Source organism: Onychomys torridus, unplaced genomic scaffold (assembly GCF_903995425.1).
Source record: "Onychomys torridus unplaced genomic scaffold, mOncTor1.1, whole genome shotgun sequence".
NCBI lineage: Eukaryota > Metazoa > Chordata > Mammalia > Rodentia > Cricetidae > Onychomys > Onychomys torridus.
In genome coordinates, this window is record NW_023413825.1 from 734,280 (window position 1) to 806,368 (window position 72,089).

Here is a 72,089-nt window from a genome sequence, read left to right on the forward strand (position 1 = left end):
TTTTCTTCTGTCTGATATCAGACATGATACAGAGATTTTGCATTTTCCTTTTAACAACATGATTGGGTTTAAAGAAGGAGAGAGCCATTCTCCAAATACAAAGCTAGCTTTAATTTATAAGTGAACTGGGACTACAAAAAGACCATTTGTGTTAAAAGTCTTCAGAGAAGAGCAGAAACAAACATTTTAAAAGACTTATGGAACTTTATAGATGATATACCAATAGGCCAATTTACTCTTATCCTTGGGACATTTTTTTCTAGATGATTTGTCCTTTTTCTTCAGATGTCTTATTTGTCCAGTGTCCTTCAGATTCCTTAGCCTTCATTCTCCTGAAACACAAAACCAAAAACTTTTTCCCAAGACTGTCTTTGGGGAGGTTTGACTTTGGCAAGTTATATATGGTTAAATGAAAAACATTTGTTAGTTGTATAAATTTAATTGGATGGTCATGCTGGTTGATGAACTATAACCTCTTCTAATTAAGAGGTCTCTCTTATTCAAATTGCAATTTTATCAATGTTCATGGTATCCCCAGCTTATCTTCTCCCATAGAAAGCAAAACTTCATCCCCAATGTAATACATAACCTAGTTTTCATTCTGAGGTCAGCACACCCTTAGAGTATATAGGCTGATTTAATTCTGTAGTTTTTTTTCTATTATCCAATGTGTCTCTGCAGTTGTTGTTCCTTTCTCATTAGCACTGAGAAAATTCAAAGTTAATAGAGTTAATCTATTTATGGGGGAGTTTGTTACCTTTTTCTATTTATTTAGTATAATCCTTTAGAGTTCTTTTGATCTTTCTATAACTGCATGGCCTGTAGGATTATGTGGTATACCTGTAATATACTTTATATTATAAGCAAAGACTGTTTTATTTTACCAGAGACATATGCTGGGGCATTGTCAGCTTTAATTTGTGCAGGTATACCCATGGTGACCATAACTTCCAGTAAATGAGTGATTATAGAATCAGCTTTTTCAGAACTCAAAGCATTTGCCCATTGAAATCTTGAATAAGTATCAATAGCATGGTGTACATGTTTCAATTCTCCAAATTCTGCAAAGTGAAATACATCCAACTGCCAGATTTTATTCCTATGAGTACCCATTGTGTTACATCATGCTAGTAATGGAGTCTGATTATAAAAGCAACAAGTGGGACATTTTCTTACAATTTCCTTGGCTTGTTGCCAACTTATAGAAGAATCCTTTTTTAAACCTTTACTATTGACATGATTTTTTTTATGAAATTCTGAGACCTCCAGCATATTTGCTATCAATAATTTATCAATCTCATCATTATCTTGTACTAGAGAGCCTGGCAGACCCATATGATATTGGAAGTGAGTTATATATAAGGGATGCTTCATATTCCTGATTATATCACATAACTGAACAAATAATGAAGTTAATTCTAACTCATCAGGGATAAATTCTGCAGTCTCAATATGTAATACTACTCTTTCAGCATTCTGAGAGTCAGAAACTATGTTGAGAGGTTCTGAAAAATCCATTAATACCAACAGAATAGCATACAATTCCAAATTTGAACCAAATTATAAGGACGTTGAACCACGTTACTGAATTTTTTTGATTTATAACCTGCCTTTCCTTGTTTGTTTGCATCTGTGTAAAATGTAGAGGCTCCAGATTTGGGTGTTTCCCATACAATAAGAGGCAAAATCCAATCAGCACTCTTTATAAGTTCGGTTCTATTGCTTTGGGATATTTGTGTTAATCTCTCCCAAAATATGACTTCAAACTTATTGCCAAGGTTCCCTTTCTGCCCATAATTTTTCAACGTTATTCTTAGTTAAAGGTATGACGATTTCTGCTGGTTCTATTCCTGCTAATTGACAAAGTCTCAATTTTCCTTTTAAAATCAAGTCAGAGATCTTTTCCACATAAGTTTTAAATTTTCAACTATGTTTATTTGGTAGAAATATCCATTATAATATAAAATCTTCCCTATGCATTAAAATTCCAGTAGAAGAATGCCTAGAGGGTAAAACAACCAACATGCAATCAACCTTTGCATCTATATGATCCATTTGTCCTTCCTGTTCTACCAGGTGCAATTTTTTCTCAGCTTCAGGGGACAGTTCTCTTAGACAATTTAAGAGCTTGTTACCTTCTAAGGTTTTTTAACAAATTACTCAGTTCATTTTTTAACCCCATTAATAGTTCATAGATGAGAAATGTCTCTGAGTAATATTTGAAATTCATTAAGAGTCCATAATTTAGCTCTCTTAATTTTCACCTTTTGAGGTGTAGTTTTTTGTAGACGTATTTTATATCCTAAATAATTAATAGAATCTTCTCTTTGTATATTTTCAGGAGCAATTTATAATCCCCAAAATGGCAAAATTTTCTTCACTTCTTCAAACATTCTTTCTAAAGTAGCTACATTTGAGTCAGCCTACATTGATATTTCTTACATACCTCTTAACTGATTGAGAATTATTATAAGTAGGCACCATTTTCTTATGAGGATATTGAAAAGAAACAGTCTATTAAATTGATGACTATAGGAGGCCATCCTTTAGGCAACAGAGTAGGCAAAGGATTTCCAGATTGTAGAGAGCCCATTGGCTGAATTACATTGTTTATTGCTCTTGGGTCTGTTACCATTCTCCATTTTCCACATTTCTTTTTAATAACAAATATAGGATAATTCCAAGGGCTGTTTGATTTTCCAATATACTGAGTATTTAACTGCTCTTGTACCAGCTCTTCTAAAGCCCAGAGTTTCTCTGTTGTTAAAGGCCATTGCTGAACCCATACAGGCATGTCTGTTAACCATTTTAAAGGTAGAGGTGTTAGTGTTTTTGAAAGATCCTCAGTTGTTGTGCCCTGTTCTTGTACAATCTGGATGGATGGTGACTGTTCATTAGACTAATACCATCTAATATTCCTCTCAGAAACATGTGTTAGTTTATGATTTGTTTCTGAGGTTGGAAGAATGTTAATCTTAGTATTCAATTGTTGTAATAGATCACAGTCTCAAAAATTCATAGCTATGTTAGCCACATATAGCTTTAATTTTCCTCTTTCTCCTGGACATGTACTCTGTTTTACTTGAGATAATCTTCCAATCCCTGACAGCTGAACATTTATCTCCTGAAGAGGCCAATTTGGATGTCAAAATTGTTTGGTGCAATTATTATCACATCTGTACCTGTGTCTACTTAACCATCCTAAAAATTGACATTTATTCATATTTTTAATTTTGGTCTTTGTTCATTTATAGAAGTTTGCCAAAAAATGTGCTTCATGGCTTCTCCTCAATTTTCTGTTCTTTCTGCCTCATTTGTTTTATCAACCTGAGCAGCCTGGTTTATTCCAATAGTCATTTGGTTATTTACTTGCGCTGAGTAGGGGTTTCTTCTAGGATGGCAGGAAAAGTCTGAACTTGATTTTCTGTGGGGGCCTGCATGAGGCACCTCTGGGAGTTTCCCGAGGACAGAGGCAAAGGATTACCTTGTCTATCTCTTGTTGATCTACATTTCTTCATCCAGTGTTTACCCTTATCACACCTTCTACATACTCCAGAAGTGAGGCTCATTCTGTTGCCATTGTTCCTGGAATAAACATTCTTTCTAGGAATGCCCTGTTTACATTCCCTTTTCAAATGACCTTGATTTCCACAACCAAAATATCTGACATTCCCCAATTCTTTGGAAATTGCTTCTCCTATCCACATATCTTCATGGCCATGAGACTAAATATAAATTGTGTCCCTGATCCTGTCCTCCAAGGATGCAGATCTTGCTTCTAATGGCCTGATTATTCTTTTGCATGCTGCATTCTCAAAAGCCAAAGATTCCATTACTATCTGTCAAGCTTCTGATTCTGGTGCCATTCTATTTACTGCTGAAGATAGCCCTTGTAAAAATCCATGAAGGATTCTTTGGGCCCTGTATAACCTTTATGAATGACTCAATTTTCTTTCCTGCTTCCTCAATTCTGTTCCATGCAATCATGGCTGCCATGCAGCATAGAATTAAAGTTTGGTTATCATACAAACATAATCTTTGTATTCCAGTGTATTGGCCTTCTCCAAGTAGTTGATTCTGGGAAATTTCCAAACCTCTAGATCTACATTGATTTTCTATTGTTTTAGCCTACTACAATTGTGCTCTGTATTCCTGAGCAGCCATTACTAATTATTATCAGTCTTGAGGAATACTTTTATTACAAGTTGACCATGAGTTTTCTTTACAACATTTTCTTTACAAATGGAGAATGCATGCCATAGGATACTATAGCTTCCTTAAGTATCCTCAAATCTAACAGTTCAACTAGAGCCCAATTATTTTGTACATACCCCTGATTAGGTAGCTGCTGTATGGTTACTAGATAAATTAAGTTTGATTGTTTGAAAACAGGGTGTCTCTCTGTAACCTTATAATCTAATCCTGAAATAATTTTACCTTTAAATTCTTCCATCTGAATCTGAATTTCTCTATAATTCAATTTAATAGGTTTTTCTAAAGCTTTTGTCTTGGCACTTAAATTGACCATCTTGTTAAATAGTAAAATAAGGATAATTAAACAAATAATATGCATAATTGATGCTACATACATCTCATTAACATTAATTCTCTCATGTAATTATTCCGTTTTCAGCCTGTCTAATGTTTTATCAAACAAAGACCAATTTTCTTCCATTGTAAAGGTATTTCCCATTTTCTGTAGGAAAAAAAAATTCTCTTTTAAGTAGTTTCTCCCTTTAAGATATCTGATATCTTAATTGAATTACCAAGTATGTATAGAACAGTAGAAGTCTGAGGGAATTTCAAAACAGCTACCTAGCATGGTCGCAGTCTGTGATGGAAATTGAGAGGGGGAGAGGGGGAGAGAGAGAGAGAGAGAGAGAGAGAGAGCGAGAGAGAGCATTTACTACCTACCAGGAGAAGAGAAAAAAGCTAAAAGCTGAAGTCCAGCCACATGCTCCGGCGCAAGCCATTTCAGGCCTGAACCAGGGGCCTGTATACCCACAAGCAGTTAGCCATGAGCAGCTCCAGCCCCTTTAATCTCCTGGCATGTGAGTTTGAGATCTGGCCATAAGTAGCTCCAGCTGCATGCAGCCTGACCACTTGTAGCTATGATCAAGTGCAGCTCTGGCTGCAATTAGCTAGACAGCTTGTACCTCCAGCTAGGACTGGGGCCTGTAAACTCTGGCCTGTAAGTCCACCTATGGTTTTCTAATGAATTCTCACCATGTGTGTGCCAAATGTAGACAAATTTCTGAACAGTCTTATTAAGCAAGAAGCACAGAGCCAAATACAGGAGTAATAAAGAAAGAGATCAGAGAAATAGTGAATAGCCATGACTAGCCTAAGCTTACCATCATGCAGTAGCTTCCACAGAGAGCTTCTTCTTGTCTAAATTGTGCTTTTATTGCCTTCCTGTCCTGCCTTCTCATTGGCTCTAAGCCCAGCCACTTCACTTCCTCATCACTGCCTATCTATATAGACATCCAGGTCTCTATTGTTGGTACTGGGTTTAAAGGCACATGTCACCATATTTGGCTGTGTCCTTGACCACTCAAAGACTCTGCCTGTCATGTGATCAAATTAAGAGTGTGTGCTACCACTGCCAGACTTTTGGTTTATTGCTTGCTATGACCTCTGATGTCCAGGCAAGCTTTATTTATTAACATACAACTAAAATATCACATTTCAGCACAAATAAAATACCACCACAATTTTCTTTCAATAAGACAGAAAGTTATGCAAATAATTTATAAAGTTCAGCGATTATAGTCAGCTTTGATATCATTCTGAAAGTTTTCTTGAGAGTTTGAAGTCAGAGCTTAATCCATCAGTGGCTCTAAGCTTTATTTGGTGACTGAGGGTAAAATTCCCTCTTGTTAATTTTTTAAAGCTGCTTTTTAAGATTACTAGGAACAATTTAAAGTAGCTTGTCTTCAAAAGGTATTAGCATTTTAATTGCATCCTGACAGGTAGGTTTTGTTCACCTCCTTCTCATTCCCAGGAGGTAAGCTGAGCTTTCAAATAGGACTTGGGAACAAAGCAATGTTTTGAGCTGAAAAATCAGAATATTTTGGGCAACATTTGAAAGTTTTGTCCCAGGCTAACTGCCTTTTCTCTAGGCCAGCTTGTCTATGCCATGTCACTTTTATGAACTACATTTCTCAAGCTGCCTTCTGGGTGCCCTGCACTCCCATTTCCATGTACACAGTTTGTGGTTGTGCTGAAAATCAAAACTAAGTGAGCTTTTACACCATGGGAGGTTTCTGTCCTCCCTGAGCTGTCATTGAAAGGTGTCCTTTCTTCACCTAAATTTTTCTCAGTGTGGACCATGCCCACCCACACATGCTTACAAATGGGCAATTGGCTCTTGCTTTACCAGGTCGGTGAAATAAAATGAAAGTACTTGAAATAAAAGCTTTTTCAGAAAGATTTTCCCCAGCATAGATCCTCTGCTTGTCCCCACCTATCTCCTTCCCCAGGATTGAGAATCCTTAAATGCCTTAGCCAAGGCTAGGTCTCTGCTAATTGCTTTCTGTTGTAGGGTTCAGGGCTTAAGTCCCTGAACTAGAACATAGACCCTGTCTCCCTCATTACAGGGAGGATTTCAAAGCCCCCATTGCTGCTTTCATGCAAGCAGCCCTCCCCAGGTCCTGCACTACCTCTTCTGTGTCTCCACCCTGAGGAAAGCTGTCCCTGCTTGGCTTTCTGCTTGCATATTCTTGGGGCATAGGCTTTGGCCACAGGGGATTCTGGCTGCTGTTTTTCTAATATTGGCTTGAAGGAGAGACAGTATTAGCAGAGAGAATTTGCCATATTCTTAGAGGGTTTTTGTTTTTCTTTTCCTAGGGGAAATTACACATGATTTTCTCATTCTGATAGGTTTTTCAGGTGAGTTCAATTTTGGCCTTGCAGGAAGAAAATAATATGAGAAAGAAAGATCTGAAGATCTTTCATTTTTTTCTTAGACAAAGATTTCTAAGTTTTTCCTTAGACTTCTGTGCCCTAAACTATGGCTTCATGGCCAAGAAAAAACTAATTCTGAAGTACTTTGTACAATGTTTTCATACAGTGGTGATGCCAGCAGTGTGAAGAGTTTTATTTCATCCACAGCAACCTCAGGGAAAATTCTTTCCCTGTCCCTCAGGGCTTAGACCTAAGCTGTCCACAGGCCAAAAGCTTTCATGGGAATCTTTCTGCCCTGTCTAACTAAGATTATAGTAGAGCTCAAAGAGATACTATGGCCTTCTCTTTACAAGAATTTCTCTTTCCTTGTGCTGACATAAAATATAGGTTATTCTGTTTGATTCAGATGGTTCAGATGTCCTGCTCATATTCTTCTTAGATATTAATTTCAATCTAGGCACAAACATCAACCTCTCCTGACATTTTGCCTCTCTTCTCCCTACACAGTATCTTGGATCATCAATTGAAAATCTCCATCATTCTCCCAAGAGCTCTTTCTTCCCAACAATACTACTATTAATATTGGATCCTATATCTCTCTTGTTTAGAACTCAGCCATTGACCTCAGTGAAGAAAATTACAGGTCCTGGTAAATCTCAGCACTGAGCTTTGGTGCAAAGTCTTGGTCTTCTGGATAGATACAGAAGTTAATCAATCCCCACTCTACTGGCACAAACAAACCTCTATCCTTTCAGGATACTACATTCAGTCTCTTCCTCCTTTCCTTGCATCTCTAGTTTCTCTTTTGTGAGATAGATTGCACTGAGAATGCTTTCTCCTACTTGGTAGTAACTTCCATGCTGAAGAGACTGTTTTTAAGGTCAAGTAGATTTTTCTTTCTGCCAATAATTTATGCCTTCCTGTTTCTTCGATTTGCTTCATGATTTCCATGGCCCAGAAGGAACACTCAGTTTTGAGCCATATTCATTTTCTTTGATCCCACATCCTCCCAGCTGCTGTCTTGTCTCAGTTGATAAATGACTTCTGCTCTGCTTCACATGAAGTCATTAGAGGCAGGTGATGAATGTGCCTGAGAGCCTCTCCTGAATCAAGATGAAGCTAATTGTTTGATGATGCTGTTTTACTTCACAACGTCAGTGGTAGACATCAGAATGTCCCTTGGCTAAGGATTTGGGGATCAGAAAATGAAACCCAGGATAGATGTCATGAGCTCTTTCCTGGCTCTGTTGTCCCAGCTGTGAGGAGGAGTGACATCATCACATATGATGACCACAGCAAACAGAAGGACACTTAATTGAAGAATGGGGAACTTGTTTAGGAATCTCCCTGTGGAGGAGGAAAACTTAACAGTCTGAAATAGTGAATTAGTTAGCATAAACTGTCACCTTGACACAGCCCAAAATCACCTTTGAAAAATGTGTCTCAACTGAGTAACTAACTTTATCAGGTTGTGCTGTGCACATGGCTTGAGGTATTGTCTTAACTGATGCAGGAGGACTTAGGCCACTGTGGGAGTATCATCCTTAGGCACTTGCTTGTACAAGAAAGCTACCTTAGCATTTGCCACAATTTGAAACAGTGAATGAGCCAGCAAGCAACATGGTTTTTTGCCTTGACTTCCTTCATTGCTACACTATGACCCAGGAATGGAAGGAAAATACATCATTTGTTCTTCTATGTTTGGGGTGTTTTTATTATATTATAGGAAAGAAACCTCGAACAGTACATAGGGAAGAGAGAATGACACATACATTTGAAACAATGTTTTCTATACTCAAAAGCAGGACCCCTTTGGGAAAAGAGAAGGGAAGGATTTAGACACTAGAGATGAACTAAAAACTGCATGTAGTGAAGGTGTCAGGCAGTTCACATTTGGGTGGTTGACCATCCTTGCTGTTGTCCTAGGCATGAGACTACAGTTCTCCTAATGATCGCTAAGGAGTGATATCAAGACATATGGTCAACACTCAGAAAATTGCTTCCCTGAGCCTTGACCTTGCATTCCAGACTTTTCATCCCTGTCTCCACTATCCCAGAGTTCCTGTCCTAAACCCTGCTTTGACCTACTGGATGCTTTTTGTGTTTGAGAACACCTTTCTGCATGGGGAACCTGAAAGTACCCTTCTTCCTCGCATCTCGCATAGAAGAAGACAGGATTACCATATGGGGATTACATAGACAAGATCAGAGAGGACATGGGATAACCCAACACATAGTTCAGCTGACACGGGATACTGGAAGGTTGCCTTGAAATCCTTCATAGGGAGAGGGAGCCCATGGTTCTTTCGAGGTCACAGAAGTCACCTATTCGCCAATACTGATTACATGAAACTCCACACACAAATGATTCAGGCTTCTCCTACAACAGAACTTTGACTGGTTACACCAAGGATAAAGGATTGATCTACTTCCCTGGTCATCACTCTGCTGGTCCCTTTGCAGTACTCAGAGACATCTCTGGCCCCTACTGCTGGGAGTAAACCCCACCTTTTCATAGCACTGAGAACATAGGGCACACTAGGTGCTTATCTGGGTCTCTGTGTCACATGGACCCATAGGGTGGAATGAGACTCCCTCCTTGCAGCTGACAGACCAAAGGCCATCACAGCAGATGTCCATTATTCTCTGAGGGTACGGGGATATTTATCAGCCCTGTAGCTTGATGTGTTGCTTGGAGGTGAAATATAAGGAGGGAAAAGGTGAGAGGGATTTGAGACAGCATTGAGAGTGGAAGAGACAGAGCAGCTCCTTGGACACAGACCCCATCACCCATAGACCACTGGGTTCTGTGATGTGCTTTTGCCTGGGAGTACACACACTTTAGAGGAAGGAAGCACAGCCAAATTTGGAGCCTGAACCAGAGCTGAAGGTCCTCTTGGAGGGAAGAAAGCACAGTGAGCAGAGGATGGAGGTGTCATCTCTGCTTCCATGCAAGGGCTGCAACCCCTGGCAGGGGCTTCTTCTCACAGGTAAGTGTGTCTTCTCTCTGAGTGTGGAGGGAAGGGACCTCAGAAGGAGGATGGAGTCTTCTAAAGAGGACAGGAGCCCAAGAGGATGCTTGGGGTTTCTGTTTGCAGTCACATGGCAGGAGGCATAGGGAGGGAAAAAGGCTCAGGTGCCAGAAGCTCTCAGCAGACAGGAGGTGATGAGGGCAAGTGAAAAGCCCCAAACACTAAATATTCAGAGTCAGTCATATTGGCAGCCATGTTCTGAAGACTGATGTTCCCAACCCTGACAGGTGACTCTCCAGATAGAAATCAAAACGGGGTAGAACAGTGAGATTGCTCAGTGTCCAGGTATACCACCTGAACTCATTCCTCAGTCACCATATGGAAAGAATAGACTCCTGGAAGATCAACCCAGCCCTCCATACAGGGGCTGACATATGGACCTGCAGATGTACACATTGGGACACATGCTTCCCACGAGCAACATTGCATAGACTGGCACATGCACACACTGAGACAGGTCCTTCACAAATACACACATAAAACACATAAGTAAATGTAAAAAATCAAATCACACTTGAGTACAATTATTGTCATTATTGCCAAACTTAGGGACTACATAGAGAAATGCATGGACATAGTCCTCCTTCCTTCATCCTTCCATTCTTCTTTCCTTTCTCCACTGCTGTCTGAGTCTTTTACAGAAACTGCACCTTCCAAAGACTCTAGGTTCTCACAAAACCCTGGTTATAGTAGAACAGAAATCAGATTGTCTGCAACATAAAGTCTCAAGTTGGCTAGAACCAGGAAGGGAACAGAGAAAAATGTCAGAAAGTGAGGGCTATATAGAGGTGGGGGTCAGAGAGGCATCACTCCTTGCACTAAATGCTGTTTATGTGAAGAGGAATATGGGGACTCAATGTAGGGATCCAGGCGGACACTTGAGCAAGGAATCCCCATATAGAGGAAATGACTTATTTAGAGGTTTTGAGGGAATAGCAGTCGTGTTGTTCCCCTCATCAAGGAGGGTGGGCACACCCCTACCCATAAACCTAAGCTGAGTGATGAACATACCTGCTTAGTGTTGGTTGTATTATTTTTTTCTTGTCTAGCCTCCCTTTTAACCTGCTGGCACCTATCCACCACTGCACAAGTTACCATTGAATCAGTGCCTCCCCAAGTGTTTGAAGGAGAAAACGTCCTTCTACGTGCCAACAACCTCCCAGAGAATCTTCTAGCTTTTTCCTGGTACAAGGAAGTGAGGAATATGAATGTCAGAATTGCACTATTTGCACTGAACACTAATCTAAGTGTGATGGGGCCTGAACAAAGTGACAGAGAAACAGTGTACAGCAATGGATCCCTTTGGCTCAAAAATGTCACCAAGAAGGACACAGGATTCTATACTCTCCAAACAGTAAATAGAGGTGGAAAAATTGTATCTACAACAACCATGTACTTCCATGTATACAGTAAGTGATTCTGTATGAAATCTGGGTGCTGGATGGGGTTCATTACACTGGATATGCACAGAAACATCAAACCTAGCCTGTGTCTACCTCCACTCTGCATGTGTCCCCATGTTTGGGTTTGAGCATTTAGTTCTGGACACACAAAGAATAACTGTATTATTCAGAATCCTTCATTTGACAATACCTTACAGGAATCTGGTTGCATGTTGGGTAACTCATCTTAGGATATCTTCACTGTCTATACTGTTGGGGTTCTCATATGAAATGTGTCACTGAGACAGTGCCCAAGTGACAGAGTGTGGGCCTGGTTAATGGATTAAATTGGAATGGGATTCTGATAGAATGGTGATCCCCAGGAAGCCCTGGTTGAGGACTCCTGTCCCAGTATCAACAGGTAGCCCCAGGTATCCCTGAGAAGCATTTTTCTAGGGTTATATTTTGACTTCCTGGTGTCAGAGAGCAATTTTTTAAACAGTTGAAGTCTTGTGATATGTGGAACTAGATAGTGTATTGTTATGGGAGTTACAGTTAGGCTAGATCCCCAAACCTCTTGTCCAGAGACTAAGCAGGGAGAGAACAGTTGCCCAGGACATTAAATAAATGTACAGGAATGGTTATAAAACTTCCAGGAAGGTCATGGTTTCCAAGGAGAGGGACAGAAAAATAGACAATCTCCTGACAAATGCTTGCCCTCTGGGTCCAACTCCAGAATTCTCCCCAGGAGGCAAAGGCTAGAGGTTCTGCTGATCTGCACAGCTCCACAGATGTGAGCTGCAGTTCCCCAGTGATAAACAGGGGGAACTATCAGGCCCCACAATCAGTACTCAGAAAAGTATCTGTCTGAATCAGGACTTTACCTTGTAGCCTGGTTTCTACTTCTGTACTTCAGACCTGGTAGTCATGGACATGGCCTTCTCAGACCTATTAGCTCCTTCCTGTGTCTGCTACATTGATAGAGCACCATGTTCAGCTCACCCTTTATGTAATTTCTTTGGGAAAAGTAGAGTACCCAAGCAGAATGACCTAGACTGAAGTCCAAGGCATCTTACAATGCTGAAAGATCTTATGGACAGACCCATCACCCAGCTCAGTAATCAGAGGAAGTGGGAACACTGTCTTGCAACTCTACATAGGACAGTAGAATCCACATTCTCTTTCTATGACTCAGGTCTCCTATTCCCACATACCCAGGATGTGAGATTCCTGACACATTCTGCTCCTGGGCCTTTGTCCTGAGTCAGTACCCTGACTAATGACTGCAGTGAGAATAGTTTTGTCTCTTTCCTCATGCACCACATAGCTGGTCCATTTGGAGCCCTCACAGACATCTCTGTCCACTTTCTGGTGAAAGCAAATTCCATCTTTCCAGAACATTGAGATCAGAGAGTAGACTGGAATATAGCTAGGTTTCTGTCCCACACAGGTAGTACAGAGAGACTCCTTTTTTTGGTGCTGGAAGACCAAGGCCAGAATACAGCAGAGGGCAGCCCAGATTAAACTGCTGCTCCTTCAAGGCCCAGGGATGTTCATCATCCTTGTTCACATGTGATCTGAAGCACTGAAACATAAAGATAGAAGGGGAGAGAGACACCAGGCAGCACCGAGAGTGGAGGGGGCAGAGAAATATTTTGAACACAGACCCACCCACAGCCCAAGGGATTCTGTGGGGTGCTCTGCCTGCTCAGCTCAGAGTGGGGAAGGAGAATAGATCTTGCAAACTGCTGGGTTAGATATGTCACAGGAAGAAGACATACAGTGCAACAGAGACCAGAAATACACTGTCTGTACCCCTCTGCAAATGGCACACTACCTGTCATGGGCTCCTGCTCACAGGTGAGACCACAAGTTGATAGTGTGTGAGAAGAGGGGATTGATTTACCCCTTGGAGTCTCCTAAATGAGGCAAGGACCTGAGAGGAGTCTCAGGATTTGCAGGGGAGAAGACATTGCCAGACAGTTCCTCAGAAGCAGGATGCTCTCAATGAACAAAAAATGGTAAGGGTGTGTGTGTGTGTGATGGTTCTTACCCAAAGTTCTTCACCATGACCACAATATTCTGAAGACTGATGTTCTCAGTTATGACTTCACAAACAAAAAATCATTCTGGTATATATCAGTGACATGGATCTGATATCAGTGGACATAGACATTTGCTTCATTGTGTGATAAGCAAGGCACACAAAATGTCCTCTGACCTGTACTTATGTACTGTGTCCTGCACCCATTCCCGTTGCACACTGAGACAGGATTTTGCACACAAACTCTCACACAAATATAATTTGTAAATAAATGCCAAAAACAAAGCCAGTAAAAAATTGTTATACTGTATACCCAAACCTATGTTTTCCTTAAATAAATCCATGGGCATACAGAGTTCTGGGTCAACATTAATTGCTTGAATGTTTACAGTTATCTGAGATTTTTCTAGGCAGGATTTTCTTTTAAAAATATAAGACAAACCATGGTTCTTACAATGTCCCAGTTCCAGTGGACTGAATTACAAAAAGGTAGAGGGTGAAGTAAGGTGTTGACTGGAACCACAAGAGGAACAGAACAACAACAAAACAACAAAGAGTGAAGATGCAGGGTGTGCAGGGGAAGAGGAGGGGCAGGCATCATCACAACACCAATCTACCATAAATATGAGCAGAGGTCAGAGGGCAGTGAGCCAGGGCATGTTGACATATGCGGAGAGCATGATATATAGTGGAAATGACTTCCTCAGGGACACTGAGAACATGGAGGTCATGTGCTGACCTCTACCAAGTACACCAGCAGTGAGCTGGGCTCATGTTGATAACTGAGGAGAGAGTGCCATACAGTAGAATAGACAAGAGTGGGAACACTGAGAATGTGGATCTCATGTGCTGAGCTCTAAGTAGGAAAGTGGGAAACTTACCCACATACCTAGGCTGAGTAATGGACACAGCTGTTAAAGACAGAGGGACTCATCTTAGCAAAATACAAAGGACCCAATATTAATGCTTCTCTCTTCTCTTCTAGCCTCCCTTTTCACCTGTGGGCATCCTCCCCCCTCTGCCCAGCCTACTATTGAATCAGTGCCACCCAGTGTTGCTGAAGGGGGAAGTGTTCTTCTACTTGTCCACAATCTCCCAGAGAATCTTCAAGCTCTTTACTGGTACAAAGGGGTAATTGCATACAAGACGTTTGAGATTGCCCGACACATAAGACAAATAGATTCAAGTTTGCAGGGGCCAGCACACAGTGGTAGAGAAGCATTGTTCAGCAATGGATCCCTGCTGCTCCACAATGTCATCTGTGAGGACACTGGATTCTACACCCTAAGAACTCTGAGTACAGATCTAAAAACTGAAGTAGCCCATGTGCAAATCCAGGTGAACAGTAAGTGATTCTCTGTGACTTTTCAGTGCTGGGTGAGGCTTAAACACATGGGACTGTCATGCCAGCCTTTGCATGACTCCTCTCTGCACTGTGTCTCCATGCCTCTGTTTGAGCACTTAGTGTGGGACACATATGGTGGAGACAAATGGCCATAGATGATAATCTGTAGTCTGTCTTCACTCACCCCCAGTATTGAGGAAGACATTGATGGAATGAAATTCAGTATAAGGTTTCAGACTCTGTCCAGTATCTGTGGGTTCTATCTATGTATGTGAGGAAACCATAGCATCCTCACCAAGGTGAGCATCAGGAAGCCCTGGCCCCTGTCATGGTTCCATTCCTGAATACATATGACCCTGGAGATCATTTGTCCAGGACTTGATTATTATTTATTCTCAGAGCTGAACAGGGAACAATGTTTTTTAGTTGCTGAGACCAAATTGGCATATGAATTAGCTCCAGAGTGAGAGAGTGTTTTAAATAAAATCCAGGAACAGGTACAGAGAAAATAGAGGAATGTTGCTTACTCACTTGAGACTTATGGCTTGGTCAGTCTGCTCTCTTTTATTACCCAAGACTGATAGCCTAGTGCTGTAACTGCTTGCAGTGAGCTGGATCCTCTCACACTAATCTGCAATATATGAGTGTGTGTGTGTGTGTGTGTGTGCGTGCGTGTGTGTGTGTGTGTGTGTGTGTGTGTGTGTGTGTAGTATATATTACAGTCTTGCCCATGGGTCAATTTGATAGTGGCACTTTTAATTGACTCTCACACTTTCCAAGGGACTATAACTTGTGTCAAGTTGACATAAAGCAAGTCATCCTAGTATCTGAGTCTTTTGTATGACCTGAGCCTGCCAAAAAGATAAGACTACTCCTGCCCTCACCCACCTCTAGTCCTGTGGACTTCAGGTCAAATCAGCAAGCACATCAGTAAGTGAAGTTAGGATTGACTGGATCCATAAAGCAAACTGAAAAAGGCAGAAATTGAAATTCTATGGTCAGTAGATTTCAGGGGAATCATTGTCTTAAATTGCAGTGAGAGAAGAGCCATTTAAACAATCACTGAGAGAGCTCTTTGCAGAGGAAATGACACATTAAGAAGCACTGAGGGATTGGAGGTCATGTTGCTGACATCCACCTTGAAGGATAGACACACCCACATCTGTGTCTCTAGGCTGAATGATGAATCTATCTGTTTAGAGGTTACCATCTTCCCACCAACCCTATGTTCTTCAATTGATGTATTTTTTCTCTTCCAGCCTCCATTTCTACGTGCTCTACATCTCCAACCTCCACCCAAGTCACAATCGAATCAGTGCCTCAGTATGTTGCTGAAGGGAAAAGCGTTCTTCTCCTAGTTCATAATCTGCCAGAAGATCTTCAAGAATTTTACTGGTATAAATCAGTGTATAGGACTGACATTTTTAAAATTGCAGAATACAACAGAGCCATTGATTCTACCATCTGGGGGCTTGCACACAGCCAAAGAGAAACATTGTACACCAATGGATCCCTGCTGATCGAGGACATCACTGAGAACGATGCAGGATTATACATGCTAGAAACTTTGAACAAAGACTACAAAATTGAAAAAGCATTTGTGCAACTCCATGTGAACAGTAAGTGACCTTTTATGGCTTCCAACTGCTGTGTATGGCTTATCCTGCTTCATACACTGGACAGTGAGAACTAGGTTCTGCCTGCTCTTTTCCACACAGTACTGTGTCCCCACACTGGGGTTTAGGTACTTACTTCAAGACACACATAGGGTAGACAAACTGCAATAGATTAGAATCCCTTACCAGTATCCACCTGCAGAGAAGAGCATATATGCTGGATAACACAGCACAAGCAAGTCAGACACAGCCTAGACTTGTGGGACTCTCACCATACTAGCCCTCAAGATAGACTCCAAGGTTTCCAGGCAGGCACTGTCTGAGGAAGCCATGGAATACTTATGGAGAGTCCCAGGAAGTCCTAGCTCCAAATCTTTTGCCCCTTGTTCTTCTCCAGGTGACACTGGGGATATTTTTCAATGTTTGGCTTTAATATCCTGTTATTGCTGATAGGGATCAAGTCTTTACTGACTGTCCAAGTACCATAGAGTGTGTAATTGGCTGTGTACTGACTTGGGAGCTGTAGTTAGGTAGGTCACCTGGGCTTCCTCTCCTTCTGAGTCCAAATACTGGTTCCCCAACTATTTGCCAATTATTCTGATTGGTTTAAGAGACTTCACAGGAAGATCAATGTCCCAAATGATAGAAACAGAAGCAATACTTACTCAGTACTCCTCCTGTAGTCAGGGATCAAGCCTAGAAAATTATCTTCTTCAGGTAGATAGTAACAGATGGCACTGATTTGAGCATCTCCCCCATTGAAAGTTTAGGCCACTGCTCATAACTAAGCTTAACTCTCAGGAGAAGCAGTGATAATTTGCAATGTATCTAATTATAGGGAAATTGAGACACAGCAAACTCAGTATCTGATTCAGGGTTATAGAGGCTATGGGGGGCATATCCATAGTAATATATGTATATTTCCCCTCAGGTCCAACAAATTCTCTCCCACGGAGACTTTATTAAGTGTGAAGTAGAGAGGGGCTGGTTGAACTCACTGAAGAATATTGTCATTTAGTCCCCTGTCTTTCTTTACAGAACCTGTGACACAGCCCTTATTGCGAGTCATTGACACCACCATCACAGTACAAAGCTCGGTAATCTTCACTTGCTTCTCAGCTGACACTGGAATCTCTATCCGTTGGATCTTCAATAACCAGAATCTTCAGCTCACAGAGAGGATGACTCTGTCCTCAAAAAATTGCCAACTCAGCATAGATCCTGTTAGGAGGGAGGATGCTGGAGAGTATAAGTGTGAGGTCTCCAATCCAGTCAGTTCAAAGACCAGTCTCCCAGTCATCCTGGTTGTGAAGAATGAGTGACCTCTCCTCTCAATCTATAGCAGAGTAGGGGCATTTCTTTATCAATATGGTACAACAAGGAGAAAAGTTATGTGGTAATAATTGTCAGTTACCACTCAGGTACAGACAGCATAGTGACTCAAGCTTATAATCCTGGGATAAATGTGCATATGGACTGCCCAAAACATTAAAAAGAGACTCAGTTTCTAAAGGGGAAAAGCAAACAAAAATATAGTATACAGAACTCCAAAGAAGTTAAGAGCTTAGCTTGTCAATCAAATATATAGCATAGAATCTATGGAAACTAATTTCAGGATCCCCAAACATCTGGATGTTCTTGGTCCCCTGTTAAAATCATGCAGTGTTTGCATAGAGATGAACATCCTCTCATAGCTCAAGTAGTTTCATCTAATACCAATGCTACCTCGACACCAATCATCCATGTGGAGTGAGGAATCATGACAGGATAAGTGACTGCAAAAGTTTATCTGTGGAAATAACTGATTTCTAAATAGTTTTAATGCACAGTTTGTTTGATACACAGATGTAAAATCCATCGTGTAAGGATCAAGTGGACTGTTTCTATCCTGACACTGGTATTCACAGTGTAAAATTGTTCATGATTATTTTTCTTGTTTATACATGTTTTATGAATAGATAGGATTACCTACTTTAACTTTTCTGAGTTGCGCTAATGAGTGGCATTAAGTGGATTCATATTACTATGTGAACATCACCATTGCCCATTTGCAAGTCATTTCTAAACCATTTACTATCTCTATGCATAAGAAAAGCAGGACACCTAATTTTTGTGGTAAATATTAGTTTATGGAAACACAGACCATAAAGCTCACCAGTTCCAGAAACTTCTGTAGAATCTTTATTATTTTCTCCAAATAAGTTCATGCCATCTGCAGATATATTTGACAGTTGATTGATTGGCTACCTTTCAGTTCTTTGTTTTTCCTAATTGTTCTTTCTAAGACTCCTAAGGTAACACTAAAGAGAAGTGTCCACAGCAGCATCCTTGTGTCACTCCTGGTCACAGAGGGAAAGCTGTCAGTGCCCCCGCTGAGTACAGGTTACTGTGGGGTTTCATGTGCTCTTCTACTGCACTGGCCTGCCCACCACACCTTGTTTGGCTGTTTCCATCATTAAATCTGTTCACTTTGGTCAAATGTATTTATTGACTTTGTCTTATGAGTTACATGTTGAATCAGTTTGTGTGTCTTTATTCTTCCAACTCTGTAGGTTCTGGGCTTATAGGAATATTTCTCTTCCATCTAGATCACTCAACATTTAGCACAACTACTGAGTGCTCATGGAACTCAGTATTCTTTAGAAGGACTGTAAGATCTCAAATTTCACTTCTAGTGTTAATGGTGGTGCCATTCCTATGTAGATGGTCCTGGGAAGATAGAAGACAGCTGAGCTTGATCCAGACCGAGATAGAGACTGACAGATGGTGTGTGTGTGTGTGTGTGTGTGTGTGTGTGTGTGTGTGTGTGTGTGTGTGAGAGAGAGAGAGAGAGAGAGAGAGAGAGAGAGAGAGAGAGAGAGAGAGAGAGAATGAAGCCACCAAGCAACTTTCTTCCCCAGTTCCTGCTCTCAGGTTTCTGCCTTGAGTTTCTTCCATGAATGTACCCAGGGGTGGATTTAAACTCAAGGTGTGAGGCAAAGAAATTCTTTGCTCCCTACACTGCTAACATTAGCATGTTTATCCCAGAAGCAGAAGCACAAGTAGGAGACAGCCTTTAGTGGAGAACATTAAACACCTCCATTTGAGGCATAAATAATGTTCTCTCTACTCACATACTTTATTATCTTTTGAGCAAAGAAATTAGACCAAAGACAGGCAAGACAACTTGGGGTGCAATCTCTAATCTGTTATTCTCTACCTTAAGCCTCAAGAGACAATGGCAGGAATTTCCTCTGAAGCTGTAAAGTCACTAGGCTTCTCCTGTGTCTACCTAACTTCTGTACGAATAATATTTTTGTCTCTGGACCAAGTGTTCTAAGGATAAACCATAAATTCTCTCTAGATGCACTCTACATTGCCTGCAGTCACAGTGAGCATGATGACTAGCTCTGCAATATATTTGTGCCCAAGTATCGGGCCTCTTCACAGCATTTGAACCTGGTGACCATTTCTATTTTAGTCACAAGGCATGAGCTTCTGGTCCACTTTGTTCTCTATGAAACAACCTCAGTACACAGAACCAATAATCTGAAAATTATTCCATTGTGTATATATACTATATTTTTTATCCCATTCATTAGTTGAAGGCTATTTAAGTTGCTTCAGTTTTTGACCTATTGCAAATACAATAGCATTGAACATGGGTAAGCAAGTTTCTGTGGAGCAGTATGCCAAATCCTTTGATCCAACACCATGAATGTTGTAGTAGGGTCATGTGGTAGATTTTCTTTTATGTATTTTTTTGTGTGTGGGGGGGTGGTTCTCCACAGTGATTTCTAGAGTGGGTTCACTAGTTTACAAACCACACCAAAAGTGAATGAAGGCTGTCTTTTCTTGAGAACCTCATCAACATTTGTTGTGGGCTATTAGCCATTCTGACTAGAGTAACGTGATATCTTAGTGTAGTTTTAACGTATTTCTCGTATTGATTGCTAAGGGTGATGGACACTTTTTTAGATAGTTCTTAGTAATTTTTTAATGATTCATTTATTTGCATTGGTGCATTTGTGTAAGGGTATTGAATCCCCTGTAATTGGAATTACACACAATTGTGAGCTGCTATGTGGGTGCTGGGAATTGAACCCAGGTTCTATGGGAAAACAGCCAGTGCTTTTAACTGCTGAGCCATCTCTCTAGCCCCTCTTAGTCATTTTATATACCTTCTTTTGAGAATTCTCTTCAGAAATATGGCCAACTTTAGACCTGGATTTTTTTCTTATTTGCCTCCTCCCAATCCTTCCCTCTCTTACTCTCTATTTAGTTTTTGAGTCATGGTATCTGTATATAAAGTCCAGGCTATCCTGGAACTCACTGTGTAGACCAGGCTGGTTTTGAAATCCCTGAGATCTGCCTGCCTGTGTCTCTTGCATCCTGGGATTAAAAGCCTACTCTACCATTACAGACTCTGTTTCCTTTCATGTATCTCTGATTTTTGAGTTGTTTTTAACCCATTCTGGATATTAATCCTCTATCAGTTGTATAGCACAAAAAGATTTTCTTTTACTCTATGGGCACACTTTCCATGAGTTCCCATTTTTAAATTGTTAGACTTAATTCCTGGCAAATGGAGTCCTGTTCAAAAAGTCCTTTCTTATAATTGCATCTTGTAGGACACTGCCTATGTTGTCCTTTAGCACTTTTAGTGTTTCAATGGGCCTTTAATGCATTTGGAGTTAATTTAGTGCAGGGTGATTGTAGCTGAAGTTTTCCTGTGTTGCACCTGGTCTGCAGCTGCTCAGACCCAAGTAAACACACAAAGGCTTATATTAATTAAAACTGCTCAGCCATTAGTTATTGACTAGTTCTTGTACTTAAACTCAGTCCATTTCTGCTAATCTATATGTTGCCACCTATTCCATGGCTTTACTTGCTTTTCCTGCTTCTACCTCCTGCATGGCCACTGGCCAATCAATATTTTATTAAACCAGTGTAAAAAGGCATTATTCCACAGCAGGTGAAAGATATGAATCTAATTTCATTCTTCTACATGTGAACATTCTGTTTTCCCAGCAGCAGTTGTTGATGGTGCTGTCTTTTCTCTAGTGCACAATTTAAGCATCTTTGTCAAATATCAGTTGGTTGTAATTAAATACACTTGTGTTTGGGCCCTCTATTTTGTTCCATTAGTCTATAGGTATGTTTTTCTTGCCAGTACTATGCTGCTTTTATTACTGTAGACCTATTATATACTTTGAAATGTGGAATAGCAATACCTCCAACATTCTTGTTTGGCTCAGGACAGCTTAGGCTAACTCATGTCTTTTTTGCAGTTCCACATGAGTTTTTTATTTCTATGGAAAATATTACTGAGATTTTGATTGAGATTGAATTGAGTTTACAAACTGCCTTGTGAAAATGACTATTTTCACAATATTAGTTATACCAATGCATGATATCTCCTCATTTTCTAATATTTTCCTCTATCTCTTTCTTCTGAGATTAAAATTTTCATTATAGAGGTCTTTAACCTCCTTGGTTAAGTTTATTCCTAGATTTTCTTAGGTTATTATGGATGGGAGTATGGCTATGATATCCTATCTGTATTAGGGTGCTTGTTGTTGGTGGGAAGAGAAACTAATGATTTTATAAATCAGTTTTGTATCCTGCTACTTTGCTGAAGTTGTTGATTGTTTCCAAAGGCTTTGTGGTTTAATTTTGGCATCTCTGCTGTACAACATTATATGATCTGCAAATAGGAACAGTTTGACCTCTTTTTCATATTTGTATCTCGTTAATTTCCTTCTCTTGTCTTTCTCCAGCCAGTGCTTCCAGATCTACATTGAAATGCATTGGTTTAGTGGGAAGTCCTGTCTTATCCCTGTTTTTAGTGGGATTGTTCAAGTTTTTGTCTCATTTAGATTTGGGTGCTATGGGTTTGTCATCTGTAGTCTCATTATATTGAATTATGCTCCCTCCACCCCTTGCTGAGTCAAGGACTTTTATCATTAAGACATGTGAGATTTCTGTCAAGGCTTTTTCTTGATATCCATTGGGATGAATGTGTGGTTCAAGTTTAAGTGTGGTGCAGATATAGAGTGGAACACTACTCAGTTGTAAAGAAAAATGAAGTAAAATTTGCAGATAAATGGATGGAAATATACTGAAAAAATATTAGTTAATGAAGACTGAGAAAGACAAATGCCACACATTTCCCATTTGTAGTTCTCAGCTCTGAATCCTCAGATCTGTTTTCTATAACGTGGCAGAGTCAGAGAAACCAGGAAAGTTAAAAAATATCATTGGGGTTAGAAGGACCAGGGCACAGGTACTATGAAGGGGGAATGGGAAAAACAGGAGGGTCTTATACTGAGACAGGGGATGATTGCAATATAGAGGCAGAAGTAAGGAGGCAGGATAAATAACACTAGGGTTTTTGAAAATATATAGAGAGTCTCATTTTATGTTTCCCTAAAATTCATCATATGTGTGTGTGTATGACTGTGACATATATATATATATACACACACACACACACATATATATATATATATACTTTTGGGGGTGACAATGCTCCCTGTAAGAACCATAGGCTAACAATAAATAGTACCAGGAATGAGAAACTTCCTTTAAAATTGTTGGACATGGGAGTTCAAGAGACTTCCCAATAAAATAGGCTTATTGCTGTTCCCCTTGGTTGCCTTCTAGAATTTGAAGATGTGTCTTTATTGTTAAATAGACTTAACTTATAGGACACAAAGCTTGGAGGAATCTAGCAGGATCTGACCTTAGAGCCTCCCACCTAAGGACTAGACCTTTAAATTCTCACAGGTTCTATGCAAACCAACAACAGAGGAAAAGAATCAATAGTATGACCAGCATGGCAAGATATCCCTAGTAGTGCAAGAGTGACACCTAGATCTCGAAGGTAAGCAACAGCTGTATAATTGGACTTAAGACCCCCTTGATAAAAGTGAAATCATACCTGATATTAGAATCCTAGAAAACTATATATGGCTAGTGAGGTTATGAATCCTAGAAGAGAACATACTGTGGCCACTTTTTTAAACTAATAAAATTTCTAGGTTCATTCTAAATATATATCCCTATACTCACAGATAAGTGTAGCTCCTATTGCCTTCAAAAACACCCTATTTATACAGACAGAGACCACCAAAGAAATCCAAAACTTTTCCAAATGAATGAACAAATTACACTATGTGATGTCTAGCCTCAGTTAATCTATCTGTGACACAACCCCTATTTTTGAGTCTTAGGGAGCATCTCAGAAGAATAGTATGAAAGATTGTAAGAGTCAGAGAACCAGGACACTTTCTGTGGGACTGTGTTTTCTATTTATGAGGGGAAGCTGTATCCAAGATCTTTCAACCATATGGCTGCCATCAAAGGAGACATGAACAGTGACAACACCACTTTACATACAAGTATGGATGGGGAAATCTCACAGAGGTCCACCCCTAAATGAAGAGCAGGCAATTAATGAATGCTGAGAGAGGGTATAGTTGGAGTTTTCTTTGGGTTATCAACCAGCTCCCAAATAAAGATACAAATGTATAAATAATTCGGAATGTTTGGCCTTAGCTCAGGCTACCTCCACTAGCTCCTATCACTTAATTTATGTTTTTATTCATCTACATGTTGCCTTGAGGCTTTTATCTGTATTTCATTCTATAGGCCCTGTTTTTCTGCTTCCTCCATGTCTGTCTTTGTGGTCTTTGGTGTCCCCCGGCATCTCTTTCTCTTTCTTCCCCGAGTTTAAATTCCTTCTCCTACTTATTCTCTCTGTATGCTGTATGTTTCCTGTATTCCTGATCTCTCCAAGACCTTTATCATGAAGGGGTGTTGGATTTTGTCAAATGCCTTTTCAACATCTATGAAATGATCATGTGGCTTTTTTCTTTTAGTTTGTTTATATGGTGTATTACATTGACAAACTTTCATATGTTGAACCATCCTTGCATCTCTGGGATGAAGACTACTTGATCATGGTGGAAAATTGTTTTGATGTGTTCTTGGAGTCTGTTTGCCAACATTTTTGAGTATTTTTATGTCAATGTTCATGAGGGAGATTGAACTGTAATTCTCTTTCTTTGTTGCATCTTTGACTTGGGAAGTAGAGTAACTATAGCCTCATAAAGGGAATTTGGTGATGTTCCTTCTGTTTCTATTGGGTGGAACAGATTAAAGTGTATTAGTATTAACTCTTCTTTGAAGATTTGGTAGAATACTGCATTGAAACTATCTTGAATTGGGCTTTTTTGGGTTGGGAAACTTTTATTATTATTATTATTATTATTATTATTATTATTATTATTATGTGTTTTAATTTTATACATCAGCTATGCATTCCCCTGTTCTCCCTCCTCCCACTCCCACTCCTACCTTCCCGCCCAGTCCCTCCACTCCATTCCCATGTACTCCAGGACCAAGACAACCCTGGGGACTCATTTAAACCTGGTGGATTCAGTACAGACAGGACTAGTCCACTACTTCCAGGCTGAGCATGTGTCCATGTGTAAACCCAATGATCCAAACAGCCAGCTCATGCACCAAGGACAGGTCCCGGTCCTACAACCTGGGATCCTCCCAAACAGATCAAGCTATTCAATTGTCTCACTTATCCAGAGGGCCTGATCCAGCTGGGGGCTCCACAGCCATTGGGTCATAATTCATGTGCTTCCATTCGATTGGCTATTTGTCCCTGTGCTTTTTGCAGTCTTGGATTCAACAATTCACACTCTTGCAGTCCCTCCTCTTTCTCGACAGTTGGACACCTGGAGCTCCACCTGGGGCCTGGCCAAGGATCTCTGCATCCACTTCCATCAGTTATTGGATGAGAGTTCCAAGACGACTGATAGGGTGTTTATTCTTCTGATCATCAGACTAGGTCAGATCAGGCCCTCCCTTGGCCACTGCCAACAGTCTACAGAGGATATATCATTGTGAATTTCTGGGGACCTCTCGAGTGCTCTGTCTATTCCTGTTCTCATGTGGCCTTCATTTATCATGGTCTGTTATTCCCTGTTCTCCCTTTCTGTTCTTGATCCAGCTGGGATCTCCTTTTCCCCTAAGCTTTCTTTCCCTCAAATCTTGCCCTTCATTGATCCCACTGTCGTCTAGGTTGTTCAATGTAGATCTCATCCATTTCCCTGTCATTGGGTGATCCCTGGGTCTTTCCTAGGGTCCCGTTTTCTAGGTAGCCTCCCTGGAGTTGTGTAACAGTCTAGTCATCTTTGTTTTACATCTAGTATGATCCTATGAGTGAGTACATACCATATTTGTCATTCTGAGTCTGGGTTACCTCACTCAGGATGATTTTTTCCAAATCCATTCATTTGCCTGCAAACCTCATGAAGTCATTGTTTTTCTCTGCTGAGTAGTACTTCATTGTGTATATGTACCACATTTTCTTTATCCATTCTTCAGCTGAAGGGCATCTAGGTTGTTTCCAGGTCCTGGCTATTACAAACAAAGCTGATATGAACATAGCTGAGCAAATGCCCTTGTGGTATGAATGAGCATTCCTTGGGTATATGCCCAAGAGTGCTACAGCTGGGTCTTGGGGTAGATGGATTCCCAATTTTCTAAGGAAGCACCATCTTGATTTCCAAAGTGGCTGTACAAGCTTGCATTCGCACCAGCAGTGGAAGAGAGTTCCCCTTGCTCCACATCCTCTCCAGCATAAGCTGTCTTCTGTGTTTTTGATCTTAGCCACTCTGACAGGTGTAAGATGGTATCTCAGAGTCATTTTGATTTGAATTTCCCAGATAATTAGGGATATTGAGCAATTCCTTGAATGTCTTTCAGCCATTGGAACTTCCTCTGTGGAGAATTCTCTGTCTAGTTCTATAGCCCATTTCTTAATTGGACTGTTGGGCATTTTGATGTCTAATTTCTTGAATTCTTTATATATTCTTGATATCAGCCCTCTGTCAGAAGTGGGGTGGGTGAAGACCTTTTCCCATTCTGTAGGCTGTCGCTTTGTCTTGTTGACCATGTCCTTCGCTCTACAAAAGCTTCACAGTTTGAACAGCTCCCATTGATTGATTGTATTTCTCAGTGTCTGTGCTACTGGTGATATATTTAGAAAGTGATCTTTGCTGCCAATGCATTCATGTGATGCCTCCAGAGGTTGTTTTATTTTACATGATTCTTTTGGCTCCCCTGGGTTTTTTGTTTTTCCATATGAATTTGTGTATTATTCTTTCCAGGTCTGTGAAGAATTGTGTTGGTAATTTGATGGGGATTGCATTGAATCTATGGATTGCTTTTTGTAACATCACCATTTTTACTACGTTAATCCTGCCTATCCATGAGCATGGGAGATCTTTCCATTTTCTGACATCTTCTTCAATTTCTTTTTTCAGGGACTTAAAGTTCTTGTCATATCGGTCCTTCACATGCTTAGTTAGAGTAACCCCAAGGTATTTTATATCATTTGTGGTTATTGTAAAGGGTGGTGTATCTCTGATTTCCTTCTCATACTGTTTGTCTATTGTATATAGGAGGGCTACTGATTTTTTTGAGTTGATCTTGTATCCTGCTATGTTGCTGAAGGTTTTTATTAGCTGTATCAGTTCCTTGGTTGAATTTTTGGGGTCACTCATGTATACTATCATGTCATCTGCAAACAGGGAAAGCTTGACTTCTTCCTTTCCAGTTTGTATCCCCTTAATCTCCTTATGTTGTCTTATTGCTCTGACTAGAACTTGAAGTACTATATTGAATAAGTATGGGGAGAGGGGACAGACTTGTCTTGTTCCTGATTTTAGTGGTATTGCTTTGAGTTTCTCTCCATTTAATTTGATGTTGGCTGTTGGCTTGCTGTCGATTGCCCTTATTATGTTTAGGTATGTTCCCTGTATTCCTGATTGCTCCAAGACCTTTATCATGAAGGGGTGTTGGATTTCGTCAAATGCCTTTTCTGCATCTAGTGAGATGATCATGTGGTTTTTTTCTTTGAGTTTGTTTATATGGTGTATTACATTGATGGAGTTTCTTATGTTGAACCACCCTTGCACATCTGGGATGAAGCCTACATGATCATGGTGGATAATTGTTTTGATGTGTTCTTGGAGTCTGTTTGCCAGTATTTTATTGAGTATTTTTGCATCAATGTTCATGAGGGAGATCAGTCTATAGTTCTCTTTCTTTGTTGCATCTTTGTTTGGTTTAGGAATCAGGGTAATGTAGCCTCATAGAAGAAGTTTGGTAATATAATTTCTGCTTCTATTGTGTGGAACAATTTAAAGAGAATTGTTAATAAGTCTTCCTTGAAGATCTCATGGAATTCTGCAGTGAAACCATCTGATCCTGGGCTTTTTTTGGTTGGGAGGTTTTAATGACTGTTTCTATTTCCTTAGGGGTTATTGGGACTATTTAAATGGTTTATCTGGTATTGATTTAACTTATATATGTGGTACCTATCCAGAAAATTACCTGTTTCTTTTAGATTTTCCAGTTTTGTGGAGTAGAGGTTTTTGAAGTATGACCTGATGATTCTCTGGATTTCCTCATTGTCTGTTGTTTTGTCCCCCTTTTCATTTCTGAATTTGTTAATTTGGATGCTCTCTCTGTCTTTGGGTTACTTTGGATAAGGGCTTGTCTATCTTGTTTATCTTCTCAAATAACCAACTCTTTGTTTCATCAATCCTTTGTATTGTTCTCTTTATTTCTATTTTATTGATTTCAGCTCTCAATTGGATAATTTCCTGCTGTCTGTTCCTCCTGGCAGACTTTGCTTCTTCCTGTTCAAGGGCTTTCAGGTGCGCTGTCAAGTCACTAGCATGACATTTCTCCAGCTTCTTTATGTGGGCATTCAGTGCTATGAATTTCCCTCTTAGCACTGCTTTCATAGTGTCCCATAAGTTTGGGTATATAGTGTATTCTTTTTCATTGATCTCTAGGAAGTCTTTAATTTCTTTCTTTCTTTCTTTCTTTCTTTCTTTCTTTCTTTCTTTCTTTCTTTCTTTCTTTCTTTCTTTCTTCCTTAACCCATTGGTGATTCAGTTGAGCATTATTTAGTTTCCATGAGATTGTAGGATTTCTGTAGTTTTTTCTGTTGTTGAAATCTAACTTTAAACTATGGTGGTCTGATAGAACACAGGAGGTTATTCCAATTGTTTTGTATCTGTTGAGATTTGCTTTGTGGCCAAGTATGTGGTTGATTTTAGTGAAGGTTCCATTGGGTACTGAGAAGAAGGTATATTCTTTTTCTTTGGGTTGAATGTTCTGTAGATATCGATTACGTCCATTTGAGCCATAACATCAGTTAAGTCCATTATGTCTCTGTTAAGTTTCAATTTGGCCGATCTTTCCAGAGGTGAAAGTGGGGTGTTGAAGTCTCTCACTATTAATGTATGGGGTTTTATATGTGATTTAAGCTTTAGTAATGTTTTTTTACATATGTGGGTGCCCTTGTGTTTGGGGCATAAATGTTCAGAATTGAACCTTCATCTTGGTGGACCTTTCCTGCAATGAGTATGTAATGTCCTTCATCACCTCTTTTGATTGATTTTAGTTTGAAGTCTATTTTGCTGGATATTAGGATGGCTACGCCAGCTTGCTTCTGAAGACCATTTGATTGGAATGTCTTTTCCCAGCCTTTTATTCTTAGGAGGTATCTGTCTTTGAATTTGAGGTGTGTTTCTTATATGCAGCAGAAAAATGGTTCCTGTTTTCATAACCATTCTGCTTGTCTGTGTCTTTTTATAGGTGAAATCTGTCCATTGATATTAAGGGATGTAAATGACCAGTGATTGTTCATTCTTGTTTTTATTTTTATTTTTCTGGTGGTAGTGTGTGTTATCTATTGCCTGTGTATTCATAGTTGTATCTGCCTTCCTTAGGTTGGAATTTTCCTTCTAGTGCTTTATGGAGGGCTGGATAAGTATTGTTTAAATCTGGTTTTGTCTTGGAAGGTCTTGTTCACTCCATCTATGATGATTGAAAGTTTTGCTGGGTATATTAGTCTAGGCTGGCATCCATGGTCTCTTAGTATCTGCATTATATCTCTCCAGGTCCTTCTGGTTTTCAAAGTCTCCATTGAGAAATTGGGTGTTATTCTAATGGGTTTGCCTTTATAAGTCACTTGGCCTTTTTTTTGCTGCCCTTAATATTCTTTCTTTATTCTGTATGTTTAGTTGTTTAATTATTATGTGGCGAGGGGACTTTTTTGGGGGGTCTAGTCTGTTTGGTGTTCTATAGGCTTCTTGTATCTTCATAGGCATTTCCTTCTTTAAGTTGGGAAAATTTTCTTCTATGATCTTGTTAAATATATTTTCTGTGCCTTTGAGTTGGTATTCTTCTTCTTCCTCTATTCCTACTATTCATAGGTTTGGTCTTTTCATGGTGTCCCAAATTTCTTGGACATTTTGGGTCATCACTTTGTTGGTTTTAGTGTTTTCTTTGACTGATGAATCTATTTCTTTTAACATATCTTCAACACCAGGGATCCTCTGTTCCATCTCTTGCATTCTGTTGGTTATACTTGCCTCTGAAGTTCCTGTTTGTTTACTCAGATTTTCTATTTCCAGCATTCCTTCTGCTAGTGTCTTCTTTATTTTTTCTATTTCCCTCTTCAGGTCTTGGACTGTCTCCCTTGCTTTCTCATGATTTTCTTTCAAGGACTTAATGTTTTCTTCTGCTTTTTTGTCCTTTCCTCTAGTTTTTTATTGTGTTCTTCACATTTTTTGCTTGTCTGTTCCTCTACTTTATTTTTGATTTCTTCTATATAAGGCTCTAGCCTCTTCATGATGTTACTTATAAGGTTGTTTTCTTCTTCTTCTTCCATTCTGTGATGTTCAGGTCTAGCTGTTGGAGAAGGGCTAGGTTCTGGTGATGCTGTATTGCTCTTTATGTTGTTGTATGTACTTTTGCCTTGACGTTTGCCCATCTCCTCTTGGGTTCGTTCTTTGTCTTATCAGTGTACTTGGTCCAGAGAGAGCTGACAGATTTAGGGAGCCTCTCCCTGGTCCAGATGGAAGCTCTGGGCCAGTTGGGAGCTCTGGTCCAGATGATAGTGCTGGCCAGATAGGAGCTGGGGGGCTTGACTCTTGAGTCTTGGTAAGTCCCTGGGGTTTGGTTGGGAGACTTTTAATGACTGTTTCTATTTCCTTAGGGGTTATTGGTCTATTTATAGTTTATCTGCTCTTGATTTAACTTAGGTATATGGTACCAATCCAGAAAATTTTCCATTTTTTTTGTTTTTCCAATGTTGTGGCATACAGGGTTTTGAAGCATGGTTCTCTGGATTTCCTCATGGACAGTTGTTGTCTTCCTTTTCATTTCTGATTTTGCTAATTAAGATGTTCTCTCCCTCTGCCTTTTGGTTAGTCTGGATAAAGGCTTATCTATCTTGTTGATTTTCTCAATGAATCAACTCTTTGTTTCATTGAGTCTTTGTATTGTTCTCTTTGTTTCTATTTTATTGATTTCAGCTCTCACTTTGATTATTTCCTGGTGTCTATTCAACCTGGGTGACTTTGCTTCCTCTTGTTCTAGAGCTTTCATGTATGCTGTTAAGTCCCTAGTGAGAGATTTCCCCACTTCTTTAATGTGGGCATTTAGTGCTATGAATTTTCCTCTTAGCACTGCTTTCATAGTGTCCCAATATGTTTGGGTATGTAGTACATTCATTTTCATTGATCTCTAGGAAGTCTTTAATTTCTTTCTTTATTTCTTTTTTGACCCATTGGTGATTCAGTTGCATTATTCCTTTTCCATGAGACTGTAGGCTTTCTGTAGTTTTTGTTGTTGTTGAAATCTACCTTTAAACCTTGGTGGTCTGATAGAATACAGGAGGTTACTTCCTTTTTTTGTATCTGTTGAGATTTCTTTTGTGACCAAGTATGTGATCGATTTTACAGAAAGTTCCATGGAGTACTGAGAAGAAGGTACATTCTTTTTTGTGAGGGTGGAATGTTCTGCAAATAACAATTAAGTCCATTTGAGTCATACCATCAGTTAAGTCCCTTATTTCTCTTTTAAGTTTCAATCTGTCAGATCTGTCCAGTGGTTAGAGTTGGGTGTTAAATTCTCTCACTATTAATGTGTAGGGTTCCATGTGTGATTTAAGCTTTAGTAATGTTTCTTTTACATATGTGAGTGCCCTTGTCTTTGGGGCATATATGTTCATAATTGAAATTCATCTTGGTGGATATTCCCTGTGATGAGTATGCAATGTCCTTCTCAATCCCTTTTGATTGATTTTTACTTTGAAGTCTATTTTCTTGGATATTAGGATAGCTACACCAGCTTGCTTCTTGAGACCAATTTATTGGAAAGACTTTTCCCAGCCTTTTTCTCTGATGTAGTGTCTATCTTTGAAGTTGAAGTGTCTTTCTTGTATGCAGCAGAAAGCTGGGTCCTGCTTTCATATGCATTATGTTAGCCTGTGTCTTTTTATAGGTGAATTAAGTCCATTGATATTAAGGGATATTAATGACCAGTGATTGTTAATTCCTATTAATTTTAGGTGGTAGTGTGTGTGTATTTCTCTTCTTTGGGATTTACTGCTGTGGGGTTATGTATTGCCTGTGTTTTCATGGGTGTATTTGACTTTCTTGGGTTGGAATTTTCCTTTTAGTACTTTCTGTATGGCTGGATTGGTGGATAGATATTGTTTAAATCTGGCTTTGTCTTGGAATGTCTTGTTCACTCCATGTATGGTAATTGAGAGTTTTGCTGAGTATAATAGTCTGGACTGGCATCCCTGGTCTCTTTGTTTCCTCATTACATCTGTCCAGGTCTTTCTGGCTTTCAAAATCTCCATTGAGAAGTCAAGTGTTATTCTGATGGGTCTGCCTTTATAAGTCACTTGGCTTTTTCCTTTGCTGCTCTTAATATTATTTCTTGATTCTGTATGTTTATTGGTTTAATTATTATGTAGTGAGGGAACTTTTTTGGGGGGCCTAGTCTCTTTGGTACTCTATGGGCTTCTTTTATCTTTGTATGTATTTCATTCTTTAAGTTGGGAAATTTTCTTCTATGATCTTGTTGAATATATTTTCTGTGCCTTTTAATTGGTATTATTCTCCTTCTTCTATCCCTATTATTATTAGTTTTGGTCTTTTCATGGTGTCCAAGATTTCCTGAACATTTTGTGTTATGACATTTTTGGCTTTGGTATTTTCTTTGACTGATGAAACTATTTCCTCTATTGCATCCTCTATGCCAGAGATTCTTTCTTCCATTTCTTGAATTCTGTTGTTTATGTTTGCATCTGTGTTTCCTGTTTGTTTCCAGCATTTCTTCTGTTTGTGTTTCTTCATTGTTTCTATTTCAGTTTTCAGGTGTTGAACTCTTTCCCTCACATGTTTAATTGCTTTTTTTCATGTTTATTTTTTTGGCTTTCTTTAAGGGATTTAATGATTTCTTCGAATTTTATTTGTCTTTTCCTCAATTTCTTTATTGATATCTTCCAATTTTTGTTTGTCTTTTTCTCATTTTTTATTGATTTCTTCCATTTTTTGTTTGCCTTTTCCTCCATTTCTTTAAGGGCATTTTTCATTTTTTATTGAAAGGCCTCTAGCATATTCATGAAGCTATTTTTAAGGTCATTTTCTTCTGATTCTTCAATATTGTGATGTTCAGGTCTTGCTATTGGAGGAGGGCTAGATTCTTGTGATGCCAAATAGTTCTTTACATTGTTGTATATGTGTATGCCTTGATGTCTGCCCATCTCCTCCTCTAATAGGTTTAAGAGGTGCCTGTGTCTGAGCAAGTTGCTATTGAAATTTGAATTTGAAATTTGTCTATGCTGAGTGTGTCCTGCTGACTGCTCAGAACCTAATATGGGCAAGATTAAAATGAAATGAAATAAAACATTTTAAAATCATGTGTCTGTCTGGATGCTGTTGGAAATATCAATGATCCATTGTTCTACATTATCTCTCAGCCATTGTACACAGGTCCCAGTAAACTTTGATTGAAGACTATTATAATTTTGCAAGCCCATTCTGTTAAGTACAGTTACTTCTTTCTATCAGTAAATGGTTTATACAATCCTTGACATATTACAAACAAATAGAATGATGGTGGTGGTGTCACAAGCCATTAATCCTAGCACTCATGAAGCAGAGGTATGTACATCTCTATGTTAAGGCCAGTCTGAGCTAGAGAGAATTTCCAGGAAGCCTGGGCTTCATGGAGGAACTGTGTCTCATAAAACAAACAATCAATTCCTGTTCTCATGTGGTCTTCATTTATCATGGTCTGTTATTCCCTGTTCTCCCTTTCTGTTCTTGATCCAGCTGGGATCTCCTGCTCCCCTAAGCTTTCTTTCCCTCCAATCTTGCCCTTCATTACTCCCATTGTCGTCCAGGTTGTTCATGTAGATCTCATCCATTTCTCTGTCATTGGGTGATCCCTGGGTCTTTCCTAGGGTCCCGTTTTCTAGGTAGCCTCGCTGGAGTTGTGTAGCAGTATAGTCATCTTTGTTTTACATCTAGTATCCTCTTATGAGTGAGTACATACCGTGTTTGTCCTTCTGAGTCTGGGTTACCTCACTCAGGATGATTTTTTCTAGATCCATCCATCTGCCTGCAAACCTCATGGTTTCATTGTAATCCACAATGATATATCCTCTGTAGACTGCTGGCAATGGTCGAGAGAAAGCCTGATCTGACCTAGTCTGGTGATCAGATGACTAAACACCCTAGCAGTCATCTTGGAACTCTCATTCAATAACTGATAGAAGTGGATGCAGAGATCCTTAACCAGGCCCCAGGTGGAGCTCCAGGTGTCCAACTGCCAAGAAAGAGGAGGGACTGCAAGAGAGTGAATTGTTGAATCCAAGATTGCAAAAAGCACAGGGACAAATAGCCAATTGAATGGAAGCACTTGAATTATGACCCAACGACTGTGGAGCCCACAGCTGGATCAGGTCCTCTGGATAAGTGAGACAATTGAATAGCTTGATCTGTTTGGGAGGCACCCAGTCTGTTGGACCAGGACCTGTCCTTAGTGCATGAGCTGGCTGTTTGGAACCTTGGGCTTACACAGGGACATATGCTCAGTCTGGAAGGAGGGGACAGGACCTGGCTGTACTGAATACACCAGGTTTAAATGAATCCCCAGTGGTGTCTTAGTCCTGGAGCAGATGGGAATGGAGGGGAGGGGTTGGGGGGAAGGTGGGGGTGGGTGCGGGAGGGGGGAGGATGGGGAACCCATGGCTGATGTACAAAATTAAAACACATAATAATAATAAAATAAATAAATAAATAAATAAATAAATAAATAAATAAAACAACCAAAAATACTAACCAAACAAAAAAGATCAAATAGAACATTTTTCTCTTCAGCTGCTTTGTGCAACAGTGATTCAGTTGTGAGTTGATCAGTATGGCGAGGGTACTAGCAGACTGAAAGCAAGGATAGGAACTGGAGAGAAAGCTTAAGAACACTGGATGCTGTTTCATAGAACATGGGATGAATTCCCAGAATCTATAAGCAGGTAGACCATGGCATGTAACTATAATTCTTGGGATTCCAATGAGTCTTCTAGCTTCTGCAGGCATTATATGCACATGGTGTACAGACACACATGCAGGCAAAACACTCCTGAATATCAACAAGTCTTATAAAATTCTGTTTAAAAATAAAGGAAAACTGGGAGTAGAGGAAAAAATAAGAATCTTGGTCCCTTTGAAGTTCATGGAATGCTGGACTTTTGTCCTAAGCAGGTGTGTTCATCCCTCAACTTCAGTGTGAGTGTGTGGGTATGTTTACAGAATTTGATGGAGAGAAGAAATATGATATTACCTCTTTTCAATTAGTGCTCATGAACATGTGGTTTGCCTTAGATGGAACTGTATTCTCAAGTTTCTGAATGGATCACCCCAACTGTTAGAACATATTTGGGCTTTACCCAGCAGGTCTGCATAGAGAGGATGATTGGGTCATATGCATAAGATGGTCTGCACTTGTCTGTGTGATGGGAGGTCTATTGCTCCCCCCTCAACATTCCTTTAATTAACCTAGAGTAGAGACAGTTGATGCCCAATAGATTAGGATCCAGGCCCTCTCAATGTTATCCTGTATTTTCTATCTCTTTCATTCCCCTCTATCCTTCTATCTAATATTTCCTGCTGCTTCTTCTCAAGAGTCCTCTGGGGAAATGTGGGCATGAGGGATGGGCCCCCACAGCAGGGACCAAAAAAAGAAAAAGAAAAAATAACACACACACACACACACACACACACACACACACACACACACCTATTTGGGTATAGAGAAAACCTGCCAGTTAAAGAAGAGGGACTGCTGTGGCTTTGTAGTGAAAAAAAATTAAATAGAGAAGGGGGCTTTATCCTCAAGAGAAAAAGAAAAAAATGAACTGGAAGAATGCTCAAGTACAAGGCTGAAGCATAGAATCATCTCTATCAAGATTCCTTTCTTTATGCCTCTTTAAATTCCATCTATGAAAAATAGTATGATAGAGTGTAGTAATTTAGTGCAGGAAGAAATTTAGACTAAGATAGTGTATGAAAAATTTAGAAAAGTAGCATAAAGAAAACTTAGTAAAAGATGGGCAACTGGACAGAGAAACTAAGTCTTTGATTTTCTACTTTGGGGCTGTGAACGCAAACTGGGAAAAATCTATCCTCTAGAGATTAACAGGCAGAAAAAAAGCTCTTCCTTGAACTTATCAGGCAGAAAACAGATTCCTGTGGGAAGCTGTTGGTCCCAAGCAGGAGTAGAAAATAATTCTCCCTGGGGCAAAAACATAGATGAAATAAACCAAAGTTTAAAAGTCTTGGGAATGAACTTGGTGGTCTTTCTCTCAAGCTAAAATCTTCATTAAAAAAATACCTATCTCTAAAATACTAAAAAGCCTTTCAGAACTTTCTCAATTTTTTTTCTGTAAGGACAAAAGCAAGAATCACTTGGAGATATTAATGTGAGAATTCACCTGTGATTCACTCTAAGGAAAAAAAAAAACAACAATAACAAACCTCTTGGAACAGGACAAATCCTCTCTGCTAAAGTTCTGTCTCTTCTAGGCAGTGAAAGTGGTCACAAATTTCTCCGCAGTTAGAACATAACCAAAGATGCTTGGGAAAATGAAGGAAAGCTTGAAGACACTGCTGGTGTGGAGAAAGCAATAAAGCCAAGCTGTGCTGCAGTAGAGGTAGAGGTAGCATCAAATCTCTGACTGGGGGTAGGATCTGAGCAAGAACGGGTTGGAGGACTATCAGGAAAGTTCTTTTTTTTCCATCAGAGAAAGGTATCTTTCTGAAAAGCTTTGTTTCAAGTTCAGTTTCCCCCACTGATTCCTGGTGAGGTGAGGGAGTGAAGCCCTGAAGGATTGTTGCCTCCAGCAGTAAGCCACAAGACAAAGAAGTGGTACAAGCTTAGATACTGGGTCAGGTGAAAGGCCTGATTAGGGAAATATACCTGTCCTAATGTGAGCTTCAGGATAACAAAAGCTTCCTTTGATTTAAAAAAAGCAGAAGTTTGAGTTCAGTCTCAATACAAACCATACAGATCCTAAAAACAGAAACTGAGAAGAGACAGATTTTTTCCTGAAAGGTACAGAACCTGAGGAGAGCTGCTGGTGTAAATTTCTTTAGAATTAAAATGGGGCATGAAAATAGTAAGCAAATCTTCAGAGTCATTTACAGAAAAATTGAAAAATAAAGGGGTTAAGGTGGAACTACAGGTACAAAGGTTCTTAAACTTCATAGAAGAATTGTATCCTTGGTTTTCTGATTATGGGAAGCTGAATGAAGATTCCTGGGGGCAATTTGAGTTGAAATGCAAAAATATTATGGAGAACATGGGCCTGAAAAGATTCCTGTTGAAGCTCTTGGTCTATTGGTATTGGTTTGGGACAATTTAGATTCAAAACTTGAAGAGCAGAAGGGATCTTTTCCTAAGGCAGAGGAGGCAGGGACAAAACCCTCTGCTCTACCAGCAGAACCTGATAACCCTTGTACAACACTGTTTAAAAAGGGTCCATTTTCTCTTGGCCATGAAGCTAAGTTTAAGGAACAGAAGTCTTGGAATAAGACAAGGGAGGAATTGAAAAGCTTAGAAACTTCCCTCACTCAAAGATAGAAACTCTTCAAGTCTCTCCTCTTCGCTCTGTATGGGTGGAATCAGACTCATCTGCAGAGGCATCTTTTAGAATTGAAAAGCCTCCTATAACTGCCCTAGCACAAAGATCCTCTGAAGCAATATAAACCCTATGTATTAATGCTGCATCTCATCTTCAAGCTAGCCTTCAGGAAGCTGCTGGTAAGGGGGAAAAATCAAGGCTGTCAAATGTTTCCTGTCCTGGAAGAGCAGGATAGCCAGGGTAATATTATGAGAGTGCATGTTCCGATTCATTTTAAACAGCTTAAGGAGTTAAAAACTATAGTGATATTTTATTTGTATTGAAATGTGATTTTATTTGTATGTCAATAAAGTTGCCTTGAGGTCAGAGCAAGCCAGAGCAGAGGCCGAGCAGTAGTGGGGCACGCCCTTAATCCCAGCACTTGGGAGGCAGAGCTAGGCAGATCTCTGTGTGTTCAAGGACATAGCCAGCATAGCAGACACACGCCTTTAATTTCAATACCAACCATAGAAGACCTGGAGGTCTGTACAAACAGGCAGTGACGAGGAGGTCATGTGGCTGGGTTACAACCAATGAGGGAGGAGAACAGAAAGTCTTTAAATAGACAGGACGCACAGAAGTAGGTCTCTTGCGGAGAGGAGGAACCGCAGAAGCAGTGAAGGGCAAGGTTTTCCGCTTTGGCTCTGACCTCGTGGTTTTTAACTCTGCAACTGGCTCTGTGTTTCTTATTTAACAAGCAGGATACATCTACAAAAAACAGCATGTAGTCAATATCGCCCAGCCATTGCTTGTAGATAAAATTCTACATAGTCTTAGTAAATAAGAAACACAGAACCAAACACAGGGGTAACAGCTGAAGGGATCAGAGAATTAGTGAAGAGCCACCAAGCCATAATTTCCCACATGAGAGAGCTTCTTCTTGCCTAACCTTCATTTTTATTGCTTTTCTGTTCTGCCTTCTCATTGGCTCTAAGCCCAGCCACATGATTTCCTCATCACTCCCTGTCTATACAGACCTCCAGGTCTCTATGGTTGGTAGTGGGATTAAAGGCTCATGTCACCATGCTTGACTTTGTCTTTGACAACACAGGGACTCTGCCTGCCATGTGATCAGATTAAGCTTGTGGGCTACCACTACCTGACTCTGCTTACAGCTTGCTATGATACCTCTGATCTCCAGGCAATCAAGTGATAGTGACAGCTGCAGCAATACAAGGAAAAACAGGGATATTCTGTACCAGCAAAGACAAATACTAATTCCAAACAAGGAAAAGTCTCTCTGAAGGAGCTGTAAAAAACCTTTGCTTTAAGTACTGTGTTTCTTTTCACTGACTGGCTGTGGTAAATGCAAACCCCGGGGAACGTTAGTATCAGGAGTGCTTGCCTCAATGCATGCTAACAGGGAGGTGCAATTCTGATCCTGGGCCAGCATCACATGAAAGAAAAATATCTATTATGGCAAGATCAGGAAGAACAGAAATCTTTTCACTCATGAAACCTCCAATAATGAAGAGAAAAAGATCATTTGAAAGCAAGCATGGAAAAAGGGACCTGGAAATTGACTTCCAGACCTGAAAAGAATTGTGGGAAATGGAGTCTGAAGGTAGCCCATAACAGCAGGCTGATATAAGAGAAATGCATTCTGGGAAAGGCAGATTTTCTGCTAACGATGCTAACTGCTTGGAAAAAAAACTTTTTTTTTTAACTCAAAATGAAGTTTCTTTCCAAAGCATTGCTAGAAAGCTTAGATTTACTTCCCAAAAAGCTGAGAGCAAACAAACAGCTTGCCTCACAAGAGGTAATTAAAATGAAAAAAAAACATACTTATGAGACTGAGTTGTATTTAAGCTTCAGTAGAAACACTGATAGCATTAAAAGATGCTCATAGTAAACTTAAAATACAGCTTTTTAAAAAATTAAGAAGGGGTGGCTGTAGAGATGGCTCAGAGGTTCCACATGGTGGTTCACAACCATCTGTAATGAGATCTGGCACCCTCTTCTCTATGCATATAATAAATAAATAAATCTTTAAGAATCCTTCTTATGAAAAATATTTTAAAAAATTAAGGAGGAAAATTGAAAGTTTGTTGAATGTCAGCTCCTATGGAAAATTGTAAGGAAATGGAGATCAGAACCATGCCATTTTTTGGTTCCTTTGGTAAAATGCCTTATATTGTCTAATAGTTGCTCAAAATTTTTTGCTAAGAGTTTTACAACAGCTCAATATAGGAATTTTATTGTCAGTCTAAGACAAGACTCTTCAGTAGAGCAAACCAAAAGTTATTTTATAACAGAAACATTTGTCTGAATTATGGGATGGGGAAGATGTTATGAATTTGGGTAAAGGGACAGTCCCTAGCTAAAAAATAACTTTTCCTCAAGGATTACAGCCTTAGCAACCACATTATATTGTACAAAGAGCAAAGTCTCTTAGAAATACATTATGCCCATGAGAAGGTTTTTTTTTTAATCCTCTTTTCTTCTCATTTTCTGTTTGGGTTTGAAAAACTACTCTCTATCTTGTTGGAAGATAATGTAAATGCTAAGGGATCTTTTAGGTGTTTGCTAAGTTAGATATTTGCTAATGGTAGGCCTATCGTGAGTTTGCTTAATATAAGTTTGGGAGTCACCCAGGTAGTGGGACCCAGACCTGTTCTTAGTGCATGAGCTGGCTGTTTGGGACCTGGGACTTAAGCAGGGACACTTTGCTCAGCCTGGGAGGAGGGGACTGGACCTTCCTGGACTGAATCTACCAGATTGAGCTGAATCCCCCGGGAAGTTTTTGCCCTGGAAGAGATGGGAATGGGGGGTGGGCTGAGAGGAAGGTGGGGGCAAGGGCAGGAGGGGGGAGGACAGGGGAACCCATGGCAGATATGTAAAATTAAATTAAATTATAAAATAAAAAAGCAATTTCTATTTTAAGGAAGAAAATAAAGGTTGAGCATTGAGTAAATACACAATAAATTTGAGTTTAAAAAATTGTAAAATAGATCTATAGAATTTCTTCAAGACATGTAGTAATAAGCTTGTAAGAAGTAAAGACATGTAGTAAGTGCCCATTCTAGTTATAACTGTAAGTTTAAATAAGAAGTATATTTGCTAAGGTAGTCCTACTTAGTCTCTTTAAATATAAGCTTGTGAGAAATAAAGTAAGTCATTAAAAACCTAGGTTCATATATTAGGGTAATATGTTTGCTAAGGTAGTAAGAATATAAGCTTGTAAGAAGCTTTAGGCATAAAGAGGCTTAAGTAACCTTAGGTATATAACAGGCTTTAGGTCTTAAGTACATGGTAAAAATTTAATATAGGGATTATATGGCCAAGGAACCTGGGACACAGAAAACAGTGTCCATAGTAGATGCAAGCTTGGAAGTCTGAGAAATTTCAGAAGCTCCAGAAGCCACTAAGAATGGAAGACACCAGTGACAGCACAACAGCCACAGTCAGGCATCCACAGCTGAGACCTGCAGGATATCAACACAATGCAAAAAAAAAAACCCAAAAAATAATAATAACAACCTGAGCCATCAGTTGCAGTTTCTATTTGATAGCTAAAAGAATCTCCCTTTTGAGAGGACTTTGCACCAACCAGCTCTTATGGAACTCATAGCTTTCATCCTGAAGGAAAAATTGCCACAAAATGCTACTGCAACTTAAAGTGTCTCTAGCCTGAGAATGAAGTTGCAGAGATGCTTGTTTGAACTAAAATTATTAACTGCAAAAGGCTTTTGTTTGTAAAACGTTTCTTCATGTTTGGAAATAGAAGTCTAGTATCAGAATTCATTTGAAATTTTTGAACATAAAAATAATGAAATAAAACTATAAAAAGTTTTGGGTTATGAGTTTCTTCATATGTGGAAAACTGGTACCAGAATTTACTTGAATTTCCAGACTTAAGAAATGAAATGGACAGTAGTGATGTCATTACATTGGGAATATATATATATATATATATATATATATATATATATATATATATAGAGAGAGAGAGAGAGAGAGAGAGAGAGAGAGAGAGAGAGAGACTATCAGTGGTAATTACTTATGAAGTGCTTATGGAACTGTTTATGTAAAAATGGAACTGCTTAAAAATGGAACTGTTTAAATAGAGAATTTTTTCTAAAAAATATAAAGAAAAGAAAGTGTTATATTGCTCAGTCTATTTAAGTGAAAAAATATTTTAGTGCTACTTGAGTGAATTAATGTTATGTTTTGCATAGTTCTATTAAGAAAGTTTTTGAATGTAGGTTTGTTAGAAAGTGTTAATGGTTATATTTAGAGGAGGTTTGTAAGAATTATAACGGTGTAAGTAAAGTTCCTGTTAGAGTTATTATGTTAACTTATTGATACTGATGCACCATGGATTGGTGAAGTTAAGGAAGTATTTAAGTTTGATGTGAATACATCAGAAGTTTATCCCATGTTTTGTTAGCAAGAAATTCAAATGGTTCTATTAAGAGTTTGCTTTAAGATATAAGGTTGAATATAGGAGGGCTACTGATTTTTTTGAGTTGATCTTGTATCCTGCTATGTTGCTAAAGATGTTTATAAGCTGTATCAGTTCCTTGGTTGAATTTTTGGCGTCACTCATGTATACTATCATGTCATCTGCATATAGGGAAAGCTTGACTTCTTCCTTTCCAATTTGTATCCCCTTAATCTCTTTACTTTTATCAGGTGAGATTTTTTGTTTTATTTATCTGATTTCTAGTGTTCAATATGTATATTTTGGATATTATACCTTGATCAGATGAGAATTTTTGTCATATATATTTTATTACTTATGTTCAGTGTGCATATTTAGGCTATTAGTTCTTTCTCAGGTGAGAATTTTTGTTTTATTTGATTTCTTGTGTTCAGTATGTATATTTTTGATATTAGACCTTTATCAGATGAGAATTTTTATTTTTTTCATCTAATTTCTTCTGTTCAATTTGTATGTTTTGGATATTAAATTTTATCAGATAAGAGCTATTTTTGTTTTATCTGATTTCTTGTGTTCAATATGTATATTTTTGCTATTAAAACTTTATAAGATAAGAAAAATTATAAGGTTGAAGGAATTGTAACTATGTATAGCATTTTTTGTCTGTTTTTGAGACAAGGCTTCTCTGCATTGTTTTGGTACCTGTCCTAGATCTTGCTCTGTAGACCAGGCATGCCTCGAACTCACAGAGATTCACCTGGCTCTAACTCCCAATTGCTGGATTAAATGTGTGCATCAACACCACCTGGTGTATAGCAATATTTATGTTAGAATTATGGTAACCTATGTTAATGATGAAGCTAAGGGACTCTTTAAGTTTGATGCAGTTGCATCAAGAATTTTTCTTTTAATTTAAAGGGCTTGATGCAGCTATGACTGATGTAGTCACCTTAGACCAATTCCAAAAATAGAAATGACATCATTATCATTTTCTCCTCCTGTACTGGGAGGTGTGACAGCTATGGAGATTGCCATGAGCTCTTAAAGGAGAGTTGATTTTATATTTTTCACATTGCTTTATTCTACTTCTTCTTCTTCTTCTTCTTCTTCTTCTTCTTCTTCTTATTATTATTATTATTATTATGTGTTTTAATTTTATACATCAGCCATGGGTACCCCTGTCCTCCCCACTCCTATCCCCATCCCCATCTTCCCCCTAGCCCCTCCCCTCCATTCCCATCTCCTCCAGAGCCAAGACTCCCCTGGGGAATCATTTAAACCTGGTGGAATCAGTACAGGCAGGTCCAGTCCCCTCCTTCCAGGCTGAGCATGTGTCCCTGTGTAAGCCCAATGTTCCAAACAGCCAGCTCATGCACCAAGGACAGGTCCCAGTCCCACAGCCTGGGTGCCTCCCAAACAGATCAAGCTATTCAATTGTCTCACTTATCCAGAGGGCCTGATCCAGCTGGGGGCTCCACAGCCATTGGTTCATAATTTTTATTATTAAGAAATTTACTATTTACTTCACATACCAACTTCTTCCCTCTTCCTGCCCCCCAGGATTCCCCCAACCCATCCCTATTCCCACATTTCCCATATCAAGGTCTCCCATAGCGAGTCAGCAGAGCCTGGCACACTCAGCTGGGGCAGATACAAACCCCTTCCCTGTCTCTGCACCAAAGCTGTGGAAGGTGTCACACCCTAGGCACTGGGACCAAAAAGCCCACCCATATACCAGGGATGGATCCTGATCTCCATCCCTCCCCACAAACAGTTCATGCTAAACAACTGTCTCCTATATCCAGAGGGCCTAGTCAATTCTTATGGGGGCTCCACAGCCATGCGTTTCCACTAGTGTGGCTGGTCATCTCTGCATATTTTCCCGTCATGACCTCGACATCTCCTACCCACAGAATCTCTCCTCTCTCTCACTGATTGGATTCCCAGAACTTGGCCTGGTGCCATCACTTTCCTCAGTAACTGGACGAAGGCTCTATGATGACAGGATATTCACTAGTCCAGTGATAAGACTAGACCAGTCTAGGTACCCTCTTGACCATTGCCAGTAGTCCAAGGTGGGGTCACCTTGTGGATTTCTGAGAACTTCCCCAGCACCCTGCCTCTTCCTATTCCCATGATGTCTTCATGTATCATGGCATCTCTTCTCTTGGTCTTCCACTCTGTCCCTGTTCCAGCTTGAACCTATCATTTCCTTATATTCTCATCCCCCATTCTTTGTCCTTCATTACTCCACCCCCACTCCTGATTAGCTCATGTAGATATCACCTATTTCTCCTTTGCTAGGCTATCTCTGTGTCCCTCTTGGGGGTCTTCCTTGTTAGCTTGCTTCTCTGGAGCTGTGGTTTGCAGTCTGATTATCCTTTGACTTACATCTAGTATTCACTTATGAGTGAGTACATATCATGTTTGTCCTTTTGGGTTTCAGTTACCTCACTCAGGATGATATTTTCAAGTTCCATCTATTTGCCTACAAATTTCATGATATTGTAGTTTTTTTTTTTTTATTTCTGAGTAGTACTCCAGTGTGTACATGTGCCATATTTTCTTTATCCATTCTTTGGTTGAGGGTTATCTAGGTTGTATCCAGGATCAGGCTATTAAAAATAATGATTCTATGAACATAGTTGAGCATGTATCATTGTGGTATGATTGAGCATTCCTTGGGTATATGCCCAAGAGTGGTATAGTTGGGTCCTGAGAAAGATCAATTCCCAATTTTCTGAGAAACTGCCATACTGATTTCCAGAGTGGCTGTACAAGTTTGCATTCCCACCAACATTATAAGAGTGTTCCCCTTGCTCCACATCCTCTCCAACATCAGTGGTCTTTAGTATTTTTGATCATAGGCATTCTGACAGGTGTGAGATGGTATTAGTTGTTTTGATTTGCATTTCCCTATGACTAAGGATGTTGAGCAATTCCTTAAAGGTCTTTCAGCCATTTGAGATTATTTTGTTGGGAATTCTCTGTTAAGCTCTATAGCACATTTTTAATTGGGTTGTTTAGTATTTTGATGTCTAGTTTCTTGAGTTCTTTATGTATTTTGGAGATCAGCCCTCTGTCTGATGTGGGGTTGGTGAAGATCTTTTCCCATTGTGTAAGCTGTCATTTTGTCTTATTGACCATGTCCTTTGTCCTACAAATGCTTCTCTGTTTCAGGAGGTCCCATTTATTAATTGTTGCTCTCAGTGTCTGTGCTGCTGGTGTTATATTTAGGAAGTGGTCTCCTGTACCAATGCTTTTAAGACTACTTCCTACTTTCTCTTCTATCAAGTTTAGTGTACTGGATTTTGAGGTCTTTGATCCACTTGGACTTGAGTTTTATGCATGGTGACAGATATGGATCTATTTGCAATCTTCTACATGTTGACATCCAGTTATACCAGCACTATTAGTTGAAAATGTTTTCTTTTTTCCATATTACAGTTTTGGCTTTGTCAAAAATCAGTTGTTCATAAGTGTGTGGATTAATTTCAGGGTCTTCAGTTTGATTCACTGGTCCACTTGTCAGTTTTTATGCATGTACCAGCTGTTTTTATTACTATAGCTCTATAGAAGAGCTTGAGGTCAGGCATGGTGATGTCTCCAAAGGTTGGTTGATTTATTATACATGATTCTTTTAGCTATCCTGGATTAGTTGTTTGTACATATGAAGTTAAGTATTATTCTTTCCAGGTCTGTGAAGAATTATGTTGGGATTTTGATGGGGATTGCATTGAATCTGTAGATTGCTTTAGCCAAGATTGCCTCTTTTACTACATTAATTCTACCTGTTCATGGGTATGGGAGATCTTTCCATCTTCTGATAACTTTTTTGATTTATTTCTTCAGAGACTTAAAGTTCTTATCATACAAGTGTCTCACTTGCTTAGTTAGATTTACTCCAAGGTATTTTATATTATTTGTGGCTATTGTAAAGGGTGATATTTCTCTGATTTCTTTCTCAGCCAATTTATCATTTGTATATAGGAGGGCATTGATTTTTTTGAGTTCATCTTTCATCCTGCTAATACTGAAGGGGTTTATCAACTGTAGAAGGTCCCTAGTAGAATTTTTGGGGTCACTCATGTATACTATCATATCATCTGCAAATAGGGAAAGTTTGACTTCTTCCTTTTCAATTTCTATTCTTTTGATACCCTTTTGTTGTCTTAATGCCCTAGCTAGAACTTCAAGTACTATATTGAATAAATATGGGTAGAGTGGACATCCTTTTCTTGCTCCTGATTTTAGTGGAATCACTTTGAGTTTCTCTCCATTTATTTGATGTTGACTGTTGGCTTGCTGTAAATTCCTTTCATTATGTTTATGTATGTTCTTTATAATCTTGATCTCTCTAGGACCTTTATCACGAAGGGTTATTGGATTTTGTCAAGGGCTTTTTCAACATCTGATGAGATGACCATGTGTTTTTTTTTTCTTTCAGTTTGTTTATATGGTGTATTACATTGACAGACTTTTGTATGTTGAACCACCCTTGCATCCCTGGGATGATGCCTACTTGATCATGGTGGATAATTGTTTGGATGTGTTCTTAGAGTCTGTTTGCTGGTATTTTATTGAGTATTTTTGCATCAATGTTCATGAGGGAGATTGGTCTTTAGTTTTCTTTCTTTGTTGCATCTTTGTTTGGTTTAGGAATCAGGGTAATTGTAGCCTCATAGAAGGAGTTTGGTAATATTCCTTCTGCTTCTATTGTGTGGAACAATTTAAAGAGTATTGGTCTTAGCTCTTCTGTAGTTGGAGAGCTTCTCTCTAGGTTCAACCAAGCCCCAGCAGTCCCACAACCCATGTATAAAATAATCATACAGACACTTATATTATTTAAACTCTTTGGCCATTAGCTCAGGCCTACCATTGTCTAGCTCTTACTACAAGAGAGAAGAGAAGTAGAAGTTTGGAGAGAGACACTGCGAGCCGCCGCCAGGAGAAGCAACATGTAAAGACACTGGTAAGCCACAGGCCATATGGCAAAGTATAGACTAACAGAAATGGGTTAATTTAAGATAGAAAAGGTAGATAACAATCAGCCTGCCATGGCCATACAGTTTGTAAGCAATATAAGTCTCTGTGTGCTTTCTTGGTTGGGTCTGAGCGACTGTGGGACTGGCAGATAAGAGAGATTTGTCTTGACTATGGGCCAGGCAAAAAAACTCCTAACTACACTCTTCTTTGAAAATCTGGTAAAATTTTGCACTGAAACTATCTGGTCCTGGACTTTTTTTTTCCCTTTGGGATTATAGGCCTTTTAAAATAGTTTGTCTGGTCTTGATTTAACTTTGGTATGTGGTACCTATCCAGAAAGTTGCTCATTTCTTTCAGGTTTTCCAATTTTGTGGCATACAGGTTTTTGAAGTATGACCTGATGATTCTCTGGATTTCTTTGTTGTCTGTTGTTATGTCTCCCTTTTTACTTCTGATTTTGTTAATTTGGATATTCTCTCTCTGTCTTTTGGTTAATTTGTTTAAGGGCTTGTCTATCATATTTATTTTCTCAAAGAACCAACTCTTTGTTTCATTGATTCTTTGTATTGTTCTCTTTGTTTTAGTTTCTTAATTTCAGCCCTCAATATGATTATTTCCGTGTGTCTATTTCTCTTTGATGAGTGTGCTTCTTTTTGTTCTAAAGCTTTCAGGTGTGCTGTTAAGTCCCTAGTGTGAGATTTCTCTATGTTCTTTATGTGGGCATTTAGTGCTATGAATTTGTCTCTTAACACTGCTTTCATAGTGTCCCATAAATTTGGATATGTTGTACATTTGTTTTCATTGAATTATAGGAAATCTTTAATTTCTTTATTTATTTCTTCCTAGACACATTGGTGATTCAGATACATTATTCAGTTTCCATTATATTATAGGCTTTCTGTAGTTTTTGTTGTTGTTGAAATCTAACTTTAAGCCATGGTGGTCTGGTAAGATACAGGAGGTTATTCCAATTTTTGTATTTATTGAGATTTGCTTTGTGACTGAGTATGTCATCAATTTTAGAGAAGATTTCATGGGGTGCTAAGAAGTATATTCTTCTGTGTTACAGTGTAATATTCTGTAGATACCTATTAAATCCATTTGAGTCATAATATCTGTTAGTTTCCTTATTTCTCTGTTAAATTTCTTTCTGAAAGAGATGTCCATTGGTGAGAGTGGGGTGATGAAGTCTCCCACTACTAGTGTATGGGGTTTGATATGTGATTTAACCTTTGTAATGTTTGTTTAACAAATGTGGGTGTCCTTGCATTTGTAGCATAAATATTCAGAATTGAGAATTCATCTTATCAACTTTTATCTGTGATAAATATGTAATGTCCTTCCTAATCTCTTTCAATTGATTTTATTTTGAAGTCTATTTTATTAGATATTAGGATAGTTATACCAGCTTGCTTCTTCAGTCCATTTGATTGGAAAGTCTTTTCCCTGCCTTTTACTCTGAGGTAGTGTCTATCTTTGAAGTTGAGGTGTGTTTCCTGTATGCAGCAGGAGAATGGATCTTATTTTTGTATACATTTTGTTAGCCTGTGTCTTTTTGTTTGGTTTTTCAGGACAGGGTTTCTCTGTGTAGCTTTTCAACTTTCCTGGAACTCACTCTGTAGCCCAGGCTGGCCTCGAACTCACAGAGATCTGCCTGGCTCTGCCTCCCAAGTGCTGGTATTAAAGGCATGCACCACCACTTCCTGGCTAGCCTGTTTCTTTTTATAGTTGAATTGAGACTATTGACATTAATGGATATCAATGACCAGTGATTGTTAATTCCTGTTATTTTTGGTGGTAGTGTTGTGTGTTTCCCCTCTTTGGTATTTGTTGGTGTGGGACTATCTGTGTTTTCATGGGAGTATCTAATATTTTTAGGTTGGATTTTTCCTTCTAGTACTTTCTGTAGAGCTGGATTAGTGGAAAGATATTGTTTAAATCTGATTTTATCATGAAATATTTTGTTTACTTTGTCTATGATAATTGAGAGTTTTGCTGGGTATAATAGTCTGGGTTGGCATCCATGATCTCTTTGTGTCTGCATAATGTCTGTCCAGGTTCTGCCTTTTGGAGTGTCCATTGAGAAATCAGGTGTTATTCTTATGGGTCTGCCTTTATATGTTACTTGGCCTTTTTCCTTCGCAGCTCTTAATATTTTTCTTTATTCTGTATGTTTAGTGGGTTGATTATTATGTGGCATGGGGACTTTTTATTTTGGATCCAGTCTATTTGGTGTTTTGTAGTTGTCTTGTATCTTTATAGGCAATTCCTTTTTTTATGTTGGAAACATTTTCTTCTATGATTTTATTGAATATATTTTCTGTGTCTTTGAGTTGGTATTCTTCTCCTTCTTCTATCCCTATTATTCTTAGGTTTGGTCATTTTATAGTGTCCCAAATATTGTGAACATTTTGTGACTTATTTGGCTTTAGTGTTTTCTTTTACTGATGAATCTATTTCCTCTATCGAATTTTCAACACCGAAGATCTGCTCTTCCATCTCTTGCATTCTCTTGGTTATGCTTGCATCTGTAGTTCCTGTTCATTTACTCAGATTTTCCACTTACATTTCCCTCACTTTGTGTCTTTTTTATTGTCTTGATTTCAGTTTTCAAATTTTGAACTGTTTTCCTCACCTTTGTAATTGCTTTCTTTTGGCTTTCTTTAAGAGATTTACTGATTTCTTCCAAATTTTTGTTTGTGTTTTTCTCAACATTTTTAAGGGAAATTTTAAGTTTCCTCTTTAAAGACCTCTATCATCTTTATAAAGTCATCATTAAGGATGATTTCTTCTATTTCTTCTGCATTGGGATGTTCAGGTATGTTGATGTAGGTTCTGATGGAGCCATATTTGTTTTTTGTTGTTGACTGAATTTTTGCACTGGCATCTACCCATCTGTTTCTCCACTTAGTGCAAGTGGTGTATGTGTCTGAGGGAACCTCTCTTGATCTTTTTGATAATTTTGGTCCTGTGAGAGCTCTTGGTCTAACCATGGCTCTTGGTCTAATTTGTGATGATGGACTCTTTATCTCAGGGAACACTTCTGAATCCAATTGGCACTGGTGGGCTCTGTCTCAGGGAGTAGCTGCAATCTCAAATGATTGGTGGGTTTGGGAGGGGTGGGGCTTGTACATTACAGGGTCTGGTTGGGGATGGTGGTGGTAGTCTGACCTGTCTGCAGGATATCTGCATACTGGCCTGAAACTGGAACTCTAATGGATAGTTGTGTGGGGGCACAGGGTTGTACTATATATATTTTAAGAAAGCAGGAGCTGGTTGGGGCACATTTGGGCTTTACCCAGCAGGTCTGCATAGAGAGGATGATTGGACTACAAGCTTGAGTGCAGGTGCTTGAGATGACCTGCACTTGGCTGTGCGGCAGGGAGGTCTTTTGCTCTACCCTTTGGCATCCATTTGAATACTCTAAGGCAGAGACAGTTGAGGCCCAATGGATTAGGATCCAGGCTCTCTCAAGGCTATCCTTTTATCACATCTGTTTCCCTCCCCTATATAATTCTATTTAACAGTTCCTGCTGCTTCTACTCAAGAATCCTCTGGGGAAATGTGGGAATGAAGGATGACACTCCACACCCAACTGCATTCTGTTTCTGCTCAAACTCAAAGGCATAGGTTGGTGGGGCATGCCATACTTAATTGTTTTTTTTCTAGAGTCCCTGGGTCATCTTTTTCTCATTTTATTTTTATAAGATTTGTTTTTCTTTTATATATGGGTATGCTTTTGTACCAAGTGTGTGCAGAAGTCTTCTGAGTCTTTGGAAAATCCTCTGGAGCTGGAGTTACAGGAGGTTGGTTGTGAAGCCATCTAGAACAGGTGCTGGGATCTGAACTCAGGTCCTCTGGAAAAGCAAAATGTTCACTTAACAACTGAGTCATTCCCAAAGCCCTCTTTTCTAATTTTCTTGCTCTATGCATGGGAAAATGGTATAGTACAGTTGTGGAATTTATAAGACATGAGGGACTTGATTCTCTTTCTTCACCATGTGGGATCTGAGGATTGACTCAGCATGTCAGTCTTGGCAGCAAGTGATCTACCCACTGAGCCACCTCAGTAGCCAACCCTAGTTTCATTTTTATTTGAAGAGTCGTCCTGTCACAGTTGGGAACATTAGTCTTCAAAACTTAATGGCCAATGGTGAGTAACTTTGAATCAGGAACAATCTTGTTCCCTAACCTTTTTTTTTTTTTAAATGGAGCTGAGGACCGAATCCAGGGCCTTATGCTTGCTAGGCAAGCACTGTACCACTGAGCTAAATCCCCAACCCCATCCCCCAACACTTTACAATGACTTATTCACCAAAAGTTTCCTGTTACTGAATTTTTGCTCCCTCCTCTCTCTCTGTACTATGTAAGCAAAAGCACTGAATCAAAGTCAAGCTCTTACCTTAGGAAATTCCAGCTATTCTCTGAGATCCCCTCCTCTTATCCACTGTCAATGCATTCTCACCTTACTTTTGTGTTAGGACACAGGCCTGTAGCTTTAGACCAGGTTCCTACAGCCTTAATCAGGCCACATCTCCTGCAGCTCACTCTAGGACAGAGTGTTGGAGCTGTCTGTGCTCTGACCTGACTACTCTCAGTTTATCATACCTGGCTCCTACTCCATGCTTCTTGCCATCTACACTACACTGAACTACATCACATGATGTGAAACACTTCACCACCCCTAAAATGTTATAAAATATCAGATTTTTCTTTGTTCTGGGCATCAGGTGAAGACTGCTCAATGATGTTACCCAGAAATGGGGTATCTGTGAAGAGGCTCCTCAACCTCCCTCCATAGCCACTCTCGTGGAAACTAGTGTTCATTTTCTCACTCTCCCTAACTCTCTCTCTTATTTACACTCTTATTTTTAAAGCCTTTGAAAGTACTTTTAAAGAATTTTCTACATGCGTATTGTATTTACATCCTTTTCACTCCTCCTTCTCCCACTCTGCCTCCTCTCATGATTTCCAAGCCCTCTCAACCTCATGACTTTTTTTATAATTATTATCATATATAATTACATATAAAATAATAAATTTACAAATATAATCTGCTAGGTCCATTTATTGTTGCCCATGTATATGTCTTTATGGCTAACAATGTGGAATTTGATAACCGTTTAGGGGCTCATCCCTGGAGAATATTGTTTCTCATTCTCATGATACTCTTTAATTATCTGGATCTCCTTATTTAAGAGTGGACTCTCTTGATATTTTCCCATGTATGTTTGTAGCATGTCAATTGGTGTCATTTTTCAGGTTGTGTTCAGAAAGTCATTTGGTTGAGATTTCTTGGGTGCAGCTTTCCTGTAATATATAAAAATACAATCTCATAATAGACATCTTGGCACTCTACTTCTTACAGTCTTTTTGCCTTCTCTTCAGAGATGTGCTCTGAACTTCAAACAAGGGTGTTGTATTATTCGTAGATTAGCTGAGTCTGGCAATCCCATAGTGTCTGTTTTTGTTAGGGTTTTATTGCTGTGAAGAGAAACTGTGGCCATGGAAACTCTTATAAAAGAAAACATTTAAATTGGACATATTTACAGTTTTATGTATTTAGTCCATTATATCACAGCAGGAATCATGGGGGCATGAAATCAGGCATGATGCTGGAGTAGCTGAGAGTTCTACATCTTGATCTTCAGGAATCAGAAAGAGACTTTACAGCATACTGGGAGTAGCTTGACCATATGAGACCTTCAAACCTGCCTCTACCTCAGGTTTCCTCCAAAAAGGTCATACCTACTCCATCAAGGCCACAATTCCCATTAGTACCAATTCCTATGGGCCAAACACTCAAACACATGAGACCTTGAGAGCCACTCATATACAAACTATATTATCCATTATTCACTGCATCTGGGTCAGGTATGGATTTCTTTGATGGTCTCTGTACAAAGGAAAAAAATCTTCTTTAATGTAGGGCAAGAGCTATACTTACTTGTGGAATGTGGATATGTACTTAGAATGAATCTTGAAATTATGCTGATTTAGGAAAGTGGCCATTATAGATTCTGCTCTAGGATGTGTAAAATCACCATCTTTGCACAGTTGATAGGATTCCAGTACCAGGCATGATTTTCCTCCTATTGAGTAGCCTTAAGTTTAATTAGAAAGTTGTTGTTTAGCTTCAAGTAATAACTGCCATTATTATATTTTTGGGAATGTCTTGCCATGCTGGTCATCACTGAGGTTTGTAGGCATTACAACTGGTTAGGAAAACAGATTGTTATCCATTGTTGTCAGCTTGCATAGAACCTTCAGGTACTAGTAGGTCTAGACCTCAGAGAGGAGGTTTCTGCATCTGATACAGGTAGAATGAGCTATACTTATAGATGATTTCCTTATGCTGTCATCATCAGAAAGGCTACCTATGGCAATAGACTGGAAGAAAAATGGTGCAAAGACCCACAGCCAGTCATTATGTGGAGAGTCTTAATGGGATATCCCCTTCAAATCTATCCCATCTGAACTCTAGGAACCCCTTCAGAAGAGGATGCAGAATTTAAGAGCCAGAGGGAATGGAGGACCCCAGAAGTATAAGGTCCTGTGAATCAACTAAGCAAGTACTATATGAACTCACAGAGACTGAATCAGCATGCACAGGGCTACATGAGTCAGCAGCAGGTCCTCTGCATGTGTATTAGAGCTATTAGCTTGGAATTTTTATTCAAGTCCTGACTCTGGGAACAAGTGGGTCTCTGACTCTTGTGTCTGTTGTTGGGATTCTTTTGCTCCTATTGGGTTGCAGGGTCCAATATCAGAGCAAGAAATTTCTGAAACTATAGAAATCACAGAGACAGCTGGGTGCCTAGACAGTCACCTAAGGTTCTTCTGTAACATTGGGGCATCCATCTTCAACCTATAGGCCTAGAATATCTGACAGACTTTTCTGTGAAGCAGGAATTTTGAAGGACTGCCCCACCCAGTCCTGCCAAAGTTTGGCAGTCAATTTCTTTTGTGTCTGGCAGCATATTGTCAACCATCAAGGAAAGGGAAGTTGCTTCCCCAATGGCTAGCTTTCTTATAATGAACAAAAACTCCATATGGAGGTTTTTGGGTGCCCATCATTCCTTCTAAAGTAGGCTGTTGTTGCCAGGAACAGATCTGTCTCACCATTATAAAAAGTGTTATGTTATTCAGACATCTTTAATGCCATATTCTGTAGCTTTCTGAAGTGTTTGAAGACCATCTGTCTATCTAAAATATATGAGGTTATAAAAAGCTTACCTGTCTACATCTAAACCCATACTATAAGTTTGTTATATAAATTATCCTAAAGAGCTTGTAATACTAACTTCCAAGAACTAGAAATTTTACAATTTTAAATGAATTTCCACCAGGTGGTGGTGGCACACGCCTTTAATCCCAGCACTCAGGAGGCAGAGCCAGACGGATCTCAGTGAGTTCGAAGCCAGCCTGGACTACCAAGTGAGTTCCAGGAAAAGGCACAAAGCTACACAGAGAAACCCTGTCTCAAAAAAACAAACAACAACAACAACAAAATGAATTGCCTTAGGTACAATAACATAAAGTATGTTGTAACAAAAACAACCATAAATATGTATCAATATATAAAGGTCCATACCAGTGTAAAATATTTAAGACTTGCTTTTTAGAATAAAGGAGATTCAATAATTTACTCTTTTTTCCTATCAATGTTATATTCTAGGACTATGTTATAACGTAGGCAATTAATAAAATTTAACTTTTTTATTTTTTTCAGGAGCAATTTGTAATCCCCAGCAGGGCAAAATTCTCTTTACTTCATCAAACATTTTTCCTAAGGTATTTGCATATGAATCAGCCAGTCAGATATCATCCATGAAATGGTAAATTATAGAATGAGAAAACTGCTTACAACTTATTTCTAACTGCTACTGTACAAAATATTGACATGAGGTCAGGCTATTTATCAATCCTTGTGGAAGAATTTTTCAATGTTACTTTTTTACAGGCTGGGAATTATTAAAAGCAGGTACTGTGAATACAATTTTTTCTCTATCTTGTTCTTGTTAAGGTTTATTTTAAAAGCAGTCTTTTAAATCACTTATAGTCATAATAGACCACCCTTTAGGTAATAGAGAAGTCAAAGGAATTCCAGACTATAAAGAGGACATTGGCTGGATCCACCTTATTAATATCCCTAATACCCACTATCATTCTCCATTTTTCAGATTTCTTTTTAATAACAAATATAGGAGGATTCAAAGGATTTGTCCATTGTCCAGTATGTTGAGATTTAGTGCTCTTATACCTATTGTTCTAGCCCATGTAATTTTTCTAATGTCAAAGGCCATTGTTCTACTCAAACAGGTTTGTGAGTTAACCATTAAAGTACCTGTAGTACCTTTGAAAGAACAACAGCTGTTGTGCTTTTCTTATATATAACTTGAACAGTCAGTGACTCTTTCTGATAATACATTTTAATATTTCTGTCAGAAGCATTCTTTATTTTTTGATTTTTTTTTTTTTTTTTTTTTGCATTGGGAGGACATTAATCTGTTTTCCATTGCGGCATCAAATCATGTCTCCATAAATTCATTGTTATATTAGCCATATATAGCTTTAATTTTCTTGTCTGTCCTTCTGTCCCTATACAGTTGACTCACATTGTACTTTGTTTCACCTGAGATTAAGTTCCCCTCCACTAAAACTGAATATATAACTCCTGAAGAAGCCAATCTAGATGCTAAAGTTTTGGTGAAATTACAGTCACATCTGCTCTTATGTCTAGTAATCCTTCAATTTCAATGCCATTTCTTTGTATTTTTAGATTTGGTCTTTATTGTTTATAACAGTTTTCCAAAATACTTATTTTCTGGTCTCCTCTGAATTTTTTGTTTTATTTCCTAAAGCTATTCTGTCCTTGATCACACCCAGAACAATATAGTTTTTTAACAACAGGCTTTAAGTCTTTTAAAAACTGTGTGGATGAGTTTCTTCTATACTGACAGGGAATGATTGAACCAAATTTGAGATTGGAGTCTGCAGGAGGAACCCTGGGGCACTTGGCAAAGGGTTACCTTGCCTATCCCTTGTTGACCTGCATTCATTAGTTCAATGCTGGCTTTTGCCACACGTTCTGGATACTCCAGAAGTCTGGGGCCTTCTATTTGTATTATCTCTAGAAAAACAATTATTTCTGGAAATAACTCACCTACAATCCCCTTTCAGATGACCTTGCTTACCACAATTAAAACATTTGAAATTTTGATTTTTCTTAAAATTTTCAGAAATTAATTTTCTTATAAAATAGCAACATAAACATGATATACAATATCAATTGTACTTATAGTCCATTCATCTATTGACATGGATCTTGCCTTTAAAGCATTAATCACCTTTTGGCATTCTAAATTAGTATTTAAAAAAGCCAAAGAGTTATAGTATATCAGACCTCTTTCTTCTTTCATACTTCTTCAACATTATTCCAAGCATTCAAAGTTGCTAAACTACATAAAGCCAAGGTGTGCAATTGAATTCAAACTGTCTTTGAAAATCAGCATATTGACCTTCACTACAAAACTGGTCTTGGGATATATCAATCCCTCTAACCTGTCTATGGCCATAGTGTAATATTGCTCTATATGCTGTGAATGTGTGTTGCTCTGATTGGTTGATAAATAAAATGTTGATTGGACAGTAGCAAGGCAGGAGGTATAGGAGGGATAAGCAGAGGCATATTCTGGGAAGAGGAAGGCTGAGTCAGGACTCACCAGCCAGACACGGAGGAAGCAAGATGACTAAGCAGAACTGATAGAAGGTACCAAGTCACTGCCTAAACATAGATAAGAATTATGGGTTATTTTAAGTGTAAGACTTGGTTAGTAATAAGCCTGAGCTAATGGCCAAGCAATTATAATTAATATAAGCTTCTGAGTCATTATTTTATACATGGGCCATGAGACTGTGGGCAGGCAGGACTGGAAACAACTCCCAGCTACAGATCCTTCTAAGATTTGTATGTTATCAATAGTAAGTATTTCTAAGGCTTGTATCTTATATGTAAATATTTAATATTTGGTACAGTTATCAAATGACTTTTATAAGCATAAAATGTGAATTACCAAACTGATAGTAATTACAATCAGCATCATACCAATCTCAGCTAAGTCAGTTATCCCTTTATTTATTTTTCCACTTTCAAATCATCCATTATGGCACTATATGGATTGGTTTTTGTTTTTGTTTTTGTTTTTTTTGAGACAGGGTTTCTCTGTGTAGCTTTGCACCTTTCCTGAAACTCACTTAATAGACCAGGCTGGCCTTGAACTCACAGAGATCCACCTGGCTCTGCCTCCCAAGTGCTGGGATTAAAGGCATGCGCCACCACCATCTGACATTTTTTTTTAATAATTAGAATTTTGGTGATTCTCATGCTTAATTTAGAAAATATTTTTCTTGGAACCTCTTTGGTGTCTGTCAAAATGTGCTGCAATGTCTACAGTGGCATGGCTGTGAGGCACTTTGGGCCAGGATGCATGGTGGTAGCATCAGCATCACCAAAACCCTGATAAAGTACTGTAACATGAGCAGTTATGGCAGCTGCTTCCTGTGGTATGGATGCAAGAGGTCCATGGTGGCACAGAATGCCTGAGGAGCTGCTGCAGTGGCAGGGTAAGTGGCAGTTTCAGATGCCCCCCACATGATCTTGTGCTCAGTATTTGATGCCAAGTGTTTTTATCTAAGTTGTTCTATTTAGCAGATACTGGGGTGAAAATTCACTAGATGAGAGAAGTTGAAATACAACTGGCTGATCTTCCCTTTTGGCTGGAAACCAAGCAAGAGAACATCTCTTCTTCTATCCCAAACCAAAAGGGCCCACAAATCTCTAAGTCCAAATCTACTCCTTTGTTGGTGTCTCTCTATCCATCTTGTCAGGTCCTCTGTACTCTCTACAGCTAATTCTTGTCAACTATTCACTGGCTCCAAGCCATAATCCTATGTTAACTTTATTCACACAGTGTAGGAATTTCATAGTGTGATCAAATATCTGGAAGCAGGTATAGTCATGACTTGGGGAGGATTTACTTCAACAATGGGTTGCTTAAATTAATATTCCTACAAATTAAATAATAGCTCATAAAATGATGTGAAATGGGATATATTCCAGGGAAAGGTAGGGAAAATTATCAAAGAAAATCATAAGCTATACAGATTGTCCAGAAGCAAGACAAGACAGGAACTAGCTGTCTAAATTTGGAGTCAACATCACTGCCAAAATATCTGTTCTGACTTTAAAATGGTTAACTGAGAAGCCTCTATGGTCAAGCAGTTGCAGGTAAGTTAAGAAAAATTAGGGGTGCTTGAGTAGTTATTACAGGAACAGTTGAATACTAAACACATTGAGGAAACTACAATTTTTTGGAATTCTTCTATATTTGCAATAAAAAAAGAAATCTGGAAAATGGAAAATATTGACTAATTTGAGAGCTGTTAAACAAAGAAATTCAACCCATGAATCCTTGATTTTCTGGAGCCCCTTTACCTTCTTTATTACCTAAGGCTTTGCCTATAATAGTTTATTTTAAAGATTACTTCTTTACTATTCCTTTATAAGAATAGGATAAAGAAAGATTTGCTTTTGCACTTCCTACTTACAATAGTGCTCAGTGAATAAAATGATATCATTGCAAGATTCTTCTGCAAAGAATGTAAAATAGTCCAATTTTATGTTAATATCTTGAAAATCAACCACTGGAAGTGGTTCATAAACAATTCCTTCAATCTATTACATATCATTATATGGATGATATCATAATAGTTGTCTCTAATATCAATATCCTTAACAAGGTGTTTGCTGAGGTACAAAATGGGTCTTACCTCAAGGGTGATTGCAGATTGCTCCTGAAAAATTAAAAGAGGAGATTCTCTTAATTATTTGAGTTCTGAATTAAGTAAACAGAGAATCCAACCTCAGGAGGTACACATTGGAGGAGATCAATTGCACAGTATTAATGATTTATTGGGAGATATTGAGTGTGGCCTACCCTTGAATTGTCTACTCAATAATTAGTAATTTTTTTTTCACATTTTGCAAGGCAATTCAGATTTTCACAGCCCAAGACACTTAACAGCTGAAACAGAAAAGGACTTAGCCTAAGTAGAATAGAAATTGCAAAATGCCTATATAGATAAATTAGATATCACAACTGAGTATATTTTAGGAATTTTACATTCTACACATTCCCCTACTAGACTCATTATTCAAAGAGAAGACAATATTTTAGAATGAATATTTTCAGCCTGTAAGTAGACTAAAAAATTAAAAACTTTATAGAAAAGTTTTCTGACTTAACTATAAAGAGAAGAATATGACTTTGTCAATCCTTAGAAATAGATCCAGGTGGAGACTGTAGTATCATATACTATAATTAAAATGATACAACTGTTGACAATTAATGATGAATGGTAAAGAGTCTATAGCAATTATTTAGGAGAAATCAATAATAAATACCCCAAAAGTATGTGACTCCAATTTATAAAAAGAACTGAATGGATTCTTCTCCGTATCGTGAAAAGAGCATATATTCTAGAGCTCTTACCTTTTACACTGATGCAAATAAATTAGGAATGTCTGATTATCAAGTAGAAAACATAACTAAAGTAGTCCAAAGTCCATATGCCTCTATGCAAAGATCAGAATTATATGCCATTCCAATGGTTTTATTAGATTCCAAAGAGTCTCTTAATATCGCTACAGATTCTCAATGTGCATAAGGAGCTGTGTTGAATGTAGAAACTGCTGAACTTAGTACTGATAATTCAGAATTAACTTTTGCTGTGGGATATCTTTCTGTAAACTATGAGTATGTGTTGCTCTGATTCATTAATAAATAAAGCTGCATTGAAAGAATTAGGGTTGATATGTAAAATGAAAAAAATATATAAATAAAAATATTTTTTAAAACTGTATATAGGATTGGAAGGGAGAGGAAAAGGAGTATATGCAGTTATATAAAAAATAGATAGTTTTAACAAATGAAGACTTTAAAGACACAATAAAAGTAATATAGTAAATGAGCCATGTAAAGATGGAAATCACAGAGTCTGGATTATATTTTCTTTTGTTTTGTTTTAGTTAATTCTTATTTATGGAAACAAGGTCACACACTGTAGCCCAGGCTTGCTGGAACTCACAGAAACTTTCCTGTTTCAACCTTCCAAGTTATCCATCCATTTGCCTGGAAATTTCATGAGGTCTTTGTTTTTTATACCTGCTAATAATACTCCATTGTGTAAATGTACCACATTTTCTTTATCCCTTCTTTTGTTGAGGAGCAGCTAGGTTGTTACAAGGTTCTGGCTATTATGAATAATGCTGCTATGAACATAGATGATCAGGTGTCCTTGTGGTTTGATTGAGCATCCTTAGGGTATATGCCCAAGAGTGGTATTGCTGGATCTTGAGGTAGATTCATTCCCAATTTTCTGAGAAACTGCCATTATGATTCCCAAAGTGGCTATACAAGTTTGCACTTCCACGAGCAATGGAGGAATGTTCCCCTTATTCCACATCCTCTCCAAAATATGCTATTATTAGTGTTTTTGATCTTAGCCATTCTGACAGGTATAAGATGGTATCTCAGCATCATTTTTATTGGCATTTCCCTGATGACTAATGGTGTTAAACAATTCTTTAAGTGTATTTTAGCCATTTGTGATTCTTCTGATAATTCTCTGTTGAGATCTGTACCCCATTTTTAATTAGATTATTTGGTAGTTTGATGTCTAGTTTCTTGAATTCTTTATGCATTTTGGAGATCAGTCCTCTCACAAATATGGGATTCATGATGATTTTTCCCATTCTGTAGGCTGCTATTTTGTGTTACTGACAGTGTCCTTTGCCTTACAAAAGTTTTTCAGGCTCAGGAAGTCCCACTTATTAATTGTTGCTTTTGGTGTCTGTGCTACTGATGTTATATTCAGGAAGTAGTTTCCTGTGACAATGCATTCAAGGCTACTTCCCACTTTCTCTTCTGTCAAGTTTAGTGTAACTGGATTTAGGTTCAGGTCTTTGATCCACATGGACTTAAGTTTTGTGCAGGATATTAGATACAGATCTATATGCATTCTTCCTCATGCCAATAACCAGTAATGCCAGCACCATTTGTTGAAATTTTTTTCTTTTTCCCATTGTAAAATTTTAGCTTCTTTGTCAAAAATCGGGTGTTCATAGTTATTTGGATTTATGTCCGCATGTCTATCTTTATGACAATATGAAACTCTTTTTATCACTATAACTCTATAATGCAGCTTGACATCAGAAGTGGTGAAACCTCCAGAAGTTCCTTTATTGTACAATATTGTTTTAACTATCCTAGGGTTTTTGTTTTTCCATATGAACTTGAGTATTGTTCTTTGAGGTCATTGAAGAATTGTGTTGGGAACTGATGGAGATTGCCTTCAATATGTAGATTGCTTTTGGTACATTTGCAATTTCTACTATGTTAATCCTACCTATTCATTAACAGGAAATTTCATTCCATTTTCTGATATATTCTTCAATTTCTTTCTTCAAAGACTTAGCGTTGTTGTCATATAGATCCTTATTTGGTTAGAGTTACCCCAAGATATTTTATATTATTTGTGGCTTTTGTAAAGGGTGTTATTTCTTTGATTTCTCTCAACTGGTGGGATACAAGATTAACTAAAAAATCAATATATATAAATGTATTGTTTTGTAATATGTGGGTTACAAAGAATTTGACTGTGCACATTGACAACAATGTAAAAGTGAGGAATCTTGATTATTTATTAATATCTCACACAGATATGCCATTAATTGTAGCCCTTACAGCTTCCCTCCAGGAAAATATTCTCATTCCGAATTAAGAATGAACTTAATTAGTTTAGTTCCACTGTTTAGTTTGAATGAAACTGTTGAAATTAGCTCTACTGTTAATGAAACTATCCAATAGCATCAACTTGGTATATCATGTCCTGTGTTGGAATTTGACAGTTCAGTTCAGATTAATTTATGGAAATTGGCAAATGCCTTACATCCTTTAAAATATGAAAAGGAAAGTTAAACATTAATTATGGTAAGTATACTATGTCCTTTAAATTAATTCAAAGTCACACCTTTGTAGCAGGTGTACCATTAGCTTATGTGTTACTGAAAGGCCTATACAATGTTACCCTAATAACTATAGTATCATGTGTGAATGCTGTACTCCTCATACATGTATTAATGTTAGAATGTTATGGGATATCACTTCTGAATATTTATATATTCTTAAAGCAATGCTAGCAATCTAAGTGCCAATGAAGCTGTCAATGCCATGACAAGACTCACCTGTGCCAGTCATAGTTGAGAAACTTACTGAAAGAATATTAAGAAAAATCTGTTGGGTGATTGATTTCTTTATTCCTTTGGTTATTGGAATTATTGCATTGACTGCTACTCTTGCAACTGCTGGATTGGCCCTTTATAAAGAAACTCAGGTTGCTGAATTTATTTGAAATTGTCATCAGCATTCTGCAGAAGTTTAGGCTCAACACAATAAAATAGATAATGAGATAGTTAATGAAATAGCTGACCTGGGACAAGTTGTGTTACTTTTAGGAGATTAGTTAGAGACTTTGTAAAAGCAAATTAAAGTAAAATATTGTTGGAATATTACATCTTATTGTATTACATATTTAAGGTATAATGAAGGCAAGTATGATTGGGAAAAGGTTAAAATTCATTTTTTAGTCACCCCAATTCTTCTCAAATGATTTATTATATACAACAATAAATTAAGGAAATCTTTCAAATAAGTTGTTGGATACATTTGGGGTAGATGTTATGGAAAGTCTTGTGGCCATGATATGATAGCTTCATTTAATTCTATGGATCATTTTAATAGATTTGTTATCCTAATTATTGTTTTTGCTGTCATAATTTTATTCGCTTTCAAACATATTCTGACTTATATGCATAAGACTCTGAGAAAAGGCTGCCTTCATTGTTTGGCTGCATAATCTTCAACATAATTAATGCATCTTCAAAGCAGGAAGTGTTATAGGAATCTAGCAGAGTCACTGTATCAAGGGTGAATATTAGAAGAAAATAGTTGTCTTCTAAATGTGCTTTAACTTTGAAGAAATCTTGTTGGATATCAATGATTGTTTTCTGTGATTTATACAGTTGTTTTTTCTGAAGCAGCTTTGTCGTCCTTTCATTATTTTGGTCACAAGATACTTCTGGCACACCTGAAGGCCTTGGATTATTGGCTCTGTAAACAGTTAACAGTAAGGACTAAAGTAGCAAGGGTGTTATGCCTTCCTTCAAAAAACATATAGATTATTTCAGGGACTTTTGTATGAGGAACCTGTTTACCCCTCCAAAACAATTTTGTACCATAATCAATAAATATAACTTTGTATGGCTTTTCAAGGTTAAGTCCTTCAGAGGCTGGACCTTCCTCCTGTCTGTAGTGGGTAGCCATTCCAGCCTTGGCCTGGATGTTCCAACCCCAATTGAGGCTTCAGTAATGGTCATGCCTACAAGGTGGGGCTTAGAGAGGACACTGAAGACCCAGGATCCAAAGGAGAGGGATCTCTTTGTGCCCAGACCCTGGACACTGGAGGTAGACCAACCAGAGTTCTCCAGAGAACACTGCCGGACTGCGCCATACCTTTGCCAGACCCTACAACCTACCTATCCCTTCATTTGTAAGTTACCCCATAAAATAAAACTCCCTTTTAACTATGTGGAGTAGCCTTAATAATTTCACCAATACCTGTCATGTACTCAGGCCTAAAAATTTGATCTTTGAGTGAACACTTTCTTCCACTGACTCACAAAACACAGAATACCTGACAATGATGGAACAGTATTTGTGGGAGTGGCCAACCACTGACTGGTCCAAATTGAAGCCCATGACACAAGAAGGAGCCCACACCTGACACTGCCTGGATGGCCAGGACCCAGAGACTGGACAATCCAGAAATTCATTATAGAATCAAACATGCCTGGAAATTTCTAAGTGAAATGATTATTACTGATATTCTGTTATATTCATAGATTGGTGTCCAGCCTAATTGTCATCAGAGACATCACACAACAATTGATAGGATCAGATGCAGAGACACATTGCCAAACACTTGGCAATGCCAGGGCAACCCCACAGAAGAGAGGGAGAATGGATTGTAGGTACCAAAGGGGCCATCATGAAAACATGGAACACAGAATCAATTAAGCAGGGCTTATAGAGAATCACAGAGGCTAAGGTAATAATCACAGACCCTGTGTGGATCTGAGCTAGATCTTCTGCATGTAAGTTATGGTAATGTATCTGGGTATTATTGTGGAACATCTACCAGTGGGAGTGTGGGACATTTTTTATTATTTTGTCAGCTTTGGGACCCTTTTCGTCCTACTGGATTGCCTTACCCAGCACTGGTGTGGGGAATTATGGCAAGTCTAATATAACTGGCTATGCCATTTGTAGTTTATATCCCTAGGAGGCCTGCTCACTTTTTGAAGGGAAACAGAAGAGGAGTGGATCTGAGGGAAAGGGGAAGTAAGAGGTTAGGGTAGAGTGTAGGGAAGGGAAACTGTGGTAGGGATGTAATATATGAGAGGAGAATAAAAGAGGAAAGAAATACATATTGACAGAAAAAGTGATCATGTGCAAGGTCCTAGTGCAAATGCCACTGTCAGGATGAAAACAATATGATCTGTCCCTATGTGAAGGACTTTATATCTGTACATAAAACAAACTGTGGATCAAAGCTATTTAGAAGCCAGCTATGTCCATAGTGAAACACAGACAGTCTCTTCTCCTGTCACTATTCTTTGCTTCACACGGATGACTGGTATCCAGGCAGGATGGGACATAGTTAAATTAGTGAATTAGTTAAAGATCAAATGTATTTGACCATAGGAGAGGACATTATTTTTCTTTGCAAACACTCCATCATTTTCACAGCAGAGTCAGAGCATCCAAAAGTTTGGCAGCTCCTGAAATTAGTTCTCATGAATTCTGATGGTTTGCTTTATTTGTCCCACAATCTAAGCTCTTAACTCCTTTTCATTTCGGTTTACCATATTGTTATCTTTATTTTTCTTTGGAGACATAGTTTAGCTTTAAATCATGCCTTGCTCTTGTTCATATATGTATCCCAGGATCATAGGTGTGAGTCACTATGCTGGCTACACCTGAGTGATAACTGATCAATTTCACTTTATAACTTTTCCCCATTTAGTACCCCATTGATAAAGAAATGCCAGCATGCTACCATAGAATGAGAGGCAAGGTCACTCATTCATCACTGAAGCTGGACTGGAAGACTGGTCTTTGAACTGACTCGGTTGGAGACCTCACACTTATACTCGCCAAAGTTCTCTGATCGTAGAGGATATATTCTGAGTCCACACTTTGTTGGTGACAGAGTCATCCTTCTTGAGAGCCGCAGACGCCGGTTATTGAAGAACCAACGGATGGAGATATCAGTGTCAGGTGAAACACAGTTTAAGAGCACAGCTCTGTTTGATGAGACTACACTGTTAGTAATGCGCACGAAGGGCTGTGCCACATTCTCTGTGGAAAAAAAAAAAAAAGGAGAGTTCCAAATGGCAGTAGTCCAAAGAGCTCAACAATCTCTTCTTTAGTTGATACATAGTACAGCCTCCAGGGGGCATAGTTTGGAGCTGTGGTTATAGACATAACTTGTGCTTTGGATCTGCCACCCAGGGATTTTGCAACCCTGATTAAGGCACTGTACCCTATGTCTCAGTTTCCCTGTAAATAGGCCACATAGAGCCTGATCATTTCCCTGTCCATGAGTTATGCTTAGTTTTCCACAATGGCCTGACCTTGAGATGGGGAGCTACTCACATCACCAGCATCCGTTACTATTACCTGCAGAAGAAAATTCCCTAGGCTGGACCTCTGTGGTGGAGGAAGAATCTGGAGTAGTTGCCTCCTCTGTTTTTTACCTTGGTGCCTTGACCTTCCTGTGAAGTCTCAAAGGCCCATTAGAACCATAGGCTAGTGGCCTAGGCACCTATCCATTGATAATCAAGAGAAGGAGATACGGAGATGACTTACCTAACTACAGTGGTCATGGCAGTGTGTAGCTAGTTCTACACTCTAAGGGATTTTGGCAGTCAATAAAGCCTTGTTTCCTGACAGCTCTAAAATTTCCCAAGTGTAACCTGGCTTTAGTGCAGCCAGGGGCAAAGTCTTGGAGTCAGGTCGTCCTGGTTCTCTCTTTGAGAATCCCATGCTTTCCTCATTCATTGTTTGCCTGACTAGCACAGAGTCTCTCTTGAGGCTATGTGAATGGTGAGAGCCAATACTGAGGCTGACATCTTTCTGCTGGGTTATCTAGAATACATTCTCCTCTGTGCAGGTAAAGACAGGTGAGGGGTTCTGATCTATTATTGTTTGTCTACTCCATGTGTGTCCTACAGTAAGTGCCCAAACCCTGTTGGGGGGACACAATGCAGTAGGGAAGAGAAAAGGCACAGCCTGGTCATGACAGTTCAGTGTAAGAAGCAAGATAAGCCACAGCCAGCAGCTGGAGGCAATAGAAGGTTACTTACTGTTTACATGGAATTCCACATATGCGTTTTCAACTTTGGAATGACTTTTCAAAATTTCCAGTGTGTATATTCCTGCATCACTCTCAGTGATATCCTGGAGCAGTAGGGATCCATTGGAATACACAGTCTCTCTTCCGCTATAATGATCACCCCAGGTAAGAGTATTCAAGACTCTGTTATCTTCTACAATTTCAAAATATGGAAGCCTATGTATAGACTTGTACCAAGTAAAGGCTTGCAGATCTTCTGGAAGATTATGAACTTGGAGAAGAACACTTTCCCCTTCAGTAGCATACCGAGGCACTGGTTGGATCATGAGTTGGGAAGAGCTGAGAGGGTTACAGCACGGAGAAAGGGAGGCTGGAAGGGAAATGAGAAACAAAAACCATCACTTGGGGATCATTGTCCTTGGTGAAAAGATAGTGACCTCCATCTTGAGCAGGTAGGTTTGTTGAAAGAATTAAATGTTGTTCAGCAGAAGAGTCATGAGCCATGGCTACCAGAGTTAGAATGGGCTTTATTAGAAAAAAGAGGGGATAGGATGGAGAAGCTAGGACTGGCAGAGAGAAAACAGAAAGATAGTTGCAAAGATGCACAGAGAGACATGCAGAGAGAGAGACACAGAGAAAGAAAGAGGGGGGAACATGGCACCACCCTATAAAGTCCAGGACACACCTGCACACACAGGCTCATACCCAGAGATCATGCAGTCATGTCTGCACAAGGACATGACCATGTAACCATGGGGCATGGGTTATACAGGACATATGACCCAGAAATGACTAGGTGGAGATGACTAAGTGTCCCACTAGGCATGCACAACCATGGGGCATGGTTGGAATTCCTATCATTTGTCACTCAGCCTAGAGCTGCAGGTGTGAGTGTGTCTATCTCACTTAATGAAGGTCAGCAACATGTCCTCCTCAATTCCATCTGTACCTCTAAAAGTGTCATTTTCTCAGGACAGAACTCTCCATTCAGGTGTCTTCATGGCTGTTCCCTTACTGCCCTCAGTCAGACACTGCACACACTCATGCACACTTGGGTTTGAGAAGATTCCTCAAGGCCCTGAACTCAACAGGCCTGGGATTTTCACTTTATAGTTTTTTTGTCAATTTCCTTTATGGCTCCACTCAACATCTGAAATCTCCCAAAAAGTGTTCTTGCTTCTCTGACTGGCAGCCCTCAGGACTGGAACTGGATGAGGCCTGGGTGTATTTTGACCCTCAGGGCAAACTAAGGTCTTTAAAAGGCTTGGGTACTAGGCTAGCTGGTTTTATGTGAACTTGATATAACTAGAGTCATTTTGAAAGATAAGGCCTCAATTGAAAATGCCACCACCATATTGGCCTGTGGGCAAGACTATAGCACATTTTTAAAATTGGGGATTGATGTGAAAGGGGTCAGAACACTGCTAGCATTTCCACCCCTGGACTAGCAGCCCTAAGTGATATAAGAGAGCAGCTTGAACAAGCCATGAAGAGTAAGACAGTAGGCAGCACTCCTCCATGGTCTCTCTACCAGGTCCTGGTTTTTATTTGACACTCTATTTTGAGCTAATACACATCCCATTTTGACGTTGATGACTGAAAACCATTGTTTACTATTGATTTTGAGAGGAAGAGGTAAGCACTGGGAAAGCGCCCCTTTATTCTGGCCTTGGAAAGATGACAGCATTCAGGGCTCTCTGGTTTAGAGCCCCAAGAGCCTGGGCTGACTCTGATATCTAAACTGAGTTACTTTCCATCAAGGTCTTCCTTGATGCAGGTGGAGTCAGAAGATAGAAGATGGTCTATGGCCATTTGTCTCTACCGGTGTGTTCTGCACTAAGTGCTCAAACCTCCCCATGGGGACACAGGGCAGAGGAAAGGGAGGCTCGACTAGCCATGACAGTCCTGTGTGTCTAAGCCCCACCCAGCATTGAACAGTCACAGGGAATCACTTACTGTTCACCTGGAGTTGTACATGAGTTTCTTCACTTTTCAAATCTGTACACTGAATTCGTAGAGTGTACAGTCCAGCATCTTTCCCAGTGACATTGTGAAGCAGCAGGGATCCATCACTGTTCAACACCTCTCTGCCACTGTATGCAGGCCCAGTCATACTTAATTTCTCATCTGTTTTGTATCGGGCAACCTCATGGTTCCAGAACACATTCATTCCTTTGAACCAGATAAAGGCATGAAGATTCTCCGGAAGATTGTGAATGAGTAGATGAACACTTCCCCCCTCAGCAACAATGGGCGGCACTGATTCAATAGTGGGCTGGGCAGAGGTGGAAACACGCCCACAGTTCCAAAGGAAAGCTAAAAGGGAAGAGAGAGATGCATCGAAATTGGGAATTTTGTGTTTGACTAAGATGAGGCTGTGTGTCTTCAGCAGTTGTGTCCATTGCTCATCTAGGTTTGTGGATGAGTGTCACCTTGTCCTACTTAGTGGAGGTCTGCACATAAATTTCATGTTCTCAATTTCCCCACACTTTTCATTTCCAATATGCGTCTCTCTCTTTTGTTGTTAACATTGCCCCAGCTTACTACTATCAGACCCCTGCTCATATTTACACACGGATTAGTGTTGGAGTGATGCCTGCCTGACCTCTTCCCCTACAGACACTGTGTCTTCACTCACTTTTGTTGTTGCTGTTCTGTTCCTCTGTGGTTGCAGCCAACACCTGAATTCACCATCTAGCTTTCCTTACTTCACATCCACTGGAACTTTGGCATTATAAGAACCATGATTTGTCTTGCATTTTCTTTAACATGCTATCTAGAAAAGAACTCAGATACATGTGGAGACTGACTGACTGAACGATGTCCCAGAACCTTGTATGCCAATGGATTTATTTAAGAAATTCATAGGTCTAGGGATACAATATTGGATCATTCTATTTGCTTTGTTGTTTTTTTATACTTGTTTACATATTATACTTAGTGTGGTGTGTGTGGGGGGGGCAGGGGGGCCCAGACACAGTACTTGAGTGGAGGTCAGTGGACTTCTGTACATTGGCCTCAACTTGCTAGACAATGAAGCAAATTTCTATGTCCATTGGATAACGCCAGTTATCCAGACCAGCTTCATTTTTTTTTTTAATTTGAGCCACCAAGCTGAGAGCATTTGGATATTGTCGTCATACTTACTAACATTTTTCTAGAATAATGTTTCCCCACCCTTACTGTTTAATATTCAGTGAGAGCATCCTAATGGTGAGCCTCTCTCCCACTCTCTATCATCTCCCCTTTAAACAATGAGACTCCTATCATATCCTTGTGCCACTCAGGAGACTCCAGATAGTATGTCAGTCCTCTCCTCTCACACACCATCAACTTTTGGTCTCCTCATCTTTGAGCAGAAAACACTGAGATGAGGTGCATCCTTTGCACAGGAGTACAGAGGGGCCTCCATCGTCTCAGTACACTGATCTGTCATCCCTCTGAGGTACTTCTGCTCCAGCACTGCTCCAGCACTACCAAGCTCTGTTGTCCTTCCCCCATCTGAGATGAGCTTCTTCCCAGGAAGGAGCTCCTCCTAGAGTCCCATGGGCTGAGGGTGGGTCTGTGTTCAAAACACTGCTCTGCCCCTCCAGTTTCAGTGTTGCCCCATGTTCCTCATTCTCTCTTTATGTTTCTGTCTCTATAATACAGTGAAAGTCAAGTGTAATGACCATCCCTGTGACATGAGATAGTAGCAACTGACCACAGAATTGCACCCTGCTGTGTCCTGGCCTATGTTAGTCAGCACCCAAAGGGGAAAATCTACACAACTGTGTGACAAGGAAACTATCTGGGCACCAAGTCTTCTCTGTGTTTTTAATTCTCTGGAAACAGAGAATTTGATCCTAGCTGGAAGGTGACAAAACTGTCCTTGATGCTCCAAATGGACCAGGTAAGTAATTTGTGGGCAAAAGAACAAATCTATTTTCACTGGAGTCTCCATCAGACTGAAGTTAAAAGCCCAAGAGATGTCAGGAGTCACATCTTAGGTGTGGAAGGAGGTGACCTGATTTCTAGAAAGAGGCTGTGAGCTTCTTTATCCTTGTGCATGATTTTCAAGACCATGTTCTCACTTCCTCTGTTTGCTGAGCTGTGTAATGTGTCTGCCCATGTGCTCCATGGTCTTTCTGAGATGCCTTGGATCTCTATCTAGTTGATTCCCTTTTGATAACATGTATTTCCCAAGGAAACACATAAAGTAGAAAGCATAACATGAACTCCTGACACACTAAGCAGCTGGTAGATCTGAGAATGCTGTAACCATGGTTTCCAGGTCAATGAAAACAAGGGTGGAATCAGGCTACTAGGTAAGTTCATGTTTCAAGCAAACAATCTTCTGCAGGCTCATTGTGTGTCCTTATTACATCCCTGGTGATTACTAGGGGAAGAACAGCATAGGTCTGGGAAGCTGTCAGGTCAGCATAGACATTTTTCTGCAAGAGAGAATAACCCGAGCTGAACTCAAAGGACAAGCACTTGTCAGGAGAACCTGTGTCCTCAGTACCTCTCCTTGGGGACCATGACCTTCATGTGAAATCTCATATGCCTAATGAGGACAGTTAATTAATGGCCTGGAAACCTGTTGAGCTATGCTCCCCTGCTGACTATCTGAAGAAGATGGCCAAGGGATGTAGCCCAACCAAGGTTCTCATGACCATACACTGTCTGGTTACACACATCACAAGACTTTGACTACAATAGAACAGTGTTCCCTGCCATCGTGAAGTCAAAATCTGACTAATAAAATGCTTCTCAAGGATACCTGGAGTTGAGTCTGTGACAGATGTCTGGAGGCACACCTCTCTAGGAAGATCCTGGTGTTCACATCTCCAGAAGGAACCCCTGTTTTCCTCAAGCAGGCACAATGTTGATTCCCTCAGGGTCTTTCTCAAGGAAACATTCCTGGTAAGAATCCCTACAGTCTAGACAAAGGCTGATATTCTTAGCTCAGTTACCTACCATGCATCCAACTGTGTGCAAGATGAAGCCAAATGTAGAATTCTGATCTATTATCATTATTCTATACCATACATGTCCTGCACTAAATGCTGAACCGCCACAGGGGGCCACAATGCATAGGGAAGGTAGGCACAGACCACTCTCCTGTATGTGTACAGTGAATTGAACCTCATCCAGCTCACAGAGTTCACAAAGAATCACTTACTGTCCACATGGAGGTACGTGGATGTTGTTGATACGATTTTTACATATTTATCATAGGTCCGCAGGGTATAAAATCCTATGTCCTTCTTGGTGACTTTTTCAAGCAGCAGGGATCCATTGCGATATAGTGTTTCTCTACCACTGTGCACAGGCCCCGGTGCGCTTAAATTGATGTGCAGTCCATATACTGCAATTGCTGTTTTCATATTTGTTAGGTCTTTGAACCAGGCAAAGCCTATAATATTCTCTGGAAGCTCATGCACCAGGAAAAGGACGTTTTCTCCTTCAGCCACTTGGGGTGGCACTATTTTAGTGGTCACATGGGCAGTGGTGGACAGACGCCAAGAGGTTAAAAGGCAGGCTAAAAGGGAATTGAGGAAAACCACAAATATTAAAGAGGAAGAGGTGCGATCAACACTCAGCTTAGGTATGTGAGTAGGGGGTGTGCCCTCCCTCCATTGTAGACATAAGAAACATGATTTCCATTGACTTGGAATGTCTGAGTGTGTAATTAACTCTCTTAGGAATTCCCTGCTCCAGTATCTGCCTTGATCCCCTCTCAGTGTCTCATATCCCTCCTTATGTAGAATATTTGGTGTAACGAGCAATGCCTTTCTGAATGTTCCCACTTTAT

At 39.2% G+C, this 72,089-nt stretch overlaps 2 protein-coding genes across 2 annotated transcripts in view; one reads left to right on the plus strand and one right to left on the minus strand.

The window, feature by feature from the left end:
* The first annotated feature begins 9,832 nt into the window (after positions 1–9,832).
* Positions 9,833–17,647, plus strand: LOC118576510 (pregnancy-specific glycoprotein 22-like). Its single transcript, XM_036176759.1, has 5 exons — positions 9,833–9,896; positions 10,988–11,347; positions 14,350–14,709; positions 15,969–16,328; positions 17,364–17,647. The coding sequence occupies exons 1-5, from the start codon at positions 9,833–9,835 to the stop codon at positions 17,645–17,647; spliced, it is 1,428 nt and encodes a 475-aa protein (XP_036032652.1).
* Positions 17,648–65,023: 47,376 nt separating this feature from the next.
* The window catches only part of LOC118576499 (pregnancy-specific glycoprotein 22-like), a 9,743-nt gene continuing 2,677 nt past the window's right edge, over positions 65,024–72,089 (minus strand). The window contains exons 2-5 of the mRNA XM_036176748.1: positions 71,457–71,816; positions 68,249–68,608; positions 66,303–66,662; positions 65,024–65,295 (exon numbers count right to left, since the gene is read on the minus strand). Of these exons, the coding sequence (XP_036032641.1) occupies positions 65,024–65,295; positions 66,303–66,662; positions 68,249–68,608; positions 71,457–71,816 (1,352 nt within the window). The remainder of the gene's footprint in view (positions 65,296–66,302; positions 66,663–68,248; positions 68,609–71,456; positions 71,817–72,089) is intronic.

Excerpts from the sequence above, each read along its gene's own strand:
- LOC118576510 (XM_036176759.1), top strand. The coding sequence starts at position 9,833 with ATGGAGGTGTCATCTCTGCTTCCATGCAAGGGCTGCAACCCCTGGCAG. Across the intron at positions 11,348-14,349 it reads CATGTACTTCCATGTATACA|CCTCCCTTTTCACCTGTGGG; the intron begins GTAAGTGATTCT and ends CTTCTCTTCTAG. Across the intron at positions 16,329-17,363 it reads TGTGCAACTCCATGTGAACA|AACCTGTGACACAGCCCTTA; the intron begins GTAAGTGACCTT and ends CTTTCTTTACAG.